At 40.2% G+C, this 72089-nt stretch overlaps 3 protein-coding genes and 1 non-coding gene across 4 annotated transcripts; 1 reads left to right on the forward strand and 3 right to left on the reverse strand.

The window, feature by feature from the left end:
* The first annotated feature begins 5766 nt into the window (after positions 1–5766).
* On the forward strand, positions 5767–7396 carry LOC141648915 (uncharacterized). Its single transcript, XM_074457622.1, has 4 exons — positions 5767–6810; positions 6895–6981; positions 7105–7192; positions 7281–7396. Exons 1-4 carry the CDS (start codon positions 5767–5769, stop codon positions 7394–7396), a joined length of 1335 nt encoding a protein of 444 aa, XP_074313723.1.
* Positions 7397–9675: 2279 nt separating this feature from the next.
* On the reverse strand, positions 9676–10666 carry LOC141647524 (transcription repressor OFP6-like). Its single transcript, XM_074455737.1, has one exon. It carries the CDS (start codon positions 10536–10538, stop codon positions 10005–10007), a length of 534 nt encoding a protein of 177 aa, XP_074311838.1. The 5' UTR covers positions 10539–10666; the 3' UTR covers positions 9676–10004.
* A 1367-nt stretch (positions 10667–12033) lies between these two features.
* LOC141648916 (uncharacterized) lies at positions 12034–17498 on the reverse strand. Its single transcript, XM_074457623.1, has 2 exons — positions 16171–17498; positions 12034–16096 (listed from the first exon to the last, which is right to left on the reverse strand). Exons 1-2 carry the CDS (start codon positions 17496–17498, stop codon positions 12034–12036), a joined length of 5391 nt encoding a protein of 1796 aa, XP_074313724.1.
* A 32320-nt stretch (positions 17499–49818) lies between these two features.
* Positions 49819–49925, reverse strand: LOC141650292 (small nucleolar RNA R71). Its single transcript, XR_012546332.1, has one exon. It is a non-coding gene; the product is annotated as a small nucleolar RNA R71 (small nucleolar RNA).
* Between the last annotated feature and the right edge of the window lie 22164 nt (positions 49926–72089).

Raw genomic sequence — 72089 nt, forward strand, 5'->3', positions numbered from 1 at the left:
TAGGAGCTTTTGATATGAGGATTTAAGTATGGTGGGGGCAAATTCGCAAAACGAGTGTGATGTTAGGTTCGTGAGAGAGATTTTTTAGGCATTATGAAAGGTAACTTTTAACTTTGCCACACCGACCGTAATTTAATTATTCAGACACTGCTAATCGACTATTTAGAGTAGTGGAGTGGAGTGTGCTACTCTTTCTATTGGCGCATGGACAAATGGTTCATGCATTTTATCTTTCTCACTCATTATGCATAAACATAATAAGAATATGAGCATATTTTACCAACTAACATTGATCTTTCCGTAGATTATTATTAGGAGAAATAGATTGGTCAAGCTTAAAGTATAAGTTTGATTATTAGATTAATAGGTTTGACTATTATATTTCAATTAGCAGTTTTGTTAGAAGTGTGTTTGGTAACTAACGGATTAATTAGGTTAATAATGAACGAATATAGTACAATTTATAATAAAAATTGTGTTTCTTACATTGTCAAAATAGCAATATGTAAAGAATCCCTTCATGCTTTCAAGTTTAACCCATGTGAACCAGCATTATTGGCAGTCATGGTAGACTTGTAACCATGCATGGAATTGACGTGCGAAACGTTAATTCAGTCCCTTTAAGCTGATGAAATATCAGCTGAAATGGATCTTGACATTGTGTACAAGAAAGGAAATCCAAATATGCAAGTAACACGTTAAACTTATTGCTCCCCAATTACGGACATCAGAGTTCTTACAGAAAGAAGCGAATTTATGAAAAATTGCTCAATTTGTTCAATTGAATCGTGCAAATAAAGCCCTATTTGCACATTGCTTCTTTAACTTGTTAAATTTTGCTAATACTCCGTATATTTTATAAAGATGTAGGTTATATATTATATTGGGGGTATCAAACTATCAGCATGTAATACCCTATTATTTTAGTTCACTTTGTATATTTTCTTATTCACGTGTTTCTACTATTTTTCAAAACTCAAAATTTCTATTAAAGATTTAAAGAATGTCCAGAGACAATATATATTGAAATGAAAAGAATGTGAATATAGGTGATTTTTTTTTAATTTAATGTACTCGGTTAGGACACATTAGTAATACTTTAAATGTAAAAAAGCTCAATACAAAATATTTTTATTAGTTGTGGCGAAAATTTGATTATACTTGAATATGTCATGAAAATATCTCACACATCTTTCCACATACCACAATTAAATTCTTAATTTTAATATATGTTATTAGGGTATATCTTAGAAAAACCGATATACATTTTATAATGTTATTCCACCCGTAAAATTCACAAGTTTTAGTTAAAATCTCTAAAAGTTTTTGGAATTTCCGTAAAGTCATTACTTGTTCACCCCCATTTAATTATATTTGTCCCCTACATATAAATTCTGACTCCGCCAGTGCATGAAAGTGGGCGGGAAAAAAGAAGATAAATGTGTGTTAATGGAAGACACGGCAAGTGTAAATAAAGGGTTAATACGCTACAGAAGCCTAGGGAAGTGAGATAATTAAAACAAAAACATGCCTTGCAAAATGAAGAAGCTTAATTAATGTCACCTAAATAATTAAAACTCCATTAAACCAAGCTCAGATCTGACCAGTGAGGACGATTTACGTTGCTCTATCGAGTTATTTATAACTCTTAATAATAACCCATCAGTTACATATCCCTAGGTCTTTATTTCATCAACAAATTTCGTTGTCAAATTTATGTTTCTTTACAAATTTATAACTTTAATAACACTCACAATGTGGCCCGCTATCTTTATTATGTCAAATCTCTCTTTTGACCAACACCTTATGATATACCATCGCCCACAACATCTTGATTGATGCCCTACAAATATTGATTAAACTCGAGGGAGATACACTTGTCTCTTCTGATCTATAAACTAAACTATAACGAGCTCACGAATAGATGTAGTCACCTGGCAGAATGGGTCAGATCCGAATGACCCGACCCGAGACCCAAAATGACACGAATACGACCCGAAACCCGAATTGAACCGACCCGACCTAGACCCGACCTGAACATTGTCAGACCCAATGTTGACCCGATCCGAGGTGACCCAACCCAAAAAGATCCGACTCATAATTGACTCGATCCCAAATGACTTTAAGTGGCCCAAAATGACCCGAAACGACTAGTACAAAATCATATTAATATTATATATCTATCAAAATAAAGTTTCATTGGTTTCAATAGTCCAAAATAAATAGTTAAAATAATACTTCTTAATTAAAATAGTACTAACTTACGTGCTTAGCCATTAACTCAAAAGCAGCCCTAACCAAAAATGACCCGACAACAGGTCACCCGAAATTGACCTGAAACCCGAAAGTGAGCAGACCCAACCCGACCCAAAATATGTGACAGACCCGAATTAACCCGACCAAAATTGACCCGACCTGTACCCGACCCAAGTAACCCGTTTTACCAAGTCTAGTCTAGATTTAGAGACCAAACTTCAAAGTGATAATAATACAAAAATGTTGCACGATCTAAAATGCTTCATCCAATTTCCTCTTATCAAAATCAGTGCTCTCATAGGAAAAAAAACCGCATATATATCTTGCTTGTGATGGTTATAAATTTATGACCTTTTACAAGCCCCATCCCACTCACTCCCTGTGAGATGTCACACTTAAGCATGTAACGGAATATGGTGTCACAAATGAGAATTTATGGCAAAGAAAACCGGTGTGAATAACGAGTAGTGAGTGATAGTGTGAATAGTAATTGTTTTTTCATAAATTCTCATTTAAGATGGCAAGTTTCTATCTTAAGTTTAAAACGGCTTCATTACATACCAAATCACTTGACAAATTACCTAAAAAATGCAAAAAAAATTGTGTGCATTACCATTATATGGTAGTATTTAACTCTTAAATTTAAAACAAATAGTAACCTGTTTTAAGCGAGACTTACCGAGTAAAGCCACTATTATGTACTCCCTCCAATTCATGGTTTTCTTCCCCTTGTTTGGTGGCACAAGAATTAAGGAGGGAGTAAACAATGAATATATTGTACCATGTGGGCCTTGTAGAACGGAGAGGGGTAAAGATTAATTAGAAAATAAACAAGGGACCACCATTGCTTAATGTTACTAATGGTTCCCTCCAAAAAAAAAGCAGACCCGTTAATCTCTTTTAGAGAAGAGACTAACCATCCATAATTAATCACTACTACAGATACAGGCTATAACAACGATCAAAAACCGTTGTTATATAAAAAAGCGGACGTTGTTAAAGCGTCCGTTGTAAAAGGTTGTAACAACGGTTGGTTTTCTTAAGCAACCCGTTGTTAATAGTTTTAACAACGGTTTTAAGTATAAAAACCCGTTGTGGAAAGTGTGACTCAATTTTGGGGGGAAAGTTATAACAACGGGTTGTAATATACAAAACCGTTGTTATAACTAAAGACAACGGGTTGTTTGTAAATAACCGTTGTTGTTTGTTCTTAAAAAATAAAAAAAAAATTAAATTAAATATTACTAGATGCATGTATAATTACGGCCCGTTAGAATTCCGATGCATGCAGAATATCCCTTAAATTAATTACCAATGGTTTTGAAAAAACTTATAAATGTGACTAGCTATAAATATTAAAGCATCCTTTAGTATCTAACATTCATTAATTGAAACAACATGGCAATGAACCCTAATTTTATCAACAACGAAGAATGGCTTACACAAACGATTGAAGATGATGGGAAGGTTCTCAAGGGCTTCGCCGATCAACACCCATTAATCAAAGCATCCCTTGAACATCAACGGAATTATTGGATTAAGAGGCGTGAAGCGATCGGCTTGTCAACAAAGCCTCATCATCATCATCATCTTCATACCCTCGTTTTACTGTTACTCGCAACTTGGTCTAAATGCCAGAGATATGTTGAGTTGTACTCTTCCAACCTTATCTCCACATGCAAGTCGTGTCCTTGCATATATTCAATCTGTTATTGCAAAATATGAAGCCAATGACCCGGAAGTTAGCGGTATACCAGAGTGGCGTGATTGGTGGCAGGTTGAGAAGCGCTTTTTACGCTTAACAGGGGTTGTTCCGGCTTATTATACATCTTTTGATTTCGATAATTTCTTTGTAATGTATTTGGTTTAAAATTAAATGAAATGATCATTTTGAAAGTGTTGAGTTATGCTTGTTTGATTTGCTTCCATTTTTTCAACTCCATAGATCGTCATCATCAAAATCCAGATTATTACCGCCATTCTTGTCCAATAAGATTTGAAGCAAAGTATTGAGAGATATGATGATGCTTGATTATGGCAGAACTTCCTAACATATATATTAATTAAAAAACAACTCAACACACACATTGCTTAGTATAAATACATTGCATTATCTCAACTAACATGCATTTCCATTATCTCAATATATTCTCCAAACCCTAATTGCTAAAACAAACTCCAAATAAATTAACCCTCTCCTTAATCTTTCAAAACAAACTCCAAACTCCAACAAAATGAATGATATCATCCTTAAGACTCTTACTATGCTCGATCCGTATTGAAGGACACCAAAGAAGATGGAAATGAAATAATTAGTGAGATCTTTGAACAGGACCTAATGGTCGATAAAAACACATACATGGAATCGAAATAATTAGAAAAATAAAATAATGACGATGAAACAAACCCGATAATTACGTAACGTACGTAAAGAGACGATGAAATCAACAAGTGTGACGGCGAGAAGATAAAGCGACGATGAGAAAGAGAGAAAGAGACGATGAGAAAGTGTGTGTTTTGTGTTTGTGTTTGGTCTTCTTTGGGTTTGTGTTTGTGTATGTATTAAGGTTTGTGTTTTGTGGTCGCAGCAGACTTGTGTTTGTGTGGTTTAGAGTATGGAAGGTATTGACAACGGTTATTAAACAACAACCGTTGTGAAATATGTTTTAACAACGGTTGTAAAAAAACCCGTTGTTAAATAAGTTTTAACAACGGGTTTCAAAAATAACCGTTGTGATTACTTTTCACTAACTTTGCGCCAATTTTGCGCCAAATTATTAACAACGGTTGTTCATGTGTGACCCGTTGTTAAAACGAATAACAACGGTTTTTATAACCATACCCGTTGTAATTGATTTTAGTAAAATTCGCGCCATACATTCTACAACGTCTATTGTGATTTTCGTGAATAATCGTTGTTAAAGGGGCGTTGTAGTTGCCTGGATTTGTAGTAGTGAATCCTTCCAAAAACTACACTGATTCAATTTTTTTTTACAGAAAACAGGTTGTTAAACAACCATTACCTATGGAGACATGCCTCCATTTTACAATAATACACGATTTAGGAATAAATTACAGTACTTAGTGCATAATGAACAACTTAAAAAAAACTACTTTACACTAATTAAACAAAGAAAACGTCTAAAATTTCTGGAATAGAGGACTTCAGAATTTTGCAGGGCTCTATTTGATTAATCAGCCAAGTTGGCTGTCCTTCAACCAAAGACCAAACATGTCAAAAGTCAAGTTACTTCAAGCTAGTCACCATAATAAATTTGGCACCAAAATTTAAATTAGGCGCCAAAATTTAAGAACATTTCATTTATGCGCCAAAAATCCAAATTTAAATTGTGCAAAGTGAAGTTGTCTATATATACATTCATTTATCAGTATCCAACCAAAGATCTTCATTTATAAGCATCCAACCAAAACAACCCTTTTTATTTATAAGCATCCAGCCAAATAAACACTTTCATTTATTATCATCCAGCCAAAAAAATCTTTCAATAAATGAAAACAAAGAATCTTGACAACTTAGAAAGATCAAGAATTATTCAAGTCTTACTAGAAAAATCAATAAATGGAAAACCCAAGTATGGTGCAATGTCAGAAGTGGCAGCTCAGTTTGGGGTTTGCAGGAAGACAATCACAGACATATGGAATGAAGGAAATAGACAAAGACAAGCAGGGCAAGTAATAAATGTGAACAGCAAACTAAAAGGCAGAAAATTGAAAAGCAGGCTTCACTTTGATACTGAAAAGCTAGAGAGTATTGATCTGTTGAAGAGGACAACTCAACAAGAAGTTGCAGATGGGATGGGGGTGAGTCAATCCACAATTAACATATGGGTGGCAGAAGACCATATCAACTCTCACACAAATGCAATAAAGCCAGGTTTGAAAGATGCCAATAAGCTTGATAGATTAATTTATTGCCTTCAACATTTACAATATGATCAAGTGTCCAAAAAAATTACTTTTAAGGATCAAAGTAATGTTGTTCATATGGATGAAAAATGGTTTTTTATAACCAAACCTAGTCAAAGGTTTTATGTGGGTAAAAGGGAAAAAAGACCTCATAGAACATGCCAATCCAAAAGATTCATTACTAAAGTTATGTTCATGTGTGCTGTTTCAAGACCCAAATATGGTCCTAATAAGGAAGTAATCTGTGATGGGAAGTTGGGTTTATGGCCATTTGTAATGGAGGTTCCAGCCAAGAGGAAATCCAAAAATAGATGTGCAGGGACAATGGAAACTAAATGTATTGAGTCAATTAATAAACAGGTCACAAAAGAAATGGTGATCAACAAGGTGCTGCCAGCCATAAAAGCTAAATGGCCATCAAATTACAGTAAAAACATCATGATACAACAGGACAATGCCAGACCACATATTACCAACAAGGATGCAGATTTCAAAAGGGCAGCAACTGAAGATGGGTGGAATATTGAATTCAGTTATCAACCACCAAATTCTCCAGATTTAAATGTACTAGACTTGAGTTTTTTTAGAGCAATTCAATCACTTCAACAGAAGAAAAAGTCCAAAGTAGTGAGTGAATTGGTAGAAAATACAACCAAAGCATTTGAAGACTTAGAAGTAATTAAACTTAACTACGTTTTCATCACATTGCAGGCATGCATGTTAGAAATAATGCAACTAAAAGGTGGGAATGATTATCCAGTTCCTCATATGCACAAGTCTAAATTGGCAAAGAATTTGGTATACTACCCGAGTATTTGATGATCGATGTGGAACTAGTTAAGGAGTGCATAAGATATGTAGAAAATCTGGGGCATGGTAGTTCTATCGCTGATTTAGTCAATTCAATTAACAATGCAGTAGCGATTCAGAAGTGCTACCGATCAAGTCGGTAGCGATAATGATCCAACAGGTGACATTGAACCTGTTGGTAACATTACTGACCAACATGGTAGTAATGTACTAATGGCATAACAAGTTTCGTAGTATGTGTACAGGCAGATGCAAGAAGTAGTATGTGTATAGTAGTATGTGTACAGGCAGATGCAAGGAAGCAAGCATGCAGGTTGAAGATTTTGAAGAAGCAGAACAAGCATCAGACAACAACCACATTTTGAAGAAGCACAACAACCATCAGACAACAAGCACATTTTGAAGAAGCAGTAATCTATGGTTAATTTTCAACTTTGCACAACTTATTTTGAACTATGATCATTAATGAAATGTAAAAGGCGCCTGTGCACTTGTTGTAAGACATCAACAATTTAGTCATTTTGGTTTCGAACAAAGCAACAACACAACCCAGACATAGCCTCATCACATATCACTGTGGTGGCGTAATGTTTGGATTGTGTCGTTCTTGGCAAAAAATGCTCTCAAAAACCGTAATCATTGAGCATTAAAAATTAATTTTAAGAGTAAATAACCCAATTTAGGCGACATCTTCATCATTAGTCCTCAACAAAAAAAAAAAAAAAGCAACAAAATGAGAATTAGACCTCCCTTCATCTTCAGCTTTCTTTTCCTCTTTAACTAAAGCTTCAAGTTCAAGCCCAAACAATGGCCAATACGTAGCCAATTCCTCCAGAAACCAACGCCTATGCTCAGGCCAATTTTGCCTCGCTAGCCATTTTTGTGTCCTGCTCTCAACATCTTCCTTCATAAACCTCGCCATCTCCTCCCTAGCCTTCCCCTCATCATCTTCTAACTCAATCTGCTCATGCATGCAAGAATCCGGAACCATAGTATCCATTTCCCCCAACAAATCAGGGACATAATCACCAGAATCAGGGATAGGAACGGAGTTTTCAGTGAGAAAATCACCAGATTCCGGCATCAAATCACCGATTCGCATCATATCACCGATTCCGCATCATATCACCGATTCCGACATAAATTCACCGATTTAAGATCATATCACCGATTAGGCATAACATCAGATTTAGTCACCACATCGGAGATTGAGTCACAATATCATCATGCACATGATCGTAATCAAACAGGAGTTGTTGAAAAAACAACCGCCGTCATCAACTTCAAATTCAATGTTTTTGGGGAAAAATTCATCGTGGGAATGATTATGTGAAGATTTAGGTTTTGAGTTTAGATCTAAGATTAGATCTGAAAACAGGAGAGAATAGGGAAGAGTGGCGCTTGATTTTAGGGTTTTTTTTCTAAGCTTTTAGAGAGAGAAAGGGAGGACGAAAATGGCGGAAGAAAGAGAAAGTAGGGTTTCTGCTAGGGGAGGGGGGTTAATAAGGCGGGAATCATTAGGGTAATTGGGTTCTTAATGGGGTGGGCTGGGTTAAGTTAAATGGGTTTAGTGGTTAATGGGTTGGGTTATGGGTTATGATTAGTGTAAAATGTCTAAGTAATAAGTGGCAAAAAATGTAAATAAAAAAATATAACAAGGGTAATATGGTCATTGTATGTGTGCAAAACTTACTAAAAATGGAAAGGGGAAGAAAACATGAATAATCCGTTTAAGGAAATAGGGAAGAAAACAGTGAATTGGAGGGAGTATTGAATAGTGAGTAGTGAGTGATAGGGTAAATCCAAGGAACGTATCATTAATTGTCTAGTTGAGTACCCATAGGCCATAGCCAAAGGATGACCATAAAATCACGATATAAAAGTACTATGCCACGGACCATTGTATAAGTAGATTAATTAATTAAATTATTAGTACAAAGCAAGTAATTTGTTGCTGGACCTTTTTAACCTTTACAAATAGTTGTCCTGATTAAGTAGTTACTTCCTCCGATCCAGATAAATGGTAACACTTACCTAAAATAGACGATTTACACCAATGGTAACATATTTTATTTGGCCTAAAAAATGACAAAGTTACCCTTATACTCCACTACCTATTTACACGTTTCCCATCAATTGGCTCACTCACTCACTCACTCAATGTTTAATTACACAATATATTATTCCCGTGGCTCAATTCAAAGCTTTCAACTTTACCCCTCACTTTTCTACATTTTCTTAAATAACCTCTTTTTCCTTATGTTATTACCATTTGTATGGACCATTTGTCTGAATTGAAGGGAGTATTATATAAAATCATTCTACACTTGACAATAGTTCTTTTATAGGTTGATTACTTTATTTCTTTATTAATACATGAATGTTTAGCTAATTGAACGACTGTCTTCCACCTAAAGATGGTACTCGTATAGTCATATTATGCTAACAAGTACTCCGTAAAATTTTTGGCCCTTATTGGACAGGTACTTGACCTTGTAGCTTACTGGTGTAGATGCAATAAGCACTACAATTTGGTTCATATCATATGCTTGAAAATGGAAATAACAAATCCCAATTCCTAGATTAGTTGGAACTTGTACTTCTAATTTGGAACCGAGTTATTTCCCAATACACACAAGAACCTGTCAGTACTAAAATTCAGCACCATAAAATTAAAAATGCTAACAAATATTAAGAAAATCCATTTCATTGCACACCATCTGCTAACACTTTCTACAGTTGTTAAAGTCACATTACACACACTAATACAAACCAACATGTCATACCCAGTGTCTCAATAACTTTGGCAAATTACGGGTTAAGGAGACCAACATGTCCTAATAAACAAGATACTCATAAATTTTCCTCTTCTCCATACTTAAAAATAAAGAAGATTCCACAACACTAACTAACAGTAGAACTATAGAAGTCACTATATAGATAGTGTAGCTTATAATACGACACAATAGTGACAGTCAGATGCACGCAGACGCAGTCTTACCCAAACTCGATTAAGTCTCATACGACTTGGGCCGAACATAGAACCCAGGGGAAGAATAGTTACACTTTCCAGAGAAAAAGAAACCATTCCAAATCTCAGTAAAAACCCGGATAATAACCCCATGAAGAGAAGGTGGATTAAGCTGTAAAAAGCAGTTTAACAGCTCCTTAAGCTCACCCTTTGAGTAAATCTCATTTTCGACAATCATTTGCAACATAGACTGCCTAAAATCCACATACGGGTCATTAGACTCCTTCTCAACAGCCACAGACCTCGGCCCGACTCGACCGAACCCGTCCACCGAGGAAGGGTGTGATAAGGGAGAGTAGGAAGATGAATTTCCAATTTTGTCCCAAGTAGTAGTAGTGGTAGCGCTTGAGTTAGTTGAGGAAGAGTAGGACAAATTATGATGTTTTTGGTATTTTGGTGGTTTAGATGATTTTGGCTTAGGGGTAAAAACGGAAGAAAGTTTTGGCCTTCTACAATTACATCCTAGGTTTACTGACACTGTGTTAAGGAACAATTTTTTCTTGCTAGAAGACATTTCTGTAGAGAGGGAAAAGAAATGTTGGAAGATTGTATTTTTGTTTTGGTTTGTGTAGAGGAATAATAAAAGGGGTTTTTAGTAGGTGAATTTGACTATGATATGATATATAAAGGGGGAGTATATAAATTTTGTTGCATGTGTGTTTGTGTGAGTGGGGAAATGTATAGGAATGGGTCATGAATTTAAGATAACAGTTGAATACTTGAATGTGTGGATTGAAGGTGACAGTCAAGCCTATAACTAAGTAGCTAGTTTCTAGTTTAGAGCACAATTCACTTCAATTCAATTTTCGTTAGGTTAAGTTTAGTCGTTCTTGTTTAACTTATATTTTTAGTTGATTTCAACTTAGTTTAATTCATTTATTCTTCGATCACTAAATTTGATCAGTTTTACATAATTTAATTCAATTGAGTTTAGTTTAATCTCAGCTTTATTTAGATCAATAGAAGAAGTTGATAATAACGACCTTTTTATTGGGAGACTTCTAGTGTATTTGCATATGTGATTGGTAGTATCAAATACATTCGAGTTATCTCAGGTATACCTAAAGAGACTCGCATCTCATTTGATAATAACGACCTTTTGATTTGATAGAATATAAATCAGTTTAGTATTTACGTAGTATATTTTCTTGTATAAATACAATATTAATACCTCATATTTGGTATTCATTGTCGAGTTGAGAATTGAGATCATATGTCTCACTACCTTAATCTCTTATACAGTAACAACTATGGCAAGTGAGAATTATGTGCCTAGGATACTGAAACACAAAGACAAAAATGGGGTGGCCCATTTAACTACTGGGCCTAGAGCCGTCAGCTGTATATGGAAGAATACGTTAATCCGTTTGTAAAGCGTCCAAAATGTGATTGCAAATCCAGGTACGTACGTCAACCTCATTTTATGACATTGTGATGGTGGGAGTGGTTGGTTGCAAATTAAACCATGTCTAATGTCTTCAATCTCAGCCGCGATTTATGATGCTGGGTATGACATTGGATTTTTTTTATTTTTTTATGGATGTCGAGTTCCAAGAAGAGGTAGTACAAAAGTGGAACATGTGATCTCAACTCAATCTCAAGACATTGCGGTTATTATTGAGTAATAATGTACCATGTTATAGTGTAAGACGAATCTTTTACAAATTAAAATATATGGTCATTTAATGATTGTAATAATTAATTGTTTAATTAGAAATTTAGAATTAATAATTAACAATACAATTTTAGGGTTTTGTACAAAAATTTGATGGAAGATAAAACTTCACTAGAAATGTAAGATAAATGAAACCAATTCTTATATCCTATACCCATGTGTAGGATACTCTATACTCCCTCCCATTCCCCACTCCCTCCACACATCCTCAACTTCCTCTTTTTTTATTTTTATTTTTATTTTATTTTTAAAACAAAAAATTAACTTCCACTTATAAGAAGCATTACCCCTATCATATTTTTTTTTTTTTTTTGAAAAAACCAAATGCGGTTTATCATATATCAAATAAATCTTGTTCTGCAACACCCACAAGTGACGGCGGCAAAACATCCAACCAAAATCTCCTACCTATGGTCCATGGCGTAGCATGAGCTACTAAGTGAGCCAACTTATTACAATCCCTACGAGTATAACTAAAAATAACAGTATCAAAAAGCGGGACTAACATCAAAATCTCATCGTAAATAAGAAAAATATCACTACGACCCCTTTTTCTCTCCTTTAAAGCATTAACCACATTAAGACAATCGCTTTCGATGACAACACTCCGCATCCCAACGCACCTAGCCTCCTTCAAGCCAAGAAGAATAGCTTCCGCCTCAGCCATTTGCACGCAGCAGGTGCCCGCAGTTTGGACCGCCACCGCCCATGCCACTCGACCATCACCATCCCTGCAAACCGCTCCCAAGCCTACACCCATTCCCTCCTTAACACCTGCGTCAACATTTACCTTCCACAAACCCTCACTCGGCTTGCCCCATCTACCAACAGCCGTCGAATCTCCCCTCCCCCTTTCCATCACAGCCTCATCCTCCTTCAAGCTTTCCATCTCCCAAACGACATCCATTATCCTCCTTACAACTCTCTCCCCTGTCCACAACCCGTTATCAAATAACAATTTGTTCCTCTGCTCCCAAATCACCCAGCACGTAGTCATAAAGAGAACACGTTCCTCCATCCCCATACGACGAAGCTCGACCTCCACCCACTCCCTTATGCGCATATTACTATGGCTTCTAAAAACCTCGAGCCCAACCATCTCCCAGACCTCCTCATTCCAACCACAGTCACGAAAGACATGGACACATGACTCCTCACCGGCATGACACCGAGGGCAAAAGCAATCAAAATTCTGAATCCGGGTTGCAATGTTGCCCCTAACTGGAAGCGCATCACTACACAGCTGCCACATGAACACTTTAATACGTGGTATCACCGGTGCGCTCCAAATCGCTTTCCAAATCCAGCTTGCCATCGAAGTGTCGGACTGCTCCTCTTCTTCTTCCTCCTCCGCAGCTAGTAACCGGTACCCTTCCTTAACCGAATACTCCCCATCACGCGCACCATCCCAGCACCAACTATCCTCCTGTACTAGCTCACTTAATCGAATGTTCATTATTCTCTCCGCTTCAAAAGGAAGAAACATAGCCTCAACTTTCTCCCTATTCCACCTAGCCTCTCCTACCACCATCAACTCAGCCACCTTCGTCTCTAGATCGAAGCCTCCTCGCGGCGAGATCACGCACCTTGATGACGTTCCAGGTATCCACGGGTCCAACCACACCCTTGTCCCCTTCCCGTCACCCACCCTCCTCCGGATTCCCAATCCCATCACTTTCTTAGCCTCACATATGCTTCGCCAAGTATAACTTGAATTATTACCTATCACAGCTTCCATAAAAGAACAATTCGGAAAATACTTACCCTTCAGTACCCCGACCATCAAACTCTCCTCATTACAAATCAAACGCCAAGCTTGTTTAGCTAACAGAGCCAGGTTAAAATTACCAAAGTCCCGAAAACCCATGCCCCCCCTAGCCTTCACACGACACATAGCCTCCCAAGACACCCATGATATTTTCCTCTTTCCATTCTCCGAACCCCACCAAAATCTCGAGACAATAGAACGAAGCTCGTCACAAAAATTAGCTGGTAACTTAAAAACGCTCATCGCATATGTAGGAATAGATTGGGCAACCGCCTTTATCAAAGTTTCCCTACCCGCTCGGCTAAATAATTTACCACGCCAACCCTGCATCTTATTATTCAATTTGTCCCGAACAACTTTATTGAGAACCTGCTTAGAGTGCCCTATAACCGTCGGTAAGCCTAAATATTTTCCTTGCTCCTGAACAGCCTGCACACCTAAAACCGAAACCACCTTATCCCTCCGCCAAACCGATGTTCCCTTACTAAAAGACACAGTTGTCTTCTCCTTACTAACCAGCTGCCCAGAAGCAATTTCATACTGACTCAACAATTCCATAACAATCCGTGCCTGTGTCTCATTTGCCTTAACAAAAATAATACTATCGTCTGCGAAGAAAAGATGTGAGACAACCGGCGAAAGTGGCGCCACCCGGATACCATGGAGCACACCCTCTTCCACCTTACGCCTGATCATACTTGAAAGAACTTCTGCACAAAGAATAAACAAATAAGGGGATAACGGATCACCTTGACGCAATCCCCTAGTAGGTACAAAAGTTGCAGACGGAGATCCATTAATCAGCACATCATACGACACTGTTCGAACACACCTCATCACATTACCCACCCAGCTCCCATCAAAACCCATCGTTAGAAGCACCTTCTCCAAGAACACCCATTCAACTCTATCATACGCCTTCGCCATATCCAGTTTCAGCGCCATATGCCCCTCCTTGCTACGAGCATTCTTCATATAATGAAACATTTCAAAGACAATCAAGATATTATCAGAAATTAATCTCCCAGGAGTAAAGGCACTTTGATTCTCCGAAACTAAACATCCCAGAAATCTCTTCAATCTGTTAGCGAGCACCTTAGCAACTAATTTGTATAGGACATTGCATAAACTTATTGGTCGATAGTCAGAGAACTTATCCGGTGCCTTTTTCTTCGGGATTAACACAATATGAGTACTATTAATAATTCCAGGACTCTCACTACCATTCAAAATTCGAAGCACCAACCGCGTGACAGATGGACCCACAATATGCCAATAAGTTTGATAAAAGAGAGCGTTCATACCATCAGGTCCAGGTGCTTTGAGAGGATGCATTTGTTGTAACGCTTCAAACACCTCATCCCCCTTGTACTCAGCCTTAAAACTTTCATTCATATCCAACGTCACCCTATTCTTTACTCCGATTAGCAACTCATCAAAAACAGCCGGCTGCGAAGAAGTAAACAAAGTGCTAAAGAAATCTACTGCTGCTCCCTTAATACCCTCATTCCCGGTCACAGCACGATCTCCCTCAACAACAATCCTCCCAATCCGATTCTTCTTCTTCTGCTGCCCCGCCTTCCTATGAAAATACTTGGTATTTCTATCACCCTCCTTTAGCCATAATGCCCTCGATCTCTGCCTCCAAAAAACTTCCTCCTGCCGCAACAGGCTATTAATATCTTTAATTACAGCCTTCCGCTCACGCACATTTGCCACGGTTCTCTCATTGACATTCAACCACTTCAACCGCCTCCTCTTACGACTTAAATCTCTCATTATCTTACCTATACTCACCCCCTTCCATTTCTGCAGCTCCCGCGCGCACCTAGCAATCGTGTCCACTACATTCCAGTCGTCTTCCTCCCACGCCTTTTTTATTGTATCTTCACACCCTTCCTCCCCCACCCATATTTGTTCAAAGCGGAAATTACGCCCCCGGGGTCCATCGAGCCTCTCCCGTCCGTCTAGAAACACCTTGATAGGCGAGTGGTCCGACCACTCACGGTTCATATTAATCACCTTTGCATACGGGAAAAGATCCCGCCATCCTTCGTTATTAAACGCTCGATCCAACCGACACTGTCTATTGTCCACCCCAGCCTGTCCGTTATCAAAGGTAAATTCATAACCCTCAAAACCCAAATCACGCAACTCACAAACATCCACCGCATCTCGAAAGCTGTTCATCTGTCTCTGTGCCCTATTTCCTCCCTTCATTTCATTAGCATAAAGTATCTCATTAAAATCCCCCACACACAGCCATGGAGACCGTGACTCAGCTGCTAAGGACCGGAGTAGCTCCCAAGATAAGTGACGATCTTGTACTGTCGGCCACCCATAAAACCCCGTGCACCTCCATTCAAGATCATCTGTTCGAATATCAAAATCCATAAAGTGAACAGAAGCAGAGCGAAACACAACATTAACATCCTTTCTCCACAAAAAAGCAAGACCCCCAGATCGCCCCACACTATCCACCGCCATACCAGAATAATCCTCAAAACGTAACATAACAGACCTCATCTCCTCGCTACTCAGCTTTGTCTCACACAAAAAGACCAAAGCTGGGGCCTCCCTCCGGACAAGATTCCGGAGCCCGCCAACTGCAGAGGGATTGCCCAGCCCCCTGCAGTTAAGACTCAAGAGATTCATTGGGCCCGGCGGGGTTGACTCAGGTCAACCTCCGCCTCAGATATATACACATCCCTGTGACAAGCAACTCTCTTCGAAGCACCGGCAGCCTCCCCACCATCCTCAACCCTCGTCCGTTTATGATTTTCATTTATTACTTCATTATCAGCTATCACAGACGAAAACGAAACTCCCCCATGTTCCACACGCTCAGTCCGCTGCCACTTCCTCACACTAGCCTCTCCCTTCGCAACCATCTCCACCCTGCCAGCCTCCACAACAATCTCCTCAGCCGAAACCTCCCCTGGGTTCCCTGTATACAGCGTACTATGCTCCACAAGCTCCACCATCTTACCGCCCCTAACCCCATCACTCATATCCACTACCGCCTGCTCACCCGTGTTTTTGCCACCATCCCATCCCAGAGACCCAATACCACCTACTACACCACTCCCCAAACCCCCCTGCGTGCTCTCTTCCAACACACTCTGCAGCTCCACACCTCCCACACCCTTCTGGAACTTCGCCTTACTAGATAGGGCAATACGCTTCAGCTTCTCAATCATCTCCTCTTCACTACGACGGTACTCCTCTTCAAATTCCGGTCTCAAATCCCTACTAGTCTTACGCTCCTCCGCAACACCCGCCTTACCACCCTTCCTTGGCGACGCACGCAATTTCTCCCCATAAAGCAGATTATCCTCGTCATGCGGACCACTATCACAATCCTTTAGTCCATGGCCCAAAACGCCACACCCATAGCAGTACAGGGGCAGCCTCTCATACTTTACATCGAAAAAATTAATCTTTCCATCAGCCAGCCTAATCTCCACCGATGGTTGAAGAGGTTTGCGGATATTATGGAGTACTTGAATTCGAACCGCCTTCTCCAGCTCCGGGTAAGGAGAATCGTCACGCACAACATATGTCCCCAGCTGCTCACCCAATCTCCTCAAATTTGCTTCATTAGTACGACCCTTGATTGGGAGATCGTATACACGAGCCCAAATTGGTAGCCTATCAAGAATCGTGTCAGACAGCTTCCCTTCCCCACTAGGTTCATTGAAGCACCATACAAACTTATCAAAGTGCCATGGTTGGCCCTCCATTACCCTAACCTTATCCCGGTCATCCTCAAACCTGAATATGAAAGTCCGTTCCCTGGCATCAAGAACATTACCCATCACCTTCCCCGTTGGATTCCATAATCGAAGCATCGTATCAATGGCTGCTTTACTATTTATCGTCTTCGAAGCCCAAATTTTCCCAACAAGGATCTTTTCCACCTGTCCTTCGTTACCCACATCCTCGTTAGCCTCCCACACAAACACCTCTCTCCCACCGTTTGAGCTTTCTCCCAGCACCCCTTTGCCTTTACTACGACTCCCACGCTCCATAATAAACCAACCCCCAATATAGCGCAATAAAGAAAAACCCGTCAAACACCAGCCCTAGTATACGTACAGTGAAATCCAAGACTTTCGCAAAAACCAGAAACCCTAAATTTTCCAGCAAAAAACACAGCGAAACCACAGCAAAAGAAGAAACGTACCAAGAAAACCGAGAAACCAAACTACATATACGATGTAGAGCAGGATCCTTGATCAAGAAGGAAGAAGCATAGATGACCTAGGACTCAGCTTCCATAGAACCCTAGGAAGACGTTAATTTTTTTCTTTATTACCCCTATCATATTCAGTTTAAGTGTTTTGTAGTGTTGTATTCACGATATAACACTATCATATTCACTTTAACTTTAGTGAATATGACAATGTTGTATAATGAATATGTGTTTTATAGTGCGATATTCACAATATAACACTATTATATTCACTTTTAGTTTAATGAATATGACAGCGTAATTTGATAAATATGTATTATGTAGTGTGATATTCATCTCATGCCTTTATTATATTCAGTTTTAGTTTAGTGAATATGACTTTATTTGTTCAAATATATTGAACAATGACAATATTGAACGTTTTATTCCATATCAAAACTGTATAATACAAAATAATTTAAAGGAATAAAAATAATTATGTGATATGATATGAATATGTCAATTATGTGATGTGAATATATGTGGAAAATTAAAATAAATAACGAAATATATAAAATATAATCTCTATTTGTAGAGAATTAAAAATTATAATAATAATATATTTTTTATAATTTATTAAATTTAATATTTATTTACTATAAAAAGAAAATTTATGAGGAGAGAGTACCATGCACCATACTCCTGGTTGCATGGTATAATTCACCTTATTTTTTAGGCATAACCGTTCCTTTTAGGTCCAAATTATAAATCACATAATAATTGAGGTCGGGCCTAAAATACAAATGGTTTTGCTATAATTATTTAACTGAGTTTGCTAGAATTGATGTTCTAAGTACTCAGTTGATGATTGGGGATAGGAGTCGAAACGTACTTGGTAAGTTTGGCCAGAGATGTACACACAAGATTAGGCGTTGACGATAAGTTCTAAGAAACAACTCTTAAATCGAGATCAGCCATGGCCTAATATTTGTGTCAAAAACCCAAATATATGTCGCATACTTTTATACAAGAGTATGGAATCCAAATAGAAAAGAAATTCCCTATATCACTCACTCTGTTAGTCTGTTACAGTCTAAGGCGGAGTTAATAGGGACGGCCGCTCTTGATAAACAAGAATGATTTCAGAATTTTTGTTTAAGTTCTAAGTTGTGATCGATGGCTAAAACTTGACCTGACAAACGGGTCAATAAGGTCGAATTTGTGTCGGGTCCGTCCAGAGGATGCCAATTTCGAGTCTGCAAGAGTTCGAGTCGGGGTCATTTTTAGTCAACTATTATCAAGTTATTTATGGATAATAATTAGTGTGCCGTAATAAACATTCGGGCCGAGTCCATTCGAATTCGAGTCAAGATTAGGTTTTGAGTTCGAGAGTCGAGTCTGATAGGGGGTGGGTTATTCAGAACGAGTCATTTGGATCGAATCGTCAGGTCTACCTTAAATTCCAACTAATGATATTTCCCAAGTTCTTCAAAACACGGGCCAGTCCAACAAATTCGAAGTGTGCCAAGTTGAGCTTGCCAGCCCAAACTGAATATGTCTGGTGGCTTAAAAATGTGTGAAATTTTTTCGGTCGTATTAAATATCGTCGACACTTTTACTAATTATCGTCGACAATTAACACATCTTTCTAATTTTGCCCCCCATTAACTTCCCCTTATCTCTCTCTCTCTCTCCCTAATCTCTCGAAAACAAAAACAAAAAGACGGTTTTTCGGGAAAAAATCGTAATTTAATTTACGAACTTTTCTATTAAAACGGTTTTAAACATACGGTAACAATGATCAAGTTATTAACGGTTTTAAAAAAAATTCGTCCGGGATTTTTTTTTTTTTTTTTTTGCGGACGAAAATATTTTTCGCCCGGAATTTTTTTTTTCGAAAAAAAAAAATCCGGATGAAAATATGTTCCGTCTGGACAAAAAATATTTTCGTCTAGACCTAGGTCCGGAGGAAAATCAATTTTCGTCCGGAATTTTTTTTAAAAAAAAAATCATTTTCTGACTTAGATTAATTTTTGCCGCGGTAATCGATAATCGCTAATTCGTTCTAACAATAACGATTCTATGCTAAACCACCTAAAATTACTCACTAATTACAAATTTGTAAAAAATTAAACTAGTTTAGATTACTTGTCGTCGATTCCTTGAATTTGGTGGCGGAATTGAAGCGGTGGTGACGGAAATGTCGTACTTGAAAAAAAGATGTTAAAATATGGAAGGTTTAGAGTGAGGGGTAGATAAGGAAAGTCATTAAAAAATGTCGACGATAATTAGTAAAATGTCGATAATGTTTAGCAGGTTGGAATTTTTTTTGAGCAATATATTGTGGGAGAAGTGTCTCACATTGACCGGTGAAGAAGAAGCGGATACGGTTTCAGGAAACCCCGTATCATTATTCTGTATCATTTGAGAATAGAATTTTGATCAAATCATGATGATCAATTTTAACAATACTCGCATACGAGTGTTCTATGTTGATTGTTGGGAAGTAATCGCAACATTATTGATGTGTTAGTAATATTAGAGTCTTTATGTCAAAGTTATGTTATATGTCTAATATTTATGTAATAGTTAAAGGTTAGAGGTTATAGGTGTAAATATTAGGAGTTAGCTTTGAAGGATGTAATGGTCTTTATATATGTTAGTAGATGAGTTAGGACATACTCCGTAGGACTTTATAGATAGAGGTCATTAGTCATTGTTGGAAAATAAGAGAGTGTGCTTAATATTCCGAATTAAGCATAGTTGGAAATCTTAACTAGTAGCCAAGTGTTGGAGGATTGAAATTGTATTATTGTTAACTAGTAGATAGAGGTCATTAGTCATTGTTGGAAAATAAGAGAGTGTGCTTAATATTTCGAATTAAGCATAGTTGGAAATCTTAACTAGTAGCCAAGTGTTGGAGGATTGAAATTGTATTATTGTTAGTGTTTGAATAATAATACAAGGTTGGGTTGTGGTTAAATGACTTAAGTCCATAACAAAATATTGTGTGTTTTTGCACTTTTATATTATTTGTACCAAAAATCTCAACAATTCGAATCAGAGCTACGGTTCGATGGAGAAAAGTATTGGTACAAAGTTTGAGATGGAGTTGTTCAATGGCAAGAACAATTTCTCGTTATGGCTAAGCATGATAAAGGATGTTCCCATATAATAGGGGTTGTATGTAGAGTGGGATTGTGGGCGGGCCAGCACGAGCCGGTCGGGCTAGAAGCGGGCTGGGTTGGGGAGGGAGTAGCCCGAGCCCACACCACGGGCTGTGAGTGTGCGGGTTGTACACAGGTCGGGCTGGTGATGACTGGCCCTGAACCGGCCCGGTTTGAGTGACGGGTTTGCGGGCTGGGCGGGCCTGACACGTTTTTTTTTTTTTTTTTTTTTTTTTTTTTAATTTAAAAAATATGTTAAAGTTTTGTAACTTGTAATTTGTAAATCATTGTAAGCGAGCTAACGGTTATTTGTAATTTGTATACTATCAAGTATCGTCTATCGGTATTAGTTGTAAATTTGTAATATTGTTATTTGTAAATTAGCGGTATTATTTTTTTCAAATTTTTTTAAGTTTAACTATTTAGTATTATAAAATAGAGGGAAAAAGGAAAAAAAAACACAAAAAAAGGGCTTGATCAAAATTAATGTAACTCTGTAAAATGATATCAAATATTTTTAATTATTTTTCAAATTACGTTAATTAGGATGCATACGTATCCCGAAAGAATCAAAGCCCACGTAGTTCATCACTTACCTTACTTACCTTTATGGCGGATTGGTGGTGTTGGGCGGTGATCAATAATCTTCGTCGATATCGTCGGGAGTTTCGAGAACGGAAAAAGCATCAGTTGTCAGTAATTCATCCGTATCACTATCCTCTTTTTCATCCTTTTCTCCTTGACGTCTTTTTTCCGCTTGATCCCAATCTTTTTTGCACACAGACATTTTGACGGTTTTTGGTTCCAAGCTTGATCTTTTTTCATCTAGTACCCTTCTACCTGCACTAAAAGCAGACTCAGGCGCAATGGTAGAAGCGGGTACTACTAGTACATCCCTAGCAATTTTGTATAATACGGGAAATTGGGCGGAGTGATTTTTCCACCATGTTAGAGTGTCGGGTTATGGCCTCCCACCGGATCGATGGTCAAAGCTTAAATATTCACTTAAATAGTGTTAGTCGGCATTTTAGACTTCTTAGAACTATGTTCACATTCCCCCGCAAGTTCATTTTCATAAATAGCATATAATTGATGCAAAATAGTTAAAGCATAATCAACATCGACTTGGGTATCGTATGTATAACCTAAAGTTTTGTAATAAAAATCAAGCATGTCTCTTAAACCACTTGCTTTAACACATGGATCAAATATCAAACCAACACAATAAATAGTGGGAAAGATAATAAAATATTCTAACCATTTTCCCTTCATTTTTGAAACAACCGATATTAAGCATGGTACGATTTCACATTGCTTCATAGCATCAACAATTGAGCAACATTGCAAAATAACACAATGAAAATTAGGATTATAAACTTGTGAAAAAACTTTTGTAGCATCTTTAAAAGCTTTTAACAATTCACATACATATTGGGCAAGTACCCATATATATGGATCAATTAAGTTGACATCGTCTTTATTACCCTCATGTTCATTATACAAAGGTGTGATAACATCTTTATATCTAATAGCATCCTTAAGCATTTTATAAGTTGAACTCTATCTTGTTGGTGTATCTAATGACCATTTTTTAGACCTTAACCTCAAACTTTGACACAATTCAACATATTTACGTCTAAAATTCATGCCATTTCTAATCCATTTAATTACACTTCTAATTGGGTCTAACAAAGGAAATAACAATTTAATACCTTCTTGGGCCTACAAGTTAGCAATGTGAGCACAACATCTAATATGGATAAGTTCTACTTTTAACAACAATTTGATTTGTGATTTAACAAATTCAATGGCTTTTGTGTTGGATGAAGCATTATCAAAAGAAATAGACAAAATTTTGTTGCATAAATTAAACTCGGTAATTGTGTTTTTGATACGATTGAATATATTTTTACCAGTGTGTCTTTCTTCCATTAAATCAAACAGAATTATACATTTTTCTAATCTAAAGTCATTACTAATCCAATGTACGGTAATACATAAATAAGGTTCACCTTGTTTAGATGTCCAACAATCACTTGTTAAGCAAACGCGATTATCATATGATGCAAAAAAAAGCTTTCAATTCATTTCTAGCTAAGTCATATTGAGATTTAGTACGTTTTTTAAATGTTTTTCTTGACACTTTATAATAAAGAGGTTGTAAAGACAATTTAACAAATTCTTCTAATTCAACACTATCACCATAAGTAAAAGGTTTCTCGGTCATACAAACATATTTAGCCATGTTATCAATCATAGTGTTTCGATTATAAAAGAACGGTTTACCTCCACCGGGCATCGAAAATGCACAACCATTAATTGTTGGTTGTTTTTCCCCTCCTCCACCGGATTTGTGATTAGTGGCATTTAGCTCATATGCTTATCCAAGTGACGGGTCAAGGTACCCGTTCTCTTCTTCCATTGATAAGGGATGACTTAGTTCCCCACCAAAGGACAAACTTTACAAGAGCATATAAAATGCACTTCTTTGCCTTTTACTTGACCTTCACGAGGCACTTTCTCAAAATACTCCCAAACCCAAGAAATATCGCCTTGCCTTCCGCCTTTTTTCTTGGTAGTAGTCGAATCCGAACCAACAAAAGTTTACAATTCTTTGGTATTTGGAAGGCCACCAACTAATAAACATAATAAACAAAACTAATTAGTAATATAATCAAGTCAATTAATAAATGAAAATTAATTACAACATAAATATAAAGAAATTGAGGTTAGAAAATTAGAGAGAAAGTATAATTACTTTGATTATATATTTAATTAATAATATAATCAAAGTAATTAATAATAACATGAAACGATAAAAATAATTAATAATTACCAGTATAAATTATTTACCATCACCAAACATTCTTTCCATCTCCTCTTCACCGATTTCTTCGGGGATATCAATGTTGATATTATTAGATATTATGATAGAATTAGTGAGAATTAGAAAGATTAAGAGAGATTAAGAGAGAATTAGAATTTTATATTAGAATTTATAACTTAACAACTTGAAATAACTTGATTATTTGAAATTAATTAGAAGATTAAGAAGATGATTAATTGATTACTAGAGAATAGATTGGAGAAAATTGTGTGAATATTTAGCTTGAATGAAGTGAGTATTTATAGAACAATTAGGGGGGAAAATACAAAATAATTTGAATTCAAATATAATTAAAAAAACGGATAATTCACGCGGTACCCCAGAAGTTTGCCACTTTTGCACGAAATACCCAAATTTTGTATCCGAAAAACTTAAAGAGGTCATAACTCGTGTTTACGAGTTCAGAAAGTGACGATTTTTTTTTCCAAATCGCTTATCTTTCCGAGAACTACAATTTGGAAAAAAAAAATTGTCGCATTTGGATCCGTTACTAGGAGTTATTGTGCGTCAAAGTTTTTCCGACCGAACAAACTTTGAGTGATCATATCTCTTGGTCACGAGTTCCAAGCTCGTCAAATTTTTTTATCAAATCATAGTTCTCGGAAAGATGATCGATTTGAAAACAAAAAATTTCACTTTCTGAGTTCCTAAACACGAGTTATGGCCTCTTTAAGTTTTTCGGATCAAAAATTTGGGTATTTCGTGCAAAGTGGCAAACTTTAAGGGTACCACGTGAATTATCCGTTAAAAAAAAGTACAAACCTAGGGCATTAGGCCAAGCGAGCCAACCGGGTTGGTGACCGGGCCGGGTTAGGATGTACACAACCCGGGACCGGCCCGTTGTGTCATGCGGGTTGTGCGGGCTGATGATCGGGTTGGGCGGGCTGGGAAATGACGAGCCCGAGATAGCGGGCCAAGCTGGTGCAGGCCGGGCTGACCCATGATGAAATCCAGCTCTAGTTGTATGTGACTCTTGAAGACAAAATGCCCGATGATGTTCAAGTTCTCAAATGGGAGGACATGAAGTTGCGCGCGGTTAGTACAATCCGTTTAGCCCTTTCACCGAAAGTCAAGTATAGTGTGTTAGAGGAGACAAATCTTAAGGAGTTGTGGACCAAGTTATGTAGCATTTATAATGCGAAGTCCTTGGCTAACAAACTATTCTTGAAGAAAGATCTTTTCGAGCTCGAGATGATAAATGACGGCGATTTGAGGGACCATCTAAACAAGTTGAATGGCTTGATCACCCAATTGGCGAGTTTGGATGAAACATTCAAAGAAGAAGATAAGGGCAATAATGTTGTTGACTTCTCTTCCCAAAAAGTATAACCCGGTTATTACTAGTTTACTTGTGGGGGAGACAACATTGGCCTTATATGAGACCGTTGAGGTTTTGCTTGATTCCGAAAAATTGATGAAGCAAGGAAGTGGTGGCTCTTCAAGTGATGGTGGAGCTTTTATGGGTGAATATCGCGGCAAGAAGAAGGGCAGTTGGAAAAGGCACAATCCCAATATCAATTGCTTCTACTGCGGTGAGTTAGGTCATATACAAATTATGTGTCCTAAAGCAAAAGAAGATTTGAAAGAGTTGAAAAAGACTTGTGGAAGTGGGGTTGCAGTTATGGCAGAAATTGATGATGGTGAACTCTTAATGGTTCATGGTGAAAAGGAACCTTAGAAGAGTTGGGTGTTAGATTCGGGAACTTCCTATCATATATGTGGAAGAAGACAGTGGTTCTCTTCTTATGAAGAATGTGAAGGAAAGATGGTTAGTTTGCCAAATGGTGACAAGGCAAAGATTTAAGGGATTGGTGAGGTGCAGATAAGACTTCATGATAGCCAAGTTAGAAGGTTTGGTGATGTTAGATACATAACAAACATTAGTAGAAATTTAATCTCATTAGATATATTAGATGGATTGGGTTGTACCATTCATGTTAAGAATGGTGTTTTGGAGGTCACTAAAAAGGGTAAGGTGATTATCAAGGGTAGAAAAAGTAAAACTAACTTATTCACATTTGATGGAAGATGTGGTGAAGATGGGTTAGCTCAAGGTGAGGTACTCTCAACTAAAGGGGATGTGCTTCCAAGTGAATGATAGGGTCGCTGCGCCTGATGATTGACAAGCTCAAAGTAATGTTGGGCTTAAGGGGAGTGTGGCAACGGGGGCCCACGTGGGTTGCTTGGGAAACAAGCATTTGCATTTGTGGAGTCGCCACCAATTTTTATGGGAAATTGGAACCGTTCGAATACCTCGTGTCATGTCAAGACACAAAGTAATGACACAGACACTAAGAACTCGTTACCCTTAGCATTCTATGTCTAGAATGACTCTCGTGGATGCCAATGAACACGGATGTTCACAGAGATCTAGAGTAAGGGGTGAGGGTACGTATTAGGAAGTCCTTTTACTGAACACTTAATCTCGCCCGCCTCGATAGCGGCTCTACTAATGATTAGGGAAATCGTCTATATTTGATATGCTGTCGATTATATGCATGGAATGCAGCAAACAACGTTTTAAACCTAGCATGTGAGAATTAACTAAGTCGGTTAACAAATAATTAGGCATACGATTATGTCGAACTAGGGTTTAGATTAATTACAGGTGAGAACAAGTAAATAAATCATCCATGATAAATAAATACGATAAATAAATAATTACAATAAATGAAATTACTATAAGTTAATTGATTTACGTCAAAAATACATTTAAGACGGATAATTTGAAAAAAAAATAGGGGAAAATAAACTAGGTTAGAAAATAAACAGATTAATACGTAAACTAAACGAATTAGGTCAAGGCAAGAACGGAAGTTCAGAGACAGAACTCAACCCGGAACAGGCGCAACAATGCCGCGTCTCTTGGAAGAGGCGCAATGGTCACTGCGTCTGTTCCTGAGGTGAGTTCTGGCTGTGAAGCCGGAACTGCGAATTTAATGTTAATTTGTAATTTTAATGATTGATCATGGATATTTGACTCGAGTGAAATTGATTTAACATGTTAGTTACATGTGAACTTGGTCATAAAAACGATATAGACGAATTAAAACAGATTAAAAATGGATTAAAACCAATTACGCATTAATTAGGATTAATTAGTAACAAATTTATTGAGGTTATTTAACGAATTAGACAATCGCGATAAACTGATAGAAACATATACAAAAGTCGAATTCCAGAGACTTGATATGAACAAATCGAATCTCTAAAAATCCGGGTTTGATTTAATTGATGAAAACCCGCAAATATTGATTATAAGGGATTTAAGTCAGATTTAACTCGATAAATTATTAGGAATTATGAATTAAAATTGTTATATGTATGAAATAAGAAGAAAAGACGGGATAAAAGAGATGAATTAACAAAGGACAAAGGAAGAAGAAGAAAGGCACGAACTGCGGCAGCCTCAGGAAGAGGCGCAGCAGTTGCTGCGTTTCTTCTCGACGTCTGTCTTCTGCTAATCCATAAAATAGGTTAATAAAGGGGTTTTAGAAATCGGTTTTAAACATATTTTTGACGTAAATCTTACATTAATTAGTACAAAAATAAAATACAATATTAAAAGATGGGATTTACACCCTCAGACTTACATGTTTGACGAAACGAGATTAACTAAGTTAACGTTTTAGTGATTGCTCGACTTGAATGTATGAAGAAAGTGCCCTCGTAAGAGGATTTAGATTAAATTGATTGATTGATTGAGGTGGAGTTGGTCAAATTGGTCGGTCATGCATCGTGACTGGTACTCAGAAGGATCCGAGCTTACGTGGTCGATTTGATCAAGCACGTAGACGTCAATAAGCTTAGAGCACGGTCTTAGAATGCAAAGGGAGAAGAGAAGGGCGGACACTCGCGTGAGAAATATGTGGAACGAAGGTCCCTATTTATACTAATCACACGGAGGAATTAGGGTTAAGGTAAAACTTTGGAAACAAATCTCGAAAAGATTTGAAAATATGCAGAAAAGAACTGAGGAAGAGGCGTAGCAGGTGCTGCGTCCTTTCCCCGGAGGTTTCCTCCTGCGGAAGAAAGATTTTCCGCGTTTCTTTCAGGGAATTGCAGTATATCTCAACTTCCTTATTCTTTATCATAAAATTTTCGGGATATATTTTGCCAAAAGATTAAAAATTGATTTTATGGAATAAAAATCTGGAACATTCTAGAACATTCCGACTCGGCATTTTAAAACAGTTATTAGAAAATGAAGCGGTTTTTGACCTGGACTCCAAATAAACTCTAATTATTGTAAAAACGACCGTATCAGCGCGTAGATGACAACCAAGGGGTAGACACAAGTATTTGAGCTATCACTTGATGATAAACTTACGAACTGTCATAAATCGTTCCGCGTACCAAACATGTGGCCCAATCATCACCGGGTGTTTGGCGGGAGGTGTAGAAATGAGGTATCTACAGAGCCCCCACTTTGACTGAGGCTTGGACAAGGCGAAAGTCAAAGTATAGCCATCAGGTCAATCGAAGATTACAACCTGACGACGCGAGGCGGCTCAAGGGGTCTGAGCCAAGGACCCATTGCCGGGAACATTTTAGAGTCTGTCGACTATCGGGGAGGGTCGTTTAAAGTCCATTAAACTACGTAAGGAAGCTCGCCAGCCATAAGAACAAACCATACCTGAGACTTCTTTCTTGAGATGTTTTCGGAGGTGCGTAGGAGCTGAGGGTAAGACCTAAATGATATATAAGGGTTTTGCGAGGGTGTGGGGCCCTAAAGGAAAATATCAACGAGAAGGAGGCCAAATATAAGCTCAACCTAAGGGGTAACCAAGGTTTGAGTGTAGGAACTCTAATAAAGGTGATCCTAAAGAGAAAAGGCTAAGTGTGGGAGCATAGATAGGTTGGGAACCTAGGGTTGGTATTAGAACATCCGTAGAATGACACCTCTGCCGAACTCAAAGGGGAAACAAAACATAATATTGAGGGTAGCAGGACGTTGGTAGGAACTGCTGAGGAATCGGCTTGCGTCAGTCTCAAGCGAACTCTTGCTGGGGAATATGGAAGGCTGCTCGTTGTTGCAAGCGAAGTCTTGATGAAATATTGCGATGGTTCACAGTCTGCTCGAAGATAAAGTACTGCGACAGTTCACAGTCTGCTCGAAATACGGGTCTGGACAAAGAATAAATGTCAAATGGACCAAATATATGATATATGGTGTTGGAGAAGAGGCGCACCAAAGATGGCCCCACAAATAACGAACTCATAATGAATTTTTGAAAGTTGAATTGGAGGGAGGCTGGGGAAGGGGCGCAACAAGAGCTGCGACTCTTGGAAGAGGCGCAGTAGATGCTGCGTCTTTTCCTAAGTTCATCCCTGTCTGAGTAAAACCTCGACAGAAGTCGGGTTATATTCATTATAACAAAACACAAATTCTCTCTAAACTCTCTCAAATTCCAACCAAAATCCGTCAAAATTTGATCAAATTATTCCAGTAATCATGACTAATCGAGGTATGTGTCTCATTCTTGCTTTAACATTCACATTTGCTTGATTTTGAGTCGAAAAATTAGGGCTTTTAACCCAATTATTTCGAAAATTTGGGGCTTTTCCCCCAAATGCATTTTTCTTGTAAAATTGACATTAGAAAGGGATAATAGGCAATGTTAGAAACATAACCATGTATTCTTTTTGAGTTTTCGTCAAGTATTGAGCGTTTGAGCGATTTTGAGACGGTTTCTCAGCTGTTTCGAAAACCTATTCGAAAATGGCCTTAGGACTGCCCATTTTTGATGAAATTTGATTTTTGGGATCCTTGTGTGATGGGTAAATTCCCTACCATGTCGGATTTTTTGTTTGTGACAACTTTTTCAGGACACCTTTTTGGGGCATAATCGCCATTATAGCGAAATGCTGCCGAAATTTTAACTCAAACCCATGACTAGGCTTGGACTTAGACTTGACCCAATTTACCACATGAGTGATTTGTTTTTGAAAGAAATGGCCAAATATGGCGAGAAAAGGCCGTTTCGGGGCTTGAAAGGCTTGAAACAACCCTTATCGAGGCTTGTCGTCATTCGACGTGGCCTAATTTACTTCAATTTTGCAGGTGACGTTGCTTCTATGTTGGGGAGGGCTCCCATGGATTTGGACGTCGATTTAGACCCTTCTCTTACTCTTGAGGAGGTGTTCGAGGAGGTTTTCGAGGAGGAGGTCGTCGAGGAGGTCCCGAGGCGGGCTCACATAGGACGAGGTGGTCGCCAGCTAGCGGGGGCACCAGAGTGGGCTGAGAAATAGAATGGTCGACATCTCATTTGGGCAGTGGAGAGCCACTTGTCTTACAGGACGGCGAGGATTTGGTAGGCTAGACTTGCCATTTCTTTACTAATTTCCTTCTTTATTCCATTTCTCATTTGCTTTGTGCTAAAGATAGCATTTTCTTGAATCGATACGGGAGGCTGGGAACTTGAGGTCTTTCTCTGGTTCCACGACGATGATAGAGGCCTACGAGAGGTTGACGGTGGAGGAGAAGGCCATCATCGAGTTGGGAGCCTTTGGAGCCTTGGTGGGACCGTGGAGGGCGATCAAGGCAAAGAAGCTTCGGGTTAACCTTTGCCTGATTCGAGCGTTCCTCGATCGGTACTGGGACACGACCTCGACCTTTCACATGTCTTTTGGGGAGGTCGGGGTCACTCTGGAGGCTTACGGCACGATTTATGGTCTGACGTGCGATGGGAGGCTGTGGTGTGGCCGCTAACGGCCATGAGGGTGGACTCGGCCGAGGCCAAGAGGTTGATCGGCTGGAACCTGGCAGAGGGTGCTGCCAGTGTTTCCGGGATGGTGCCGAGTACTTACGTTACGGATTGCTTCATGGGTAAGACCCCGACATTGGTGACGATAGACGGGAGGAGGGTAGCTCCTCCTGCTTGTACTGCGGAGTAGAGGGCTCGTCTATGGCTCTGGTGGTTCTTGTCTTCGCTTTACCTCGGAGACAAGGGGGAGAGGCTGTCAACGAAGCTTCTTCCGTTCCTTTCTAACTTGAGTGACCTGGGTCGGTGGGACTGGGTCACTCCAGGGTTTGCGGTCCTCACTCGCTACATGAGGGCCATGGTTCATCCCGAGCTGCTGGAGAAGGGGATTTCTCCGGCTATAGTCGGTGCTGGGCTACTACTGGAGGTATAATCCTTTGTTTTGTATTATGAAATATCATTACTTCTTCCCGTACTTCTTTTGCTTTTATCGAATCATGAAAGATCATTATCGATTGTCTTATTTTGCAGGCGTGGGTGTACTCCTACTTTTCGGGCTTCGCGCCCAAGACGACGGAGGTAGAGCCGAGGGCGTACCAGTGGTGAGGGACTGGGCGGTGTGTCGTAGGAAGAGCCAACGCTCTTCTTACGATGTTTGTCGACGGGGCGTGAATGCCCTGAAGTTGAGTGACGTGAGTATCTTCAATCACTTTTCTTTTCATTATTTACTTTATTGATTTCAGAAATGATCATAAGAATGACCCCTTCATTTACTTGTCTTTAGTGGGTGCCCAGACCTTGGGTTGACTACCTTGGCGCTCCGGCCTTCGTGGCTGAGGTCCTTCGACCTAGGAGCTCGAGTCGGTTGCTACTGAGGACGTCCATGGGACCAGTGTGGTATCTGGGCGAACGTTTGACTCGTCAGTGTTCCCGTGATGCTTTCACGGTTCCCATCGATCCTCCTCGGACGATATTGAGGGAGCCCTCTGACGCTGAGAGGGAGGCTGACTTGGCGGGCGTTGGTGGTGGCGCTCTTCTTCTCCTTGGCGAGGAGTACTCCTCATTTGTTCGCCAGAGGCTGGCGTACTGGCCGATCGTGGTAAGTATTTTACTTTCGAATGATCGTCGAATAAAGTATTCATATGAATTTTGCAGGAGATCGAGGTGGCAGGCGTCAAGCCCCCAACGTACCTAGAGACACTTGAGTACACCGACGCTCCAGGGATGACAACGATCTCCGAGCTCCGTGACTTCGGTGAGGAGGTGACAGATGCTGGCCTGGAGGAGTGGCAGCACTTGGTTAGGAGGGTAAGCCCCCAGTTTCAGTTGACTTTTGCTATTGTATAAGAATACATTTGTTCATTTTATTAAAAATCTTTTGTTTTTTGAATTGCTAGTGGCGCCATCTCAGCATGTGACGTTGTGGAGGGGGGCCAACCGGCTGCGGGCCACGGCTGCTGAGGCACTTGCTGGTGGCCGAGGACGACAGGTATGAACCTCTCATTCTCTTTACTTTGAGCTTTGTTGTAATTTCTCGCATTTGTTTGAAATGGTTGTATGAAATGATTGAAATGAGGCATTTCTTTATCACTTGCAGAGGGAGCAAGACTGGGAGCGTGAGCTGGCGCGGTCTCAGGAGGAGACAGCTCACCTGCTGAGGGAGTTGGAGGTCAGGGATGCTGAGATTGCCACCCTCGAGGCGACTGTAGCGGAGTTGAGTAGCGACCAGGAGTAGCTGTCTTTCCCCTTTTTTTTTTCCTGTCGTCTTGTATATACTTTGTACATTTCGAACTTTGTTTTGTATTTTCGGACCTGTTTTGGGCGAAAGTCCCCAGTTGGTTGTACTTTGTTGCGCTTTGGTTGTTTATATAAAGGCCTGAGTGCCTTTGCTGCTGGGTCGTGTATTGTTCCTGCAGGTTAGCTTAGAAACAGGTTTGGTAGATGACGGTTTACAACGTCTTGCTGCCAAAATTTACACAGAATTTATACGCATAAACATAACATACACTTGGCTTTAATTAGCGCAAAATGACCGAAAAATGCGAAAAAATGCCCAGAAAAAAGCGAAAATGACAAAAAAGGATTAGCGAAAATGAAAAAAGAGCCAAAGAAAAGACCAGACGGTAGGGAAGGCTACCCCCTAAAAAAATGTAAAAAAGAAATGTATAAGTTTGAAATAAAATGTGAAATGAGGAGTGAAATGATTCCCCTAAAAAATAAAATAAAATGAAACGGGTAAGTGTGCTCATTTGGCTAGAATGTCGATTTTGTCTCGAAAATCGTGCCCGAGAACTTTAGGAAACATAAAATTTGGTAATTGGACGGAATTACCAAAGTAATAACCTATAGGAATAGGAAATTATAACCGAAATAAATTAGGAAAGATCCAAAGCGGAAAACCACGGAAATCAGCCTGGGGAAGAGGCGTAGCAAGAGCTGCGACCCTTCGAAGAGGCGCAGCAGGTGTTGCGCCACTTCCCCAGCTGGTCAGACCTGATGGAAATTAGGAAACGGCTTTTAGTATAAATAGAGACGTCGGGGAGGCATTTATTCTCGTAATTCCTCCATCTTTCTTCCGTCTATTTCATAAAAACTCCCATATATTCCAAAAAAAATTCAACATTATGGATTCCTTCGAAAACCGTCTCAAGGATTGGACGAATGAGTTCACAAGTGTGGGGAAACACGATATGGGTGCCTTTAATTTGGGATCAATCTTGAGTCTCAAGTTAGTGAAGATAGTGAAACCTTTCTTGGATGCTTGTCTCGACTATTGGGACCCTAATTTCCATGTGTTTGCCTTTCCTAGAGGCGATATTTGTCCTTTTCCGGAGGAGATAGCTGCTATAGGAGGATGGGACCCATAAAATACTCCCGCCATACCTTCTAGCTCTCAGGGGTATAAGGGCAAATTCAGAGACTTTTTGGGACTGACTAAAGCTGAGGTCGACCGTCTTGTGACTTCAGAAGGAGTTCTTATGCTTGACTTTATTGATCGATTTATAAACAGGGAAGACCCTTTTATATCTTATATCGCGAGACGCAGGGCGTTTGGATTCTGTCTACTTCACTGTTATGTCCTTCAAGGGCACGTTGACAAAGAGGTGAGAGGGGATCCTCGCTTCTTGAGCATAGTGGAACAGATGGAGCTGTGCAGGAGCCCAGCGTGCCTTTGCTCAGGAGAGATCATTCTGGGGTTGGACAACAGAAAAGCAACCCGCGAGCTTCCTTATTTGGAAAGTCCTATTATTCTACAGGTAAGAACCCGCTTTTTTTTTTGTATGTGGACCAACCGTTTTTTTTTTCCGTTAGCCGTATTGGGATTAATTCCCGTCATCCCTTGTAGGTTTGGCTCATGGAGCGATTGCGGCTGATCGAGGCTCCAGTGAATGTTCCAGGATATCATGCTCGGTCGATTGTGATGAGGACGAGGCTCTACATGGTGGACTTTGCTCGGGTTTGCAACTATTGGGAGAACAAGTTGAAGAATGAAGGAGGCCCCTTGTTCCGATGGATCGTGCCATGGTAGCATCGCAAGTCAGTCACTGGAGTTTCATCTTTAGACCCGACTCGGTCAGTTCGCATTCCTGGCTTGGAATTTATGGTTTGTATCTTCCCGGAGAGATTGATGAGGCAAGTTGGCCTTAAGCAGAATATCCCTAAGCTTGACACTGTTCCTCAGACTGCGTTGGCACATACGACCGAGATTCTTCGAGAGTGGGTCCTCAAGTGGGCGCAAAGGAACATGTGGTTTATACTTTCTCCTGTTGGCTCCTTGTGGGTATCGGATTCATATCTGCAACGGAGGAAGGCTGATACTCCTGAAGAGCGTGAGAAATTGAGGAAGCACGAGCCTGTTGACTATAGGATTCGCGAAGTAGCAAAGGAGAACCATAAATACTTGACTGAGGAGGAGGAGGAGGCCGGATTCCGAGTCGTTCATCCGAAGAAGAAACCGAAGATCACTCCTGCCGCAGAGATGGTGGTGGACCGAAATGGTAAGGCGAGACCGCGAGAGAGACCTTTGGTGATTAGGTCAGAGATAGCACAAGAGCGCCCAGCTCGTGGTCGAGATAAAAAGTATGACAAAAATGACAAAGGCAAAGGAAAGATGGAAGAGTAGCCTTAGTCGTAGTATTATTTATTATTATTATTATTATTGTTATTATTATTATTATTATTATTATTATTATTATTATTATTATTATTATTATTATTATTATTATTATTATTATTATTATTATTATTATTATTATTATTATTATTATTATTATTATTATTATTATTATTATTATTATTATTATTATTATTATTATTATTATTATTATTATTATTATTATTATTATTATTATTATTATTATTATTATTATTATTATTATTATTATTATTATTATTATTATTATTATTATTATTATTATTATTATTATTATTATTATTAATTATTATTATTATTATTATTATTATTATTATTATTATTATTATTATTATTATTATTATTATTATTATTATTATTATTATTATTATTATTATTATTATTATTATTATTATTATTATTATTATTATTATTATTATTATTATTATTATTATTATTATTATTATTATTATTATTATTATTATTATTATTTGTAATAAACGGCGGGGTTTTTAGAATCCTAGCCTAGCATTTATTTTTCAGGATTTTATACTATGTGGCTTATTATTATTATTATTATTATTATTATTTATGGAACAAAATTAATAAAAAGATTAATTAGTTAAGAAACTATTGTCATTTTCTTTTAGTATTCTTGTCGAATTTCAAATGCAAATGCAAATGTCCTTCTATTTACATTAAAATAGCGGGTTGTATCCTGTGAAAGGATTGCCTACGTATTCATTAAGAAAATGAAATCAAACCCTTGCGCGTAGTTCGAGTAAATATAAAAGAATAATTGTTTTAAGCAAGAGCTTGTAATGAACTAGAAAATAAGCATGTGCTTTACTTACTCCTAAAATACAACTCAATTTATTTGATGATATGAGGATGACGAAATGTCAAAATGCAAGAGCATAGTGACATAAGATTTATTTCAGTGGGCCGAGGGCCATATTATTTCGTGTCGCATGAGCGGCACGTGGGTGATACACGAGGCGCGTGTCTTGTCCTACAGTAGGCATAATATCGTTTCAGTTGATCGAGGTTGGTTGGGTTAGCATATTCATTCCCGTCTAGGTCTGTGATCTTAACCGCACCCCAGAGAGTATGGACTTGACTAAGAATGGTCCAGCCCAGTTGGGTTTAAACTTTCCATGTGGATCGACAGGTAATAGAGCTCTGACTGATTTGAGGACTAAATCTCCTTCTTTGATGTTTCTGGGCTTAACCCGTTTGTTGAAGGCTCGTTTGATACGTGCCTGATATGTCCTAGCCTGATAGGGTAAGTGCAAATAAGTGACTTGGTCGAAGAATTGGGCAACTTGATCTATCCTAGCCTGATAGGGTGCTAGACTTTCACTTCGAATCTTCCAAGATCCAGTAATTTGGTTGATGATCAAGGACGAGTCTCCATGAACTCGAAGATTCTTGATGCCTAAACTTACTGCCGCTTGTAGCCCGATGAGGCAAGTTTCATATTCTGCTGCGTTATTGTCACTTTGAAGTCGAGTTTGACAGAGAGTGGTGTATGCCCACCTTCAGGAGAAATGAGCAACACTCCTATTCCAAATCCTCTTAAATTCGATGCTCCATCAAAATAAAGGTCCCAAGAGTCCACGTTAGTTTGTAGTATGTCCTCGTCTGTGAATGACCATGTGTCCACCACTTGGGTGTCGTTGATGGGATTATCGGCGAAGAACTCGGCAATGGATCACCCCTTTATAACCTTCAGAGGTACATATTTGAGATCGAACTCTGAGAGCATTAGGGTCCACCTTGCCAATTGACCATTGAGAACGGGTTTCTCGAAGAGGTATTTGACAGGATCCATTTTGGAATACACCTTGACAGAGTAGCTAAGCATGTAATGGCGTAACTTCTTTGTTGCCCACACAACAGCAAGGCATGTCTTTTCGAGAGGTGTGTACTTGCATTCATACTCCAAGAACTTCTTACTAAGGTAGTATATAGCTCTTTCTTCTTTTCTTACGGTTTGTGCAAGCATAGCCCCCATGGCTGTTTCGGTCACTGTGAGATATAAACTAAGAGGTTGATCTCGTTGAGGAGGCATGAACACTGGTGGCTTGGCTAGTATCTCCTTAATTCTGTCAAACGCTTTTTGGCAATCGTCGTCCCATATGGTATGATCTGTTTTCTTGAGCTTTTTGAAAATGGGTTCGCATATCATAGTAAGCTTCGATATGAATCGGTTTATATATTGCACTTTGCCTAGGAATCCTCTAACCTCCTTCTCTGTTTGAGGTTGTGGCATTTCAATAAGAGCCTTGATCTTGGATGGATCAATTTCTATCCCTCTTTGACTAACGACATATCCCAGGAGTTTGCCTGACGTTACCCCGAATGCGCATTTCTGGGGATTGAGCCTCATGTTGTACTTTCGCCATCTTAGGAAGAATTTACGAAGGTTGTCAATGTGCCCCTTCCTATCCTTGGATTTCACAATCATATCATCAACGTACACTTCTACTTCTTTGTGCATCATGTCATGTAGTAATGTGGTCGCGGTTCGGTTCTTTGATATGTGGCTCCAGCATTGATTAGCCCGAAAGGAATAACATTATAGCAATAGGTGCCCCATTGAGTGATGAAGGCGGTCTTATGCATATCGTCTATGGCCATCTTGATCTGATTATATCCTGCATATCCGTCCATGAAGGACAACAATGCATGGTTTGCTGTATTGTCTACCAATATGTCGATATATGGTAGTGGGAAATCGTCTTTGAGACTTGTCTTGTTTAAGTCTCTGAAATCAACACAAACTCGGATTCGCCCATCCTTTTTAGGTACGGGTACTATATTAGCCACCCAGTCTGAATACTCGGAAACTTTGATGAACCCGGCTTTGAATTGTTTATTAACTTCTTCTTTGATTTTAAGAGCCCATTCGGTCCTCATTCGACAAAGCTTCTGCTTTATAGGTTTGAAAACTGGTTTGATTAGAATTTTGTGTTCTGCAATATCCCTGTCGATTTCTGGCATGTCTTTGTAGGACCAAGTGAAAATGTCCTTGAACTCGTGTAGGAGATCTATGAAATTGGCCCTTTCGGTCGGGTTTAAGGTGGTCCCTATCCTAAGTTCTTGGGGTTCTAATTCGGTTCCTACATTGATGGATTCTGTGTTCTCTATAACTGGTACCCCTTCCCCCTCTTGCAGTATTTCTTTAGCTATGTTGGGAGGTAAATCGATTGAGTCTGGGTCAGGATCATCCTCATTATCATCGTAAATAGAATTGCATTTAGAATAACACAAAGAGTAAGCAGAATCTGATTTATTCATATTAAATTTTGAAAAGAGTTGAAACAAAGAAGTCATCTGTTCAGTAGTTAGTGGCGGTAAAGGGACAGCTGCTGGGACATTTCCCAGGCTACTGTTACTACTTCACGCTAAGCTAGGAGGAATAAGGGGATTGGGAGTGACGACAGGAGGAGACTCTCTAAGGACTTCTCTAGACTCAGAGTCTGATTCCGACTCCGACTCCGACTCTGACTCGAATTTGTTGTCTTCAGGTTCTCCTTTGAACATCTCTCCTTCTCCAGTGGTGACTTTGAAGAGGTTTCCTTGGTTGTTCGTCCACTTGATCGATTTTATCCATCCTTTCTGCTGATCTGTATTGGCTTCGGTGATTAATGCTGTAGAGTTAAAATGGTCATCCTGAAGTATCATGGTAATGATCTCGTCCTGTGCGGCTTTAACAAATCGGTCCTCCCCAAACAGAAGACTAACAGCATGTTCGTCTAAACAAGTTGTTTGACGAGTTTTGACGGTAGGAACCGTTTCTAGAGGAATGAATTAGCAATCGTGGAAGACCTCGATTCCGGCTAGTTGTATTCCTTTGTAATGCCAAGGTTCGGGAAACCCGTGAAAGTATTCTTGACTCCCTTCTCTAATGAAATATCCATTTAGGGTAGGGAGGTAAGATCGCATTTGGATTCCTTGGTTCTTTCGATTCTGAAATTAAGTGAGCATTTCCAAAGCTTTTTCTTTCGTGGGTTTGTATCCCAATCCTAATGGTATCCTTTGATAATTTCCTTCTTTGTAAGGTGCAAAGGTATTCTTCTTGGCAGGATTTAAAGGCATTCCCAGGAAGTATCCTTGAGACTTGAGTATGTGGTTGACCACTAAATTGGAGTATGGATTGAAGTATAGAGGTGTCAGTTCACTCTCTACAAGATTTATGCTATGAAAGCCCCCAAGCTCATATACTGGATCCGTGACTACTTGGTTGCTTGACATCTTCTCTATTACTGCCTTGATAGGTGACAAAGTGATCGTCACTACTTTGCCATCTAATGGGATCTTGATTTTCTGGTGCAAGGTGGATGTTACTGCTTTGGAAGCGTGGATCCAAGGCCTTCCCAGAAGTATGTTGAATTATGCTTCGATATCCACTATTTGAAAATTAACCTTTCGCTCGATCAACCCTGTGGCTATGGCGAGGTTGACTAGTCCTACCACTTTGCGTCGCGTTCCATCATATGCTCGAACACCTTGGTTAGTAGGAGTCTAATCTAACTCTTTCATGCCCAACTTGTATGTTGTTTTCAATGGTATGACATTGATTGCAGAGCCATCATCTACCAATGTCATTGACACGTTTTTATTTAAGAATATGACGATAATGTATGGAGCTAGGTTGTGACTGGCACCGAAGGGAGGCAAATCCTCATCTGAGAAAGTGACTGGGTTACTTAGCTTAGTTGAATCTTGGAAGACCAAGTTGACTACATCGTCGGGCGTAGAATTGTGTGCCACATTTAATTTAACCAAGGCTTGCAGTAAAGCTTGGCGATGAGGAAATGAACTTGCCACTAGTTGCCAGACTGAAAGATCAGCCTTTGTCTTCTGTAGTTGCTTTAGTAAATGGTCAGTAGATGTGTCTTCGCCATCATTTGGTGTGATGACATTGGTATTAGTAACTGGACCATTAGTTATAGGACTGTTTTGAGAAACATTTTGATATGGACGCCCTGAGCGAGTAAGGTGGTCTATATCTTGATCTTCGCTAGGTTTGACTATATCTTCACTAACCTTGATGAGATAGTGTTCAGTGAGGTATTCGTCTTCATCGTCATCGGCCCATATTCCGTTGAGACTAGTAAGCTCTCTCAATCTTATTATCTCAGCTTCTAAACTGATTATTTGGTCGACTAGACTGTCAACTACGACGACTACCTCTTGCATTGCAGAATTTTGAGACAGATTTAGTGGCACGCTCTCCTTGGGTATGGTGCTTGGATTGCGGAGGGATGTTACTATATTTTCTAGTTCTGAAACTTGTCTACTCACACTCTTTGCCCATGCAATAAAATCGGTGATAGTAGGAGAAATGGTGGAGTAACTCCCCTCACTTTCTAATGCATGAATTTCGTCTTCGATTGGAGAAATGAGGTGTGAACAATCCAAGGTGGATTCTTCATCTGAAATCATCAGAACTCCACGAGGATTCTGAGTATTATTACGCTTACCTCCAGGAGGTATAGGTAAACGACCATCTTCGATCATGTCCTGAAGGACATGTTTCAGCTTGAAGCATTTCTTTGTATCGTGCCCTTTACCTCTATGATATTCACAGTATGCATTTTCGTCCCAGAATTTAGACTTCTTTTCTGGGTCAGGTGTAGGTCCTATGGGTTGGAGTTTACCTTGTTTCATCAATCATTTCAGAGCATTGGAGTAGGTATCGCCAATGTTTGTGAACTTCCTTTGCGGGTTATTCTTCTTTGATGATTCGAGAAGGTTAACCTCATCAGTATTGCTAGTAGAGCCATAAGAACGAGTCGTTGAGCCTTGATATCCACGACCTACCGTTTTGGACAAGAGCCCCTTTACGGATGTCATCTTCGATTCTTGCCCCTAGCACAGTTAGATCTTTGAAGGTTTTTATATTTTGGTACCTCAAGTGGTTTGCATAAATGGGTCTCAGGTTATCCACAAATTTCTCCACAAGGGTTGCTTCATCTGGACATTCGACTAATTGTGTGCTAGTCTTCCTTCACCTACTTAGGAAGTCGATGAAGCCTTCTTTTTCATTTTGGGTAAGAACCTCAAGAGTGCGTATGTTAACTTGGATTTCAGCATTATCCGCGTATTGTTTAGTGAATTCAATCGCGGCGTCATCCCAGGTGGCAATCTTCTTATGCTCCAAAGAGTAGAACCATTGCTTGGGAATAGTGTCGAGAGATGAAGGAAAGATTCTTAAGAACATCTCAGGTTTGATGCCTTTGATAGACATGTAGTCTTTGAAAGCACGAATGTGGTTCAAAGGGTTTTCATGCCCCTTGAACTTTGGGACGTCAGTCATGTTGAAGTTGGTTGGCAATTGAGCATTCACAGCCTCATACTTGCGATTAGTTTCCCTGTAGATGTCATCTCCCTTGAGGTACATTAGTTGTTCCTCTAAGTATTGGAGTCGCTTTTCAGCTTCGGTAAGACCTACTGGAGGGTTGATTTCTTGTGGCCCAATGAAGGGTGGAAGATTATCATGCACAACTTCATTAGGAATATCATCTTCTGCAGGAGGGAGTCTAGTTTCGACAGCAACAATTCGGCCTTCGATAACATTGAGGCGATCATAGGCTTGGTCTTGGCTTGTTTGGAGACGAGCGAGCGCAACTAGGATTTGATCATTACCATTTGGGAGTTGAGCGCTGGCACTTGTGGTACTAGTTTCAGGCATCTTGGAAACTGGATAAGAGATCGACGATGAATCAAAACACGATCGACCATTCTAGCACACTTACTCAAGGAAAAGACTCGACTCGTGAAGTGGGAGTGTGCCACTTATGTTAAGTGTGATTTGAAAATGACAAAGTTTGGAAATGTTTGTCCTAACAACCAGGGTGATGCGTGTCATTTATATGATGTTTTACACCTCATTTTACACGCATTTCAGAGCTCATTTATGTAGTTTAAGGCTACTATTTGCCCCATTTCGTCTACTTTCGTATTTTTATGTAATATTGCATATTTATGCGGAAATGAGTAGATATTGAGCTAAATCCGTCCCCGAGTATCCTGCATTGCAATTGACGTGAAGTGTTTACTCGAGAAATGAACCTGGTGCGCATTTCGAGGCCCGAAAGACAAATCCACGAGAAATTAGAAGCGGACTACCAGCTAAAGCAGTCGATCGACTGATGCCTATGGTCGATCGACCATCATACGACTTACAGAAGCCACTGTACACTAAAGAGCAGTCGATCGACTGAGCATCATGGTCGATCGACAAAACCGCTACTTCAGACGTGAATCAATAGATCGAGAAACTTGAAGCCCAAAGCTATGTTAGGTTTAGGAATAAAGTTACGTGAGTTTGCTATATAACGTAACCTAGTTTACAGAGATAGGGATTCAGAAAATTATCAAGTTACATTCAGTTTTCATCAGTTTAGAATATCGAATAATTAGGGTTCGGAATATTGTTTCGCATTGGATTTTCGTTAGTGCTTTTAATCTTTCGGTTACAATTCCTCTGCAATTTCGGTATTCCCCTATTCTTATTTCAGTTCATCTTTATTGCATTCGTAGTATAGAATTGCTAGACTAGTCTCCCAAAGCCGAATTATTGTTTTTATGTTAATCGTTTATTTAGTTGTTTTAATCATGAATCCTACTGTTTTATTAGTCAATTTTATTGTTGTTGCTATTCCTAGTATGAGTAGCTAAATCCCTCGTGCTAGGATGTAGGGGAACTGTAGAATTAGGCGGCATTAGAGAATAGTAGGTGAAATCGCGTGTGTCGATCGATCGCCATACCTGGTCGATCGATCGTGACCACGTGAGGTGTTACCTTGGTTTTAATTGTTTTAAATTCTATATTCGACGAATCGAGTGCACACGACTAGTTGAATGTTTAGGATATGACTGACCCATTAGATCGAGAGATAGGGACGGTTGTTGGATCACCAATTAAAATGACTAAACTATGCTGAGATCGAAAGATAGGTAAAGTTTATATTATTAGTCACTTCTCAGGACGAGAGTCAGTATTAGTGATATTAGGGACTTATAGCGAGATCGAAAGATGCTATCTGTTAAGAGTGGACCGAGAGGACCTCTTGTTTTCCCACCTCATGTGTTTGATTTAGACCTACTTAGTATGCTGCTGCCGAAACTATAGTGAACCGACCATCCTAGTACCTCTTTTATATCTATTTTCATCCGTTTATTTAGTTTACTTTGTTTTATTGCCTTTAGCTATAGACCAAATCAATTCAAACCCCCACATTTCTGTTACCTTAGACCGAAATTAAACAACTAGAAATTACGTCTGCCTCTCTGTGGTTCGACCCGACTGCCGCTAGCTATAGTTGCAGTTGGAGATTATAAATTTATTTTTGACACCTCACGAAGGGTATCAAATTTTGGCGCCGTTGCCGGGAAGGCAATGTTGGGAAATGTGTACTCAACAATAGTGCGATCACATGATTTAAATATCATTATTTAAATCTCATTACAAGAATACGGAAGGGATGATATATTACATATATATAGTCAACTGGTCCACACATATCGGTAATGATTGGCTGACTAGAGTTTGACATTACTGTCGTGCGACGGTGGTGATCAGTTGATCCCTTGAGGTCACACCTAAAGGACGATTCCCTTAATTGAAAAGGTTGATTAATTGTATGCCGATACAGATTAATTAATTCCTTAAAATTGAACAAATTATTATCATAAGAGAGAAAATGACATCTTATTATAATGTGATTAAATGAGATTATATTTAGAAATTTAAGAAGTTATATTACTAAAAGTAATCAGTGTTTGCGAAATACGCGAGATGAGAATGATAAGTTAGTTATAATTACAAGATGTTGTGAATTATACTAACTAGTAATTAAATGACCATTTTATGAGAAAGTAATTTTATATTACTAGTCAATTTGTTAAATATGATTTATTTAATTTGTAAATGATATTTAATTTGTTAAATATGCATTTTAAATTAAAACATGACATAAGACATGTCACATGTCACATGACATACAATTGTACAATTGACAAAAATAAAATGGACTCCATATTACACTATAGAAACCGAAATATTGGAGGTAGTATGGGTGAGTGGGTGTTTTGTTTAATGGATAAATAAAACACTATGATTACCTACAATGTAGGGTAGTCTTACACCTACTTTACTTAATAAGAACAAAAGTAAAAAGGAAAGACCATGCATTGGTCTTACACACTCCTCCAACCGGTTTTGTGAGCATGTATAGAGAATTTTATTCTCTTAATTTTGATTATCATTCATTTCTAATATCACATGCAAAAGGTTCATGTATTTTCTCTCTTCTCGCTCTTTAATCTTCATCAAAATGATGAGATTTTAATTCAAATTGTTAATGAAAGATTACTAAAATTATTAATGTAATATATGAGTATTAGTAATCGATTCTAAGGTAAACTACATTACAAACATCTAGTACATGTTAGTTTGTGGGATTAAGGGATAGTTTTGCGTGCTACTAATTGGAGGGCTTCTAATTTGAAGTCATGAATGTTCATCCATTAATGGAAAGCTCAAGAACTAACAAGAAGGAGATCTTGTTGGTGCCCATATGATGACCGAAATTATCATAGTAAGGAACATGATTTCTTCTCTTACCTTTAGTTTGCATCAATAAGATCTAGAATTTATATTATGACTAAATAAATTTGAAACATATAAGAATATGTTAAATAATGAGATATAGATTTCCAACAAGCGGTATCAAGAGCCTTTGGTTGTTTGCATGCAAATCGGTTATTGTTTTTCCGAGTTATACGATTAACATATAAAACTTATAAATTTGTGTTTATTATGATATATCACGAAATTTATTATGCATGTTAAATTTTCTAGTCCTAAAATGTTTTAGGATATTTTGGTTTAATTTATGGATTTTATTGTTCATTTTATATAATATTGGCATTAAAATGTGATTTTTATGATAAAAATGTCATTTTTGGACTAAAATTAGCTAAACTTCGAATTTTCTAGTGGTTTTTGGATATGTTTTCACATATATTATTTTTAGATGATATGGAAATTTTCAGAATTTTTGGAGTTTTTATGCTCGAAATATGGATTTTTCATGATAAACATCGAATTTAAATGAAAAATAAGTTAATATAAGAAATATTTCGGATCTGTTCATAGAAATTTAGTATGTTGTCACATGAAAGTTTACAAGATGTGTGTAAAATAATAGGCTATAATGAAGTCTTCATGCATGATTTATGAATTTTTGATGAAAAATAGCATAAATAGTGACTTAATTAGTGAATAATTGCTAAAACATACTCCATGACTAAGGAAAAATGTCACATGTTGCATTTTATTACCTATTTCAGATCTAAAATTGAAAAGTTGATAAATATAATTTTTCTCATGTTTTTATGATTTTTATTGATAAATCCGATAAACCGCAACATAGTTTTTCCGATAATTTTACGAAATTTTAACCTAAGTTTTTGAATATTATGAGTGTCATGGTATTTTTCCAGAATGTTCATAAGTTTAAATTTCAAATTTCAAATTTATTTGGAATTTTTGTGATTTATTTGAAGTTTATAGCATTTTTATTGTATTTTTAGGTCCATTAATGAACAATTTTAAGAAATATGAGTTAATTATAGTCAAATAGTCAGTGGAGACTAATTTTGAGTCCTAAGAGGTTAGGGTAATTAACTTGTACATAAATATGAATTTATGTAATTTTTGTGATTATAAAACGTTGAATCACGCAAATCCGTAAAAACCGTGTAATATACGATATTGGCTCCTTAAAGGCGATTTAGCATAAAATTGGGCATGTTCATACATATTATAATGCTGCATTTTATTTATGATTGTCATAATTTTATTTTATGTAATTTTGAATTATGTAATTTTACTTAGTATGGCCTTAGTTTTTAAATTGGTATTACCCGAAATGTATGGGAATATCACCGTTTTGTAATTTAATAGATTTATTTTATTTTAATTGCAAATGTATAATAGGAAATTATGTAATTTGTTATGTAATTTATTTATTCCGGAGTTCCTTGAAGACGGTGTCACTCAAGAAGGCGATACATAATGACGGTGTTACCTCGAGATGCGTGCCTCAACCGAAGTTCAAGGGACCAATGGAGTTGGTTTCCGAATATGTAATAGTTTATTAGATTTTCTATTTTAGGAAGGCCATACTAAGATTTATTTATTATGCTTTGCATTTTATTTATATGTTGCATGCATCGCTAAATCGCCATAACTAAAACATGCATTATCTTTTTATCGAGTTTATCGACCGTGTCAATTACAATTATCGTAGTTCACCGCTTTAGTTCACTTAAAACGTGATAGATAATAAATTGACATGACCTCTCGCTAAAATAAACAATTGAGACTTAGCCTTACCAAATAGTAGAAACCATGAAGTACCAGTTTCGCAAGGGAGTTGAGCCGGCTTTACCGTAAGACAAACCTTGTTACGTTGATGAAGTGGGTGATAAATGTCTACCCACCGAATTTATAAAGATGAGTGTTTTTTTCGGCTTTACCGATGCCCAAGTTGATGTAAGTTTGGATCATGGACACATTTATTCGAAATTTGGGTTGAACTCAGCGAAAGTATTCTCGACGGTTGCCGGATGTGTTTCGGGCTAAAGATAAATTTTAATGTAAATTTTATCGACCAAGAGTTCTAAAAGTAGAATCGATTAAAGTGTTAATCCACCGAGTTATATTGATAAAGGTTTGTTTTCGGCTTTACCGATGCCTAAGTTAATATGAATTTGGATCTTGGAATCATTTATCATAGTTGGGTAAAGGTCACTATGTAAATGCTTAACTTGTTATATACAAGTATTAATAAAACGATAAATGTTGAGTTTTCCACTATTCCGTTATCATATTGTTCTATTTCTTTACCGCAATTTTTATACGATATCATTTCGTTTTTGATTCAAATCTCCATTAAAACATTGTAACTAAAGACAAATATGAATTTTCTTCTAAAAACCTCGAATTAACCATTGCTAAGGATCTCTTGTAAAGAGTATAGATTAAAGTTATTCATTATCAAACAGGTTTTTGATTCTTGACTAACATATCTACTTACAATGAATTGGTTCTCGTATGCTTAATTAAATTAAGTACCTTGAAGGGATAAATTGTTTTGGTAATTAGATTTGTCAGAATTCGTAATTGACCAAAATAACGCAACCACTTCAATGAAAGTTTTAAGACTAAAACGAACATATGAAGAGTAATCTTCATGAATTCAATTTTGCTTCTCAAAGCAAAGACTCATTGAAATGAGTGGGAGCATTCTCTTAAACCGTTAAGATGAGGACGAGGTTCAAGAAGTAAAGATTATAATGGAATTGATACAAGCTAATGTTAAAAGTAAAGTTATTGAGAATAACGATACTAAACCTATCAATCCCGACCGATAAAGTTTCCATTGTCTTAAATGTTGGACACTAGAAAGTAAACTACCCCAAATTATTGAAGAATCAACAAGTTAGTTGTGGGACATCTAATGGGATCTTCTTCTTTAAATGTTTATTTGATTGACATAAATCTTGCTAGAACTACTTCGTCAATATTAGAAACCAGTGGAGGTTTTCATCATTGTATGCGATACATAGAATGATTAGAATATGACGACTAGCAACAATGATATCGAGAGATAGAGTCATTGTGTAATCAATCTAGTTTTAGGGTTTATAGTTATACTTAATTATGACTATTAAGTACATAAACTCTAAATAAGAATATACTTGTTAAGATACAAAAGAGGTTTCACTTTTGTGACCCTATACACCACGATTTGATGTATGGCTAGCCCATTATCAAGGTGATTATATTCTAAACCAAACTAGAATGATAAATCATGAAGATGATGCAAGACTCAAATTGGTAACCCAAGATTAAACCTTAAAATTCTGGAATGATTAACGCAAAGAGTTATCAAGTACTCTTGAAACCATTAGATCTTATGGTATATGCGTATCTTGTATTCAAAGCAAGATGTCTCGTGCCTTTTGGTTGAAAAGGAAATCGAGGTTGTAAATTATTGATCCAGAATAGTTTGATCATTTTCTTTTACCAACGATTTAAGTTAACACCAATGTGTTCACTTAATAAGGTAAATAGAGAAATCTTTGAAGAAGTTCAAAGAGTTCAAGAAATCACGATTTAGTCGTGATGGGATTATCAAAGTGAAGACTTTGATATAAGCCAAATGAAATGTGATATAATATCACAAGTTAATCTCTCTTAACACACATTATGGGATAATGTGTGATTGGATAAGAATTCAAACGCTATTCGATATGGTTTGGACTTCAATCAAGTTACTTTGAGTTACTTGATCCTTTTGGGGATTTTATATTTTGTCTAAATTATTTTTCCACTAAATCTAAAACGAATCATATGAGATATGAAATGGTAGGGTACCATGTTTGTAAGTTTTCAAAAGAAACAAATGCTCATTTTTCCTTATTATAATCACGAGTACAACGGGTATGTGGCTCGTGAAGCTGTCTTTCTAAAATACAAGTTTATTTCTAGAAGACAGAGTGAGAGAAATTATTCAAGAGCCGCAAAGAATGTTATGTCGCAAGAAACTGGTCTTTCTTGGCTACATGAGACGTTTTGTGTAAGATGTTGTTTCTTTAAAACCTAGGAGGTTAAATTCGTCACTTGTTAAAGCTGATGAATTCATGCTACTTTTAAGAAAGTAAAGAGCTTATAACTTACAAAGAAATTGTTTGATTCAAGTTTACGGAAAGTAATGAATATATGACTTACATAAGAGTATATAAGTCACAACTCAATACAAGGCTTAGAGCCATGAAAATCCGAAATTAAAGGCTTGATTAGTGACAAAGAGTTTTGCACTAATAAAGAGAGATTTCAAGGCAAGATTGGTGGCAAAGAGTTTTTATTTGGTTGAAATGCTTAAGTCTATTTGGATCTTCTTAGGGATTGTGTTTCATTATTATGAAATACATAGCGAGTGAATCTAAAACCCACTTCTTCAATGGAAGGAATGTATTCAATACATGTCTTGAGTTTTGTAGATTCTTGCAATCCTAAGATAATGCGAAACTTAAGAGAGAATCTTAAGTAGGACATCAATGAGTTGGAATCAATGTTTTGATCATGTTATAAAACTTTTCTCGATAAGTCGAGAAGTTGTGTTTATACATGAAGTTTAGTGGGAGTTACGGAAATTTTAAATAGTCTTATATATGAATAACATATTGATCATTGGAAATGATTTAAGACTTTTGGAGTAATATAATACATCTATAATATCCGGATTTATGAAGATAAATCTACATGACATTAGAGTCTAATAAGAAGTCTTATGTGGATAAGATTCATGACTAGTTCAATCAAATTGAACATATTTGATTAATTCTTTTTGCTTCCGCTGCCGAATCAATTAAATAGGATATGATGTATAACACTTCATATACTTTGAGTATGATGAATTGTTTTCAAAATCGAATTTAAGTAATCTTTACCAAGTAAGCCGTAAAGATTACCCTTAAGTGCTTACAGAAGCATTAAGGATGTAAAGCAAAGTGTTTATGATGCAATTTTGTGTAAGGGTGTTACACAAGTGACAATTGACAATTGAGATTGCGCATGGTTTCCGACAAAACCATAATCAAAACACATTAGGATGGTTAAGATACCATTGTTGCTATGTTATTTAAGAAATAGATTTGCTAGAATTGTTCTAGGCAATAAAGAGCAATGAGAGATATTTACAACAGAAATTGAGTACACTTGCAATCATGAGATGTGCAAAAAGGATGAGTCCCGCACACTGTGAAAACAGTGGGAGCTATTCTTAGGCTAGAGGGCCTATGTCTTGATTGGATCTCGACACGTACTCAGAAAGTTTTGTAATGCAAATGTATACATTACAAAGGAAAACGAGTATGTAGTGAGGTTGAGTAAGGTACAAGAAGTTGATAAAACCTACTAACCAAAGCCTTCTTATAGGCTTAACATAATGAGTCATGTCATTTCAATTAAATTGAGATGAACAACTACATTCAAGATCAAATTAGATTATAGAATATGAAATAGTAATCAGACCGGTGTGACCCAGGACCAGATAAAGGAGACCATGTTTATATTCTCACTTCGTGATGCTGCAAGGGAGTGGTATAGAGACCTGGATCGAGCTGCCAGTGGGATAACTGACTGGAATTCGTTGGCCTTGGCGTTTTACAAGAATTATTTTTCTGCCTCAAAGACCAATGCCATTAGAGCTCAGATCACGAGTTTTAAACAGGGTCCTGACGAGAACTTTCATGAAGCATGAGTCCGTTTCAAGAAGCTGGTGCGAGCCATTCCGCATCATGGGTTTGAGAAGTGGAGCCTGTGCAATCAGTTCTACAATGGGCTCTATGACGATCAGAGGGCTATCCTGGATGCGACAGGAAATGGAAGATTCCAGGAGAATACAGGGGAGACTAAGGGGTGGAAGATCATAGATGACTTGGCCACCCAAAAAGCTGAGTATGGGAATTCCCGGGGAAATCAAAGGAGAGCTGCTGAATCTCCTTCTGTGGCTGCACTTGAAGCTCTCACTGCTAGATTTGACAAGTACGAGTGGGGAGGAGCTTCAAAAGGAGGTATTTATCATGTAAATGCTGTGTCAGACGGTCCTTTCGTCTGTAAAAGATGTGGAGCCGAGGGACATGTTTCAGAAAATTGTCCCAGTCCTTTTGAGTCTTGTGCTGCCTTTCAACATTATAGGCAGACAAATACTTACTTTGAGCCGAATGCCCACCCCAACTTGAGGCGGAGTAGCCAAAATGTCTTGAATCCGACTCAACCTCCACCACAGCAGCAGCAGCAGCAGAATTATGTGCCCCCTCATAAGCAGCAGCAATATCAAAAGCCTCCGTATGTCCCTCAACAGCAACAACAATCCCAAAATTCCGAGTTTGCTGAATTGAAGAATATGTTGCAAACGGAGTCCCAAGCTAGAGAGGCCGGGATGAAACTGCTAGAGAGCCAAATTGCCCAATTGGCTAGCAAGAACACAACTCGAGCTTCGGGACATCTACCGACTCAAACTGATTAAAAGGAGACCCTTAATGCTATCACCTTGAGGAGTGGGTCTACCCTTGATGGGCCCGCTATAGCTGAGAATGTCACTGGAAAAGATGAGGCGGAACCAAGCAAAGAGAAGGCAGTGACGAACAAAAGCAAGAAAAAGACGATCAGCAGGTATGTCAGTCGATCAACTGACATACCCGGTCGATCGACTGAAGTGCGACAAACAGTAGCTTCTGGTCCTGTTGAAGTCAGTCGATCGACTGACCAACCTGGTCGATCGACTGAGATTGCTGCTGAAGGTGATTCTTTTCGTCCTCCAATGCCCGATAACCTGAGGGATCACTTGTTTCAGGGTACTACTGCCCCGAAAATATTGAGGACAGACCTAAATGCTGATGGGTCCGTTTCGGTTCCGAAGTATGACCCTTTGTCAATTAATGGTTCACATTTGAGACGGTCTGAAGAAGGGTCGAGCTACAATGAGGAGAAGGTTGTGGACTTTCAGCCTAAGTCCATCGATGCCGGCATGAGAGATTTAGAAGAGAGGGCTAAGTTGCTACTTTCAGTCCCCTATCCAGAGAGATTGGTGCCGACGAAGGAACATGTATCTTTTAACAAATTTGAAAAAGTTATTCGTAGCTTGAATGTACAAGTTCCTTTTCTCGAGTTAGCAAACCAAGTGCCTGCTTATACTAAATTCATGAAACAACTTTTGTCCAAGAAGCGGTCAATTGAAACTGTACATACTGTTGCACTCACTAAAGAGTCATGTTCTTATCTGACCCACACTGCACCCCATAAGCTAGAAGACCCCGGTAGCTTCTCCGTTCCTTGTAGCATTGGTATCTTTTCTATTGAGAAGGCATTATGTGACTTAGGAGCCAGTATTAGTGTAATGCCCTTGAGTCTTGCTAGGAAGCTCAAATTGACTAGGTTTGCAGTGACTGACATGACAGTACAGATGGCTGACCGATCTTCGGTCCAGCCTATAGGAAAGTTCTTCTTCCCTGTAGACTTCGTTGTACTTGATATGCCTGAGGATGCCCACATTCCTATCATATTGGGTAGACCATTTCTGCACACTGCTGGTGCAGTCATAGATGTTGGTTCGGGAACCTTGACCTTCAAAGTAGGGAAGCATTCCATTGTCTTTGCCCAACCTGCTAAGAAGAAAGACTCCATGTGGCCCGTGACCTGTAATACGGTTTCTGAAAAGAAATCCTACTTTGTGCTTCCTGACATGCCTACCTCTACTCCTATTCCCGTTGTAACCCCTCCGCCCCAGATTGGGAGCAAAGTGGAGGAAGATTCTTCTGTTTTAGATATTGCAGGAGCTGGTTTGGGGAAGGGAGAGATGCCTGTTGCTCCAGCTGTGAAGGAGCAAGTCGTTTCAAGAGGCGGTCTAGGATGCCTTAGCTATGGCACTGATGAGGAGCCTGAAGATGAGCCGGTCAAAGCAACGGAGTCTGATATGGATTCCGATGAGTCCGAAGAGGTCATTGAATGGGATGATGTCAAACATGTTGATCCGTTGAGCTTGTCGGATGATGAAGTTGAGAAGAGTGCAGCTGAGAAGATGAGCACTATTGAGGCTACTTCTTGTAGCCAGAAGCCAGTCAAGTGGGCCATTCCATGGCCGTTCTTGATCAACTATTAGTTGATTGAGACTTCTTTAAAACATTTACATTTTATTTGCTTTCGTTGAACCTTTTTATTTATTATTTTGTGTGCGCGAAACTTCGCATTTTACGTTTGCTTAGGATTTTAAACTCTTTAGATGGTTACTTTGGGTTTTGCGCAATTTTTGGGCGCGTATTATTGTGCTTTTGCAGGTTTTTAGACCTTATTAGCTCATGTTCTCGAGCTAATTGAGAAATCAGAAAGTTATGACGAGTATTTCGGTCGATCGATCGACCCTTATGGTCGATCGGCGAGTTACTGATTCAGGAGCTTTGTTCTGTTCACCTAGTCGATCGACTGCCTGCTATGGTCGATCGACCGTTGCCTGCTGCTGTACCTATTCACGACCTTTCCCCTGCTGTGTTTGGTCGTTTTGCGGAATTGAGGGAGTCTTTCCTCCTCTTTATTTTTCGACATATTTCTGTTTTCTTCAATTTCTTCATCTTTGCACATAATTACCGCTCCAAAAAGTGTTTTCTCGGACTTATGCGTGGTTCTTTTGTCTTTTCAGGTACTTTTTGGTAGCACTGCTAGCTAGTGAAACCTCCTAGCTCACGCTGGTTTGGGGAGGTTTCCTTTTGCTGCGCTTAAAGTCTTGTGAGTTTCCTTGTCTCTTCTTCATAATTTATTTATCGCAAATTCCCGTTTCTCTTTTCATTCATTATATGATTTTGCACAATGGGGACATTGTGCGATTTGGTTTGGGGAAGGGTTTTGCGTCGCATATTATTTGCTTGCATTCACGTTTACATTTCAGTTTCGCATTTGTTTATTTCATTTCTCATATATACAAAATTAAAAAAAAAATTGCAAAAATTTCCAAAATTTCAAAAAAATGCACGTTTATTTTAGCATATAGGTTGAGTCGGAACGGTAGTATTTCAATGATGACATTGCATTTGCAGCTGTTTATGCCTAAGCCTTGCTAATTGACATGTTATTAGTAGAATCACATATGCATATCTACGAGTTTTCGTTACATTATTTGCTGAACTTTAAACTTGACTTAGAAAATTGGCAAACTACATCATATTTCTGAGATTTAGAGCCTATAACTGGTGACATCTATGACCGGTTTATTTAGGAATGTGAGTAGTACTCCTTATGAGACATGTTACAAAAATTTGCATAAATATGAACTTAATCTGCTTAATACCTGTATGCATTCGGTTTGTGGTTTGTTGGCACATGTGGTAGAGGTTTCCTTTTATTCATTTTGCCCATAAGCTCCACACTGCCAAAAATAGCCTTTTTGTCCCGTTAACTACATCCTACTTTTAGTCTGCCCTTGTCAAGCTAGTAGTTTACGTTTTTGGGATTGTTACTTCATTTTTGGTGGTATTTGCTCGATTGAGATGTTGTTGGGAAAATGAAAAGAAAGAAAGAAAGAAATAGAAAAAAAAGAAATGAAAAAAATGATTCGAAAAAAAAAAAAGAGTACTGCATTGTTTGAGGCAGTCGATCGACTGCCCCTTCCGGTCGATCGACTGGCGCCCGAGAAGAGAAAAAGAAGAAATCAATTCGCATGATTTAAGTTTTATTCTATGGCGATTTTTGCTCCCATGTTTTATTTATATCTTATGGGGAGTTGATTGATTATAATTATCTCGGAGATTGTGAGTTTTGTGCTTGCTATAGCACCGTGTCGATTGAAGTTTGAGCAAGAGGTGGATGTTGTCATATGGCTTTGTTAGGTACTAGCTTGATCACCTGTACCTCCACTTTTCCATAAAATGTTTTGCCTCTTCTTACCCATTACCTCACATATCCATATATACCTCGGCATGTGTCATGGTCATTTGTTCGGTTGGAATGCATATGTACGGTTGTAGAGATTACTTTCATATTATATTGCAGGCATGTTCTTATAGGTCGTAGTTAGGTGAGTGTCGCTGACAAAATGAATTCTTTCTATCTTATACATATATTCACCTGTGCTTATGAGTGATTTGAGCGACCCGCGAGAGTCCAATTTGATAAGTCTCCACAGTTGACGGTTCAGCAATTTCTAACGACTCCATAACTCGTTTGCATGATTCATTTGCTAATTGATTGTTGGTTATTGCATTAAATTGGTTTAGGTTTTACATGTTGGAATTCGCTCTGAGATTGAACTCGTTCCATTAGGTCATTAGATCGAGTCTAGTTCTTGCTTGGGGACAAGCAAGGGTTTGGTTTGGGGAAGTTTGATGCGTGTCATTTATATGATGTTTTACACCTCATTTTACACGCATTTCAGAGCTCATTTATGTAGTTTAAGGATACTATTTGCCCCATTTCGTCTACTTTCGTATTTTTATGTAATATTGCAGATTTATGTGGAAATGAGTAGATATTGAGCTAAATCCGTCCCCGAGTATCCTGCATTGCAATTGACGTGAAGTGTTTACTCGAGAAATGAACCTGGTGCGTATTTCGAGGCCCGAAAGACAAACCCACGAGAAATTAGAAGCGGACTACCAGCTAAAGCAGTCGATCGACTGATGCCTATGGTCGATCGACCATCATACGACTTACAGAAGCCACTGTACACTAAAGAGCAGTCGATCGACTGAGCATCATGGTCGATCGACCAAACCGCTACTTCAGACGTGAATCAATAGATCGAGAAACTTGAAGCCCAAAGCTATGTTAGGTTTAGGAATAAAGTTACGTGAGTTTGCTATATAACGTAACCTAGTTTACAGAGATAGGGATTCAGAAAATTATCAAGTTACATTCAGTTTTCATCAGTTTAGAATATCGAATGATTAGGGTTCGGAATATTGTTTCGCATTGGATTTTCGTTAGTGCTTTTAATCTTTCGGTTACAATTCCTCTGCAATTTCGGTATTCCCCTATTCTTATTTCAGTTCATCTTTATTGCATTCGTAGTATAGAATTGCTAGACTAGTCTCCCAAAGCCGAATTATTGTTTTTATGTTAATCGTTTATTTAGTTGTTTTAATCATGAATCCTACTGTTTTATTAGTCAATTTTATTGTTGTTGCTATTTCTAGTATGAGTAGCTAAATCCCTCGTGCTAGGATGTAGGGGAACTGTAGAATTAGGCGGCATTAGAGAATAGTAGGCTGAAATCGCGTGTCAGTCGATCGACTGCCATACCTGGTCGATCGACTGACCACGTGAGGTGTTACCTTGGTTTTAATTGTTTTAAATTCTATATTCGACGAATCGAGTGCACACAACTAGTTGAATGTTTAGGATATGACTGACCCATTAGATCGAGAGATAGGGACGGTTGTTAGATCACCAATTAAAATGACTAAACTATGCTGAGATCGAAAGATAGGTAAAGTTTAGATTATTAGTCACTTCTCAGGACGAGAGTCAGTATTAGTGATATTAGGGACTTATAGCGAGATCGAAAGATGCTATCTGTTAAGAGTGGACCGAGAGGACCTCTTGTTTTCCCACCTCAGGTGTTTGATTTAGACCTACTTAGTATGCTGCTGCCGAAAATATAGTGAACCGACCATCCTAGTACCTCTTTTATATCTATTTTCATCCGTTTATTTAGTTTACTTTGTTTTATTGCCTTTAGCTATAGACCAAATCAATTCAAACCCCCACATTTATGTTACCTTAGACCGAAATTAAACAACTAGAAATTACGCCTGCCTCTCTGTGGTTCGACCCGACTGCCGCTAGCTATAGTTGTAGTTGGAGATTATAAATTTATTTTTGACACCTCACGACGGGTATCACAGGGTTTGCCTATGAGAGAATTCTAGGGCTACGCTCCTTGGTCTCTTCCTTTCTCTCGAGGGCTCTTGATCGTTCTCTACTACGAGTTTTTGTTCTTTCTAGTGCAATCTCATCCTATCCTCTTTTCTTAGGGGGGAAGGAATACTTTTCATTGAAGGTTGTTCGAAGTTAGGGTTATGGGGACTATGGCAAAAGACAAGGGTATTGCGTCAGAGGTGGATCGAATTGTCTGGGACGTTGGGGATGATGAAGAAAAGGTGACTAAGGGATTTCTCTTGGTGGGGAAAATCTGGTCGACGAAGTCAATCAATGTACGGTCTGCCATTGATACAATGTCAAAACTGTGGCAAACGAAAGGTACGATTTCTGCTAATATCCTCGATGCGAAAGAAAGATTATTTATATTTAAATTTGAGAATGGACATGATAGGGCTAAAGTTATTGATGGCCAACCTTGGCATTTTGGTAAATTTATTTGGTGTCTGAATGAGCCGACGAAGGAGAAGATGACAGACATCCCTCTTTACCACGTACCATTGTGAGCAAGAGTGTATGATCTGCCAGTTAGAGGGAGGACGAATGCGGAAAATCTGAGGTACTTGGGGGAGCAGTTGGGTACGTTTATTTGCGCGGATGAAACCTCGTTCTCAGAGGTTGAGAGGGCAGTGAGATTGCGGATTGTCCATGATGTTAGGAAACCGTTTAGGAAGGAGGTGGGTGTGCGGATGTCTAATGGAAGAATGGTGGAGTTTAGAGTGAAATACGAACGTATACCTATCTTCTGCTATGGGTGTGGAGTTTTAGGGCATAGGGAGAAGGACTGTGAAGATGGGCCTTATGAGGAAGGGGATCTTAAGTTTGGCGATGATCTTAGGGCTTCACAATGGAAGCCAGTCAAAACCATGGGGGACACGAAGACGGGGAGAGGTAGAAATCTGAGTGAGGAAATGGACAAAGCTTATTTGGAACGTGAAGAGGAAGCGGTTCAAAATATTATTAATAAACTCACTAAGATTGCTGTGAGCCATAAAGGGCGGGGTCATCAGTTGGGTAAGCTGGGTGGAGTAAGGAGCGAGGAGGTAGGGGGTGGGAGTGTTCTTGAACAGGTTGTTTTACCAGAAGGAGGAGGAGGGTCGAGCACGAAGGACTCTGCTGAGGTGGGCGAGGTTGGGAGTATGGCTGCTGATAGGGTGGAAAGAGGGATAGTGGAAGATGCAAGAGAGGGGGGGAGGAGCCAATGCAATCCTATACTGACCGGGGAGAATGGCAAGCAGGGGGTTCGGGGGAGAAAGTGGATAAGGAAGGATAGGGATGTGGTTAGTGGAGGGGGCTCGGGGGAAGGCAGCAGCTTAGGGAAAAGGGGGAGGGAAGCGGAGACGGGTGGGAAGCTTGGGGTCGATAAGAAGGCAAAATTAATCATGGGTGTCGGTTCACCTGAGGCGGAGGTTGAGAGGACTCAGCCCCACCGGGCCCAATGAATCTTTTAAGCCTTAACTGCAGGGGCTTGGGCAACCCCGATGCAGTAGGCGGATTACGAAACCTTCTTTGGAGGGAGGCCCCTGCTATAGCTTTTTTGTGCGAGACGAAGCTTAGCAGTATGGAATTGCGGAAGGTTAGGGCTTGCTTAGATGGGTTTGAGGGTGTGGAAGTGGATAGTGTGGACATGGCCCACCTGCGAGCCCACTTCGATCCGTGGACATGCAGCGGTCTTTTGAAAGCCACGCTCGGCGGCGTAAAAATGCTTTCGACCGGATCATTTTAGATCGGTCGGTTTCGTCTCGGTAAGGGTCTCAAAACGATTAGAGATGTTCGGAGCCGCCACCAAGCATTTGTGGGATGCTTGGAATCCGTTCGAAATCCACTTTATACCTCGGTCAAATCGAAGCACAAAGCAGCGTTTGACATAGGCACTAAAGATAAGGAAATCGTCCCTCTTTAGCATCCTATCTCTAGAATGACTCTTGTACGCCCTGGATAAGGTCGTCCACTATCCAAAGTTTCTGAGTAAGAGGTGAAGGTACGTATTGGGAAGCCCTTTAATCAGACACCCAACCCCGCCCGCGGTAGCGGCCTCTACTGATCGATCTTGGTTGGTTGAATGCAAAAGTTGATAAAACGGTTTAAATGCATGAATGCGCATCCAATAATTTAACCTAACATGTGAGAGCTTTCTAAGTCGGTTGATTTAATCCAAGTATCAAGTATAAGATGTCGGGTTGGATTAATGATTGATTTGCATGCAAGACGGAAATTAAACATCCATTTAACGTATTAGGTTTAGGGTGCATAACGTGATCCATTTGTCTTAGTAAGACATTTTGCAAATATGATTTTGGAATAAACAAATAGTCTTCTGATCCGTCCTATATCCGGGCTAATCGGAGTCGGGATCGTCCTAGACTAATGCTGTAAAGGGAACAGGCCCTGTACCAGACGGCTACATGAGGCGCGAGCCAGCCGGTGATACAAGGGGCCTCCCCCTGGTTTTGAAAATGAGAATTGAAGGGCCTGTTTGAGGCGCGGGTCACTCTACGGTTATATGCCGTATTCTGACCATTTAGAAAACGTTATAAAACGTGTTGAGAAACGGGTATTTGAACCCGATTTGGTTTGAAAGGGTCATTTAGACGCATTTGTTGATTTGAAGAACTAGACTCGAATAATCATCATTATTTTGATAATATTCGGTGTCGGGTTCGACTTGACAAGCTTGACATGAATAGTTTTGAAAATGATTATGAACTAATTGTTTTAAGTTCATTTGACTATAATTAGTCGATACTCATCCTCGTACCCAGGTTAAAATCCGGCATGGTATGTAGAACCAAGGATGACTTTGTGTTGGTGACTAATATATTTGTTTCGGAAATGTGAAGAAATGATGAAAGGCTTTAAAATACCTTCCAAAATGTAAAGAATTGAAATAAAAGGTTTTAAATGCCTTTTAAATGTCATTAACCAAATATTATCACCGAAACACGGATTGAACCGTCATGGTATGAGGAACCAAGGGTGGAAAATGTTTTATGGTTAAAACAAATGAAATAAGATAAAAAGGGTTTGAAAATATTTGAAATGGTAAAAACCGATTACAAATATGAAAATGAATTAAAGGGGAAAGACGAGAACAAACACGGTTGATCTCTGACCTGAACACCCCATTTAGGCGCGGGTAAGCCTTCAACCTAAGGGGCTTCTGTCTCAGGCGAAAAATCAGTTTTGGCTCGTTTATCCCATGTTTCGGTTCATGTTATGCACGTTGTAGTATGTTATAGTCATGAAACAAATGAAAACATGATAAAAGGAGGATTTTTACACGCTCATACTTACATGTTTGGTTATGGCGAGTGACCGACGTAAGTGTAACAACTCGTTTGGTCGGAAAAAACTCGGTTTAAAACCGTTTTGATAAGTAAAAAGAGTGTTTTAAGGTTAGTGGCGGTGTAGTGGTCGAAGTGGTCGGTCAAGTGATTTAATGCATGATGACGGTACCAAACAATGTGTAAGGCTTGTATTTACGATCGGTAGGTCGTAAATACGCGTCGGATTGTGACTTAAGAAGTCGAGTCGAGAATTTTAAGGGAGAAAAGAAGGGGCGGACACTCGCGTAAGTCCCAAATGGGGGGCATTTGAGGGGTATTTATAGGGAAATGAGTGATTGTGTGAGTTTTGAGCGACGTGGCCACCTGGGTTGCTCAAAGAGGCGCGAGCCACGTCGCGGGTCTTCGAGGTGAGTTGTCGCTTTCACACAAACGCAATCATGATTTGTTCTATCCTAGGTTTTGTAGTCATATGTTTGGTACTTGACCAAACATAAATCCGGGAAAACTTAAGGTAGAAGGTTTGAAATGTTTTGTTTTTGGTGGTTGACTCGGTTTGTCTCGTTGTTGGAGTCGGGATATGAATTTTTGAGTCGGTTTTTGGTCCGGTGTCGGTTTTGACTCTAGTTAGTGTCATTGCGACCTCGTCGTGCATTAAACACTCCAGGTAATTTTGAAATGTTTTGAGATGTTTTATTTTCGAAATCGTTTTAAGTTTTTCGACGTAAAGTTGTACACAAACTGTCGATCAAACGCCGCGATTCCATAACATGTTTTAGTCCGATAATCATCGGGTGTTTGTTGGAGTCTTAGGAGATGCTGGGTATCTACAGAGCCCCCACTTTGACTGAGGCTTGGACAGGGCAAAAGTCAAAGTAGAGCCCCCAGGTCAATCAAAAATTACAACCTAGAGACCCAAGCGACGTCGAGGCGGCTCGAAAGGATTCGGGCCGAGGACCTGCTGTCGGGAAGGGCGACGCCAAGGCGACTCGAGGGTAAGAGCCAAGGACATGTCGTCGGGAACAGTTTAGAGTCCGTCGACTATCCGTGCGGGTCGTTTAAAGTCCGTTAGACTACGTACAAAGGCTCGCCAGCCATCGGAAGGAATCGTACCTAAGGCATTTTCGGATATGTCCTTACGTGTTTGCGGACAAAGGCTCGCCAGCTGTGACAAGGAGTTGTACCCGAGGCATCTTCGGGATATGTCCTTGGGTGTATGTGGACAGAGGCTAGCCAGCCATGGCGCGTAGTAAGGCTCGCCAGCCATGGCGCGTAGTAAGGCTCGCCAGCCATTGCACGTAGTAAGGCTCGCCAGCCATTGCGCGTAGTAAGGCTCGCCAGCCATGGGGCGTAGTAAGGCTCGCCAACCATGGCGTGTAGTAAGGCTCGCCAGCCATGGCGCGTAGTAAGGCTCGCCAGCCATGGCGCGTAGTAAGGCTCGCCAGCCATGGCGCGTAGTTAGGCTCGCCAACCATGATGCGTAATAAGGCTCGCCAGCCATGAGGCGGTCGGTTAATAGACCGTGAGAATAGCCGCGTCAAATGGGCCTATTTTGAAAGTAGCGAACTCGTGATGCCGCCGTGAAAATAGTGAATTTTGAATTCCACTATCAATGTTGTTGAAATAAGCGGGTTTCGTGAGGAAGCCCCCTGTTGACATTTGAAGGAATAGTGAATTTGAACTTCCACTACTCGTTTGTTTGAATTTGCAGTGGCGGTTTTGATCGCCGTTTGTTTGAATTTTGAAGGGAATAAAAAACTTTAAATTTTGCTATCATGCTTGGAGTGACGGTTTATGTGCCGCCGTTGCTATTTGATGGAAATAGTGAATTTGGAATCTTCACTATTGATTGAAGTGACGGTTTATGTGCCGCCGTTGACATTTGATGGAAATAGCGAATTTGGAATTTTCACTATTATTTGAAAATTGAAGAAAATAGTGAATTTTGAATTTTCACCATTATTTTTGAAATTGGCGAAAATAGTGAATTTTGAATTTTCACTATTATTTTTGAAAATTGAAGAAAATAGTGAATTTCGGATTTTCACTATTATTTCTGAAATTGACGGTTTTGATCGCCGTTTGAATTTTGAAGAAATAGTGAATTTCGAATTTTCACTGTTATTTTTGAAAATTGAAGAAAATAGTGAATTTTGAATTTTCACTATTATTTTTGAATTTGGCGGTTTTGATCGCCGTTTGTTTGAAAATTTCGAAAATAGCGAAGTTAAATTTTCACTATTTGTTTTTGAGAAAATGACGATCTTTAATATCGTCAATGAAAATTTGAAGTTTGTTATGTGGAAATTGGGCCAAAGCCCAAAATTCGCTGAAAGAGTAAGGGACGCATAATTGAGGCGCGAGCCACCTGGCGAACCAAAGGGGCTTCCCTTTTTTCTGTAAAAAGACGCGAGGTTTGGCTGCTCGTCATTCCTCATTCATCTTCAACCTTCGACATAAAAACCCGCAAAAACTCACCATTGTTGGATTTTTGCTAGCTTCCATTCGTGCCATCAACAATAATGTCGTCTCAAGGTATGCATTTCCTTTCGCATCCATTTGTTTTTGTTGATCTTTTGGCTTAATTGAATTAGGGCGAAATTTTACCCTAGAAAATCGATTTGGGCATTTTTGATTGAGCCCATTTCGAGTGAAATTGATGATTGCATTAGGTTAGAAAGCTGTTTAGGAGTATAGGGGTGCTTTTAGTTTGCATTTTGGTCCCCGTTCCCGCTCCCTATGCTCGAGAAACGTGAGTGAGGTGAGAAACCGTCTCATCTCGCAATGCCAAGTTTATTTGCTTGGATAATGGGTCCCACTAGGTTGCATTGTAGTCGGGAAAGATCATTTTTGCCATTGTGGACCTTTGTTGGGTACTGTGGGCAAAATTGGAATTTTTGCCTTTTGTGACGGTCTTGTCTCTGACAAAATAAGCGTCTGTTTGAGCTTGAATTGAGTAAGTTTGCCTTGAAATGGACCTTATTGGTAGTTTAGGTTGCCTTGAGGCGTGATAAAATCACGTTTGCCCTTTTTGCGGTCGTTTTTGAATTTTGACCGGCTTGTGCTCAAATTGGCGCATGAATTGCCTTTGTTGAGCCGTAGAAAAATTTTCCATTGCCTTGGGAATGTATTTTTGGTTCGTTGGCGGACCTTGTATGGGTCATAAAATGCCGCTTTTTTGTTGGTTTTGACTCGTCTTTTGCTTGAAAAGATGGGCGAGTCGTTTTTTGTGCGTTTTTTTTGTTTTTGTTTTTTTTTGTGTGGTTTTGTTTGGTTGGATTTTGGGCGGGATTGCCCTTGTTTTGTTTTGCAGGTTGTGTTTTTTTGGACTTGTCCATTTTATGCCGTTATAATGCCGAAATTTCGGCTGACGTTTCTTCGTCTGCAGGAGAGTGTTCGGGACAGGCTGGGTCCCTGGCTGCGACCTTTGAGGAGTTGTTCGGGACGGGCCCGGTTAGCACTCCGCTTAGTGCACCCGCCGTGGTAGTGGAGGATGTTACTGAGGAGGAGGGACCTCCTGAGCAGACTGTTGGGGCCACGGGGGCCGTTGAGGAGCGTGAGGTGCCCGTTGTTGGGGCTACTGTCACTGGGAGAGCTCAGACTGGGTTTTAGGCTGGTACCTCCGGGAGGAGGATTTCTACGAGGGAGCGTCGTCCCCGGGCGACCAGACGGACGTTACAGAACGTCACCAGGGTCGTTGAGATGGGCCCCATCCGTCATGTTGAGTCGAGGATGATGCTGACGTCGCGAGTTGGAGAGCCCGACGGGCTACGGCTCCCCGGGGGTTGCACTTGCGGGCAACGCCTGCTTGGGCCGAGGGTTTTGACGGCAGCCAGCTGTTGCTTTGACTGGACAGACACATCTCCTACCGTGCTCACGAGGGTTTGGTGAGTCGCGTCCCTGGATTGAACCTTTGTCACTTTTGAAATGTCAGGCCTGAATAGGAATTCTGACGTTGTTTGTTTTTGATTTCAGGAGATCGGTACCATGAGGACTTTCTCGGGCTTCACTACCTGCCTGGGCTTTTACGACGTTCTCCGAGCCGGGACGAGGGCGTTGATAGAGAGGTCGACTTTTGGGCCGTTGGTGGCCGCTTGGCGGGATATTCACAGGTCTTCGATTAGGTCGAACCTGTGTCTGATCCGCGCCATGTTGTATCGATATTGGGATACGACGTCGTCGTTTCACATGGAGTTTGGGGAGGTCGGCGTGACTTTAGAGGACTTTGCCATGGTATCCGGCCTTCCCTACAGCGAGTTGCCTGTTGAGTTTACCGAGACGCCGGAGAGAGTGTCCTCTCCTGCGGTTACCCGTCTGATCGGTACTGCCTTGCCGGAGCCTTCCGACGTCACTCCATACTTGATTGCGAGTTCGTACGTGAAGAACCACTTCACTGGGAGGGTGGCGGGTGTTACTCCGGCGCCGTTGGAGAGTCCGGAGGCAGAGGTTGAGGCTGACACGAAGGAGGCGCGGTTGTGGTTGTGTTACTTCTTGGGTGCCACGTACTTTGGTGACAAGGGTGAGCGCTTGTCGACCAAAGTGCTTCCTCTCCTTACTGACCTTGACACTTTGGGTCAATTTGACTGGGTTACGCCGGCTCTGGCGAGGTTCACCCGGTACTTGCACGCGGCGGTGCGCCCGGAGTCAGTGAGGGACGGTAATGCCCCTGCTTTGGTTGGTCCCGGCCTCATTTTTGAGGTACGAGTATTTTGTTGTTTTTTTTTTAGTTTGATTTTGATTGTGATTTTGGCAATTTTTGAGAAATTGGCTGATTTGTGTTTGCTGTGTTTGATTACAGGCTTGGTTGTATGCTTACTTCACTCCTCTGCGTCTGGGGACCACATGCGGTGTTCTCTCGACCTACCCTGCTGTGAAGGGTTGGACGGTGGCTCGGAAGAAGTCGATTAAGTCGACTTTTGAGGGAACAGCAGGCGTCGCGTGAACAAGCTTCGGATTGCTGACGTAAGCTCTTGTTCTCTTCCCCTCTCCTTTATAGAAATAGATAGAGATAGGATGACTAGGTAGCCTATAAAGCCCCCAGTTGGCTGAGTAGCTTTGTCTTGAATGCAGTTTGTTGGGCGGCCTTGGGAGCTTTACACGGGCGTACCGGCTGCCATCAGGGAGCGTTTGCGGCCTCGCAGCTCCCTGCGTTTGTACTTGGAGATGGCGATCGAGCCGGTTTGGTACTTGGGCGAGCGTTTAGCTCGTCAGTGCTTCACCGAGATTTTCGTCGTGTCGGTCGACCCGCCTAGGGTGTTGTTCCAGGAGTCGACCCCTGATGAGGTTGAGGAGCACCTTCACGGTCAGGGAGGTGAGGAGATGTTGTTACGGGACGTTGATTACGACACCTTCCGGTTGTAGAGAATTTCCTGGTACCCAATCGAGGTATGTTTTCTTTTGTTTTTCTTGTTTTCATTGCCCCCTTTTGATAAGAAGGTTTGTTATTTTTGATACGGATCCAAATGGTAGGGAGTCGACTTGCTGATGAGGACTCAGCCCCCAGCTTTCCCGACGGAGACCACCTTTCAGGGGCCGGGTGGCGAGGAGCTTCAGTTACACTTACCGGAGCCTGCGGTTGCCGAGGTGACCGAGGCTGGCATGGAGTGGAGGTGGATCATTCTGAGGGTGAGTTCTTGATTTGGACACTTTCCCCGGTTACACTTTGCCTTACATTGTATTGAAGGACATTTTTTATTTGCACGTGACGACCGTTAGTCATCAGGATTTGTGGCGGATGAGTAACCGCAGGAGGGCGCTTGCTGGTGACCTGGCTGCGAGGGAGGCTCGGCTTTCTTAGGTACTTTCTGTGCTATTTTTTGCGTATTTTGTGTTGCATTTCATGTTTTTAGATCTTGATGATCTGTGTTGTGTTTTTTAGGGTACCGCGGATCCGGCGGAGCTTGCTCGGGTCCGTGCTTAGTTGGAGGCAGCCAGGTCGACGATCGAGGCCCAGGAGTTGGGGATCATTCGTCGAGACCAGGATTTGAGGCATCGTGAGGACGAGCTGCGGAGCCGAGACGCGGAGATTGCCTCTCTCAGGGCTCAGTTGGCTGCGGCGGAGGAGCTTCGCGTCGTGATGGAGCAGGAGACGCTGGAGAGTTCTCCGGAGAGGGAGCCTGAGCAGGTGGTGGTGTCTGCATTGACGGCGACTCTTTGTGAGATCGGGACTGGTCCGACGGGAGACGCTGAGTAGTTGTAGTAGCTTGTCCGTGCCTTCGACTCTTGACTGTACATATATACATTTTGCGTGAGGCGGTTTGTATATATGTGTTTTTGGGTTGTAGCTCATTTTGTGATTTTTGGCTTTTTTTGTGTTGTATTTCAGAGGAGCGTTCTCGGCTGTTGATTCTCCTTTTGTTTTGCATCAGTTCCTGCATCGTTAGTGTAGAAACCAGGCAACAGGTAGCACATATGCATAAACGTAAATACATAAAAGTATTTGAAAAATTGAAATGAATTTTGAAAAATTCCGCCACAAATCGTCACGTTCGGAATTCAAAAGGAATTGATTTGGAAACTTGAGCAATTAACTCGTGTCGTGAATTAAATTGCATCGAAAATTGTCGAAATTGATTTGTGACTCGAAAAAAATTCAAACTCAAACTGTAGGGGAATGAATTTTAGAAAAGATTCTTACGAGTGTATTTGATTTTTGAGGTCAAGACTCGAATTTGTGAGTGCTTGAATTTTGAGGAAATTGACGTCGTGTTATCAATTTTCAAATTTTATTTTGATGGATAATTGCGAAAAGGCGAAAAAATTTTCGGAATTTCGATTGACATGGAAACGATCCGTCGCGGATCGGGGCGACTAGCCCTTCCCCCCTTAAAAAAGAAAGAAAAATACATATGTTTAAAGCTGCGTCATAATAACCGTGTCGGATTTCGTAAAACGCGAAAACAAGGAAATGTGAGTGTGAGGAAACACAAAAACGTCCTGGATCATCCCGAAGAGGCGCGAGCGTCCTGGAGGGAGGTTTGAGGTGTCAGGAGAAAACACAAGTTGAAAGAGACAAGTCAACAGCGGGAATCCTGGGGAAGGTACAAAGAGGCGCGAGCAGCCTGGCGATGGAAGCCAGCTCTCCCCTTTTTCTGAAAAACGCGCTGATCATTTTTGTATAAATAGTGATGTTTGCGCTTCATTGTTTCATCATCCGAAACACGAAAACATCTCTACAAAACTTCTTCTTCTTCTTCCACAAAAATATTTCATGGATGCTTTCGAGAATGCATTGCGATAATGGTGCCGGGATTTGTTGCCTCCCGAAAAGTATCAACTCATTTGCTTGGGAGTTGGTCAATTGTTGGTGCTCCGTCAAGTCAAGGTGCAACCTTCATTCCTCGAAGCATGTTCTCGGTTTTGGGATTAGAAACACTATGTTTTCGTTTTCCCGAAGGGTGAGATTTGTCCTCTTGCCGAAGAAGTTGGAGCCATTGGTGGGTGGCCGGGTTGTGTTCCGGTTCTTCCTCCGACTCGGTTGTGCTACAAGGAGAAATTCCGTTCCATGTTGGGTTTGTCGACAAGTCAAGTCAACTTTCTTCTTGCTCCACATGGTGTGGATATGTTGGCTCTCATTAACATCTTTTCAAACCGATTAGATGTCAATGTCTCGGAAGTGGCTAGGAGATGGGCTCTTGCCTTTTGCCTTGTCCATGTGTACCTCTTTGTTGATGTTTTGATGAAGGAGGGGCCAAAATGCTATGGTAGCTTGACCCTTGTTCATGTGGTTGAGCAAATGGAGCATGGTAGAGATCCATCGTGGTTGGTGCTTGGCGAGATCATCCAAGCTTTGGACAAGGAAGGCTCTTGTGGAGAAGCTCCCTCTTTTGGGCCTCCAAGGATCCTTCAAGTGTGGTTATTGGAGAGACTAAGGTATGTGGAGCCTCCGGTTAATCCTTCTTCTTATTCCTTCCGTCACCTTACCATGAGGAAGAAGTTGTACCCTGATAGTTTTGCTTCAACCGAGGCGTATTGGGCCGCAAGATTGGCGGAGGAGGGTGGCCCTCACGTCCGTTTTGGGTGCTAGTCGTCGTTCTTTGATGGTGGTGGGTTTGAAGGTTGCTTCCTTCATTTATCCCGAAAGGCTCATGAGGCAAATGGGGCGTCAACAAAAGGTGCCCGCTCAAGATACTCTTGTCCAAGAGAATGTTTTCCGGAACTCCAAGCTTGTGGAGGTCTTCGAAAGATGGTGGGCCACTCGGCCGCTTTGGGAGGTACCAAACCCCGTTGCCATGACATGGGTGACTCCTGCTTATGTCAAGTGGTCACGTGCTCCGTCCTTGGATGAGAGATCCAAATTTCGTAAGGACGAGGTTGTCGACTTGAAGTACCGAGAGGTTGGCAAGGCTAACCGTGCCTTCTCTGAGGAGTATGTTGATGGATCTACCCCCGACGTGATGAGACCACCGAAGAGGAGGAGTTCCAGCCCCAAGAATATGGTGGGCCGTGCATTGGCTCTTTTTGGGTCGAACGCGGGGTCTTGTGCTAGACCGGAGGCCGTCGCCGTCTTAGATCCGTTAAGGATCCGTTCCGAGGAGGAAGTCCATGCTAGGCAGGCCAACAAGAAGAACAAGGGGAAGATATACCCCGACGGAAAAGGTAAGGGTAGAATGGAAGAGTGAAGATCTCCATTACCCATTTTATTATTATGTTGTATTACTGTTGTGAGTTTTTATTATGTTGTACTAGCTAGTTATTGTGTGTTGTGTGCTAGTTTTATTATGTGAGGTGTTTTAGTTGACACCTTAGCTTCGATAAGTTCTAGACTCGTCGAGCTTTATTTGTTGATGGAAATGTAATCCCTCCCATTATTAATTAAATAACGGGATTGCCCGTGTCGAAAATTGTGAACGCTTGTTTTTTCATCTATTTGGTGAAGGCGATTCGATTTGAATCGTCCTAAATGTTTGCACTTGGGAAAGTGGTATTTTGTGAGGAAGGGATAAAGGCTTATTTTGTATATTGTGGGGAAAAGGGAATGTTGTTCCCTTTCCATTTTTGATGGGGATGTTTTTTTTTTATTATGGGGATGGTTGTTTTTGATTGTGGGGATGGTTATATCCTTCTTGTGTAATAAAGGACTGCCTACGTATTCACCTGAAGAGGTGAAATCAAACCGTGATCGTAGTTCGAAACATTTTGTAGAGTTTGATTGGGTTTTGTGGTTGTATCCCTCAGGCACAAGAGGGACTGCCTACGTATCCACCTGAAGAGGTGAAATCAAACCATGCTCGTAGTTCAGGGGTTTTTGTGAATTTGTTTGGGTTTTGTGGTTGTATCCCTCAGGTATAAGAGGGACTGCCTACGTATCCACCTGAAGAGGTGAAATCAAACCATGCTCGTAGTTCAGGGGTTTTTGTTTTAGTGCAAATGGATGTTGCCTTTGACAGATCAAAGGACATTCGAAACGGGCAGGGTGCCGCAACTTAGACTCGATAAAACATGCAATTTCAAATCAGAACGCGTTTGAGGAACTTGACTTGAAAAGGGTTGAGGTGGTTGCTAGTTATAAAACTAGGCTTAGGTCGTTGGTTGCTATGGTTCAAGGGTAGTATTACTTGAGTTGGTCCAGGTTGGTCGGGTTTGTAAAGTCCTCCCCATCTAGGTCACTCAGTCTCACTGCGCCCCCCGAAAGTATTTTCTTGACCAGGTATGGCCCTGCCCAGTTGGGTTTGAATTTTCCCCTCGGATCGACGGGTAATGGTGCTCGAACTGACTTGAGGACCAAGTCACCCTCCTGGATGTTCCCTGGTTTAACCTTCTTGTTGAATGCCCGTTGTATACGTCGTTGGTATAGCTGGACGTTGTGCAAGGCGTTGCATTGCCGTTCGTCTACAAGAGTATGTTCCTCGTACCTTTGACGGGTCCATTCCGCCTCAGGGACTTGACTCTCCAGTAGGATGCGTAGAGAAGGGACCTCTAACTCTACCGGTTGAACCGCCACCATACCGTATGCTAGGTAGAAGGGTGTGGCGCCTGTCGGTGTTCGAATGGAGGTTCGGTATCCCCAGAGTGCGAATGAGAGTTTGCTCGGCCAATCGCGGTAATTGTCTTGCATTTTCTTGATAATGGTGACAAGAGTTTTGTTCGCTGTCTCCACCGCTCCGTTGGTTTGGGGACGGTAGGGGGATGATCGACGTCGTTTGATCTTGTATTTGTCCAGCAAAGCTTGAGTTTCTGCCCGGAAGTGAGATCCTTGATCGCTGATGATCTCATGGGGTACCCCATACTAGCAGATGATGTTGTTTTGAATGAACTTGGCCACTTGTTTGGCGGTCAAGACTGCATATGGCTATGCTTCCACCCATTTGGTGAAGTAGTCGATGGCGACGAGGACGAAGCAATGCCCCTTGGTGCCTACCGGGTTAACTTTCCCGATGATGCCGATGCCCCAGGTTGAGAAAGGCCAGGGTGATGTCATGGTGTATAAAAGGGATGGTGGTATGTGTTGTATGTTGGCGAAGATTTGGCAATTGTGGCAATGTTTGACATAGTTACGACAGTCGGCTTCCATAGTGGTCCAGTAGTAGCCTAGCCGTGTGATTTTTCGAGTAAGCATCATTGCGCTCATGTGAGGGCCACATTCTCCATCGTGGACCTCTCTCATTACTTTTTTGGCTTTGTGATGGTCAATGCAAAAGAGGAGAATTCCTTGGGATGTTCTTTTGTACAGTTGATTTTGGTTTATCACGAATTATGATGCAAGTAAGCGGATGGCTCTTTGTCCTCTTTGATCAGAGTTGGGAGGGTATTCGTTTTTGGTTTTGTAGTTGAGGATGGCTTGGTACCAAGGTTCATCATGGCTTTCCTCGTCGTTGATGATGGCGCAAACGTGGGCTGGCTCGCTCTTTCTCTCGACACATAGGGGCATCGATGTCATGTCGTCAGGTATGTTGACGAGTGCGGCAAGCTTTGACAGGGCATCGGCAAATTGATTTTCCTCTCGCAGCAAGTGGAAATAATCGACTTGGTCGAAGAACTCGGCCTCTTGATTGAACTTTGCTCGGTAGGGAGCTAAGCTGTCAGATCAGATTTTCTATGATCCGGACACCTGATTGATGTTGAGCGAGGAATCGTCGTGGACCCTCAGTCTCGTGATGCCAAGTGTGATGGCTGCTTGTAGGCTGATGAGGCATGCTTTATATTCAGCGGCATTGTTGGTGACGGCAAAGTCTAGTTTGACCGAGATCGGAACATGTTCTCCCTCTGGTGATATTAGAAGGATTCATACCCTGAAGCCTCTCAGATTAGATGCACCGTCGAAGTATAGGTCCCATGCGTCGGAATCGGTACAAAGGATGTCTTCGTCAGGAAGTGACCACGTGTCAGTCGTTGGATCCTCGTTGACGGGGTTCTCTGCTAGGAAATCGGCAACCGCTCTTCCCTTGATAACCTTGAGGGGTACAAACTTGAGATCAAGCTCAGACAGCATGAGCGTCCACCTAGACAGCCTTCCGTTTAGTACGGCTTTTTCGAAGATGTATTTGACCGGGTCCATCTTGGAGCAGATATGGACCGTGTAGCTGAGCATGTAATGCCGCAGCTTCTTTGTTGACCATACTAGGGCAAGACATGTCTTTTCCAGTTGGGTATACCTCGTCTCGTACTCAATGAACTTTTTGCTGATGTAGTAGATGGCTCGTTCTTCGCCATCGACTGTTTGCGCTAACATTGCTCCCATGGCTGTGTTGGTAACAGTCAGGTATAGGTATAAAGGGATCCGCGGTTGAGGTGGCATAAGGACAGAAGGTTTGGATAAGATTTCCTTTATCCTGTCCAAGGCCTTTTGACAATCGTTGTCCCAATCGGTGTGATCGGAGGCGCGAAGCTTCTTGAATATCGGTTCACAAATCATGGTGAGCTTGACAATGAAGTGGCTGATGTATTGGACCTGTCCGAGAAATCCCCGAATCTCCTTCTCGTTCCTAGGCCGAGGCATTTGCTGAAGGGCTTTGATTTTGGTTGGATCAATCTCAATGCCTCTTTTGCTGACGACATGTCCCAAGAGTTTTCCGGAGGTGACCCCGAATGCAAACTTCTGAGGATTTAGTCTTATGTTATATTTCCGCAGACGGGCGAAGAATTTCTGAAGGGCGCCGATGTGGCCGTCCCGTTCTTTTGATTTGACGATCAGACCGAAGGGCATGACTGTGTAGAAATATGTACCCCATTGTGTAGTGAATGATGTCTTGTGCATGTCTTCCTCAGCCATTTTAATCTGGTTGTACCCAGCATACCCGTCCATGAATGATAGGAGGGCATGTTCGGCAGTGTTGTCCACCAGAATTTCAACATGTGGCAAAGGGAAGTCGTCCTTTAGACTCGCCTTGTTCAGATCCCTGAAGTCGACGCAAACCCGAATTCTTCCGTCTTTCTTTGGTACGGGCACAATGTTGGCCACCCAATCAGAGTATTCAGACACTTTGATGAAACCAGCCTTGAACTGTTTATCCACTCCTTCCTTGATTTTTAGGGCCCATTCAGAACTCATCCGGCGTAGCTTATGCTTCACAGGTTTAGCTCCGGGCTTAATGGGTATCCGGTGCTTTGCAATTTCCCTGTCAATCCCAGGCATGTCTCTGTAAGACCAGGCGAATACGTCCCTATATTCGTGGAGGAGAACAATGAACTGTTGTCTTTCCGAGGGGTCCATGGTTGTCCCTATCCTAAGTTCTTGAGGTGTATTGTCGGTCCCTACGTTAATAAGTTCGGTCTTCTCAATGATGGGGGTCCTGGTTTTCCGTTTGTCAAGTTCTTT

This window comes from Silene latifolia, chromosome 3 (assembly GCF_048544455.1).
Source record: "Silene latifolia isolate original U9 population chromosome 3, ASM4854445v1, whole genome shotgun sequence".
NCBI lineage: Eukaryota > Viridiplantae > Streptophyta > Magnoliopsida > Caryophyllales > Caryophyllaceae > Silene > Silene latifolia.

Coding starts and splice junctions, on each gene's coding strand:
- LOC141647524 (XM_074455737.1), bottom strand. CDS start 10,538: ATGTCTTCTAGCAAGAAAAAATTGTTCCTTAACACAGTGTCAGTAAAC.
- LOC141648916 (XM_074457623.1), bottom strand. CDS start 17,498: ATGGAGCGTGGGAGTCGTAGTAAAGGCAAAGGGGTGCTGGGAGAAAGC. Junction 16,097..16,170: donor GTTGCTTGTCACAGGGATGT/GTATATATCTGA, acceptor TCTTAACTGCAG/GGGGCTGGGCAATCCCTCTG.
- LOC141648915 (XM_074457622.1), top strand. CDS start 5,767: ATGAAAACAAAGAATCTTGACAACTTAGAAAGATCAAGAATTATTCAA. Junction 6,982..7,104: donor CTAAATTGGCAAAGAATTTG/GTATACTACCCG, acceptor ACAATGCAGTAG/CGATTCAGAAGTGCTACCGA. Junction 7,193..7,280: donor TAACATTACTGACCAACATG/GTAGTAATGTAC, acceptor GTATGTGTACAG/GCAGATGCAAGGAAGCAAGC.